We start from the raw sequence: 70,206 nt of genomic DNA on the forward strand, positions 1-70,206 counted from the left end.
AAGCTGAAGTTTGGATGGAGCTATAATTTATTGTTTTCTTTCTGTTTTAGTAGAAGTTTGACGAGTCTCTGTCTCTGAGTTCAGCTTTTTACAAAACTCGAAACATCAGGAACGTTTCATTTGTTTGAATGAGGATGAAGATAAGCGTAGAAGTAACGTGATCAGCTGTGAAAAGACTCTTTTTACTGATCGTCTTCACATCTACTGAGGTTTTGACAGCAGCTTTGTGACTTTAGTTCAGTGTTTTTTAAATACTTTGAGTACTTTCAGCAGCAGTCTGATTCTAAATGAGTATGTACCTGAGCTGCAGAGCAGCAGCAGCACCTTCAGCAGGTGATCCATGTCCAGGACAACGTCTGTCGTACCGCCGGCTGCTCCTCTGCTAATAAAATGTCGTCTCTCCTTTTCCTCTTTTATCTCTTCGTCGGCCAACTGATGAGCAGCTTCTCAGAACTGAAGGCGCTAATAAACCGCAGATAATAATAATAATAATAATAATACATTTTATTTATAGGCGCCTTTCAAGGCACTCAAGGACACCGTACAACACAGTTAAAAACAAACAGTGAAAAAGCAAGTTAAAAAGTCAAAAAATTTAAAAAACCAAGGGGTGGAAGATCTGCAGAGTGATGTTACAATGAGCAGGCTTGAAGGCTTGTGAAATGTGGTCATTTTAACCTTTTAAATCCTCCAAGATGCTTCTTTGACAATCTTTCTTCTTTCAGTGTAACTACATGCATGGTAAAAAACTATTTTAGCTCACAAATCACTAGAAATACCAACATTTATTCTGCACTTATTTCATCTGGGCAATACTGGCTTTCTAATGTCACAAAAATTCACGCAGCCTCAGCCGAACCGCGTGGCCACGTCCACGGCTGCGGACACGCTCCGACGCGCGCACATTTGCGAGGGCCCTTCAACGCTGCTTGCAGCTTTGTATTATTACTTTATTCTTATTCTTATTCTTTTGGAGCTGTGTGTAACAAAAAGCAATTTATTAAAGGAATTCTGATTCTGATTTAAAATGATATAAAACCAACATAAATACAAAATAGACACTTTAACAAACACGATGCATGCTTTTAAAACAAGTTTTTAAGACATTTTTTAATTGCTAATTTTTCGTCACTGACCCAAAAACCTCTTTGGCTGTTTCCCCTCATTGAATCGTGTGTATTCCACCGTTAGATCCTGCTGTACGGACATTATTGTTATGTCAGTGATTTTTGTCTGACAGCTGGTGAAACTACCGGAAGTGACTCGGTGCTGCGGAGTACGTGTGAAAGTTGAGGTAAGAAAAACATCTTCCACCCTAACAGTCATATTTTTGTTTAGAAAACGTGCACTGACAGTGTTAGCAGTTAGTGTTAGTGTTAGCAGTCAGTGTTAGCAGTCAGTGTTAGTGTTAGCAGTCAGTGTTAGCAGTCAGTGTTAGCAGTTAGTGTTAGTGTTAGTGTTAGCAGTCAGTGTTAGCAGTTAGTGTTAGTGTTAGCAGTTAGTGTTAGCAGTTAGTGTTAGTGTTAGCAGTTAGTGTTAGCAGTTAGTGTTAGCAGTCAGTGTTAGTGTTAGCGGTCAGTGTTAGTGTTAGCAGTCAGTGTTAGCAGTCAGTGTTAGCAGTTAGTGTTAGTGTTAGCAGTCAGTGTTAGCAGTTAGTGTTAGTGTTAGCAGTCAGTGTTAGCAGTCAGTGTTAGTGTTAGCAGTCAGTGTTAGCAGTCAGTGTTAGTGTTAGCGGTCAGTGTTAGTGTTAGCGGTCAGTGTTAGCAGTCAGTGTTAGTGTTAGCAGTCAGTGTTAGCGGTCAGTAATTTCTCATTTTGTACCTGTTTTCTAACCATTGCTCGTCATTAAATTTGTAAGCTACACAGACTTGATGATATCAAAATGTCCGCCGACTGGTGAACACATTACAGATGTAAATGAGTAATACAGCTTCAATACGTAAGTTGTATGAATCAATTGTGTGAGCATTTTGATAATGATACACACACACAGCTACTAAGCTAGCTAGGTACATTTAGGTGAACATCTGTAAAGAGGTGTATTATTGCTGTATTTCCTGCGGTAATGTAATATTATTGTTATCTTTCAGGAATAATGGACTGTCGCACATTTTATGGGCGTAGATAAGTTATGAAAAATATTTGTTAAATACATGAAAGGTTCTTCAAACAAATCCTACTGTCTGTGATGTTTTTATATGAAAAAAACTTACAATTTTGTTGCAGAAATGAAAGAAATCCATTCATGCCCCCAAAAATCTGAACATATCTGCTTCCTGACACATTAATAATGTACATGTTGTTATATATTATTATTATAATTATTATTATGTACTTGATGTAGTATATTATCTGTTCACAATAACAAAGACTGTTCTTACATGTTAAATTGATAAAATACAATATGAGATTACCTCCGTGACTGAAAGCACATTTGTTCTGTTGGAGCTACAATAATCAAAATTCTACCAGAATCTTTGTTATTTTTGGTTCATTCTCGGCAGACAATTTGAATAAGAACAGTATTAGAAAAAAATAGTATAAGATTATATTACAAAATCAAAATAAGCCTGTTTCCCCATAGGTTCCAAACACAACATTAGGTTACTTATCTTAACTGCCTGAAAGGACTGAAGGAATCGGTGCTCCTGTTCTTTGGGTTTTAATGAAAGGAAATACTCAGAGTCCCATCTGAAACACCTGTCGTCTTCTTGGAAAGGTCCACATCCATGAATCACCAATAATGAATCAGTTAAAAGTCACTCAAAACGTCCCTCTTCTCTGGATGAAGTGATAATCTCTGTGAAACCATGTTCACTTTGTTTGAAATCTATTTTGTTTCCCTGTTTTGATTCAAACTCTCCTGAGGCCCCTTCAGTGGAGTTCTGTTGTTGTTATTTTTTAAATTCTTCGAAGATCCTTTAATGTGATGACATCATCAAAGGACAATGGAATGTTGATGATGTCATCGGGGGGGAAGGTTGTATATAGGACCCAAGTCCAACATACAGTTTCCTTCTAATCTTTGAGAGCCCGTTCACGTCGTTCCACAGAGATCAGCACAGCGAATACAGACAGCCGTCAGTTTCCTTCTAATCTTTGAGAGCCCATTCACGTCGTTCCACAGAGATCAGCACAGCGAATACAGACAGCCGTCAGTTTCCTTCTAATCTTTGAGAGCCCGTTCACGTCGTTCCACAGAGATCAGCACAGCGAATACAGACAGCCGTCAGTTTCCTTCTAATCTTTGAGAGCCCGTTCACGTCGTTCCACAGAGATCAGCACAGCGAATACAGACAGCCGGTTCAATGAAGAACAGAAGCAGAGAAGAGACCGTGGAAATCGCCCTTCCACAGGTCACAAAGGAAACCCTTCGCCCACTTATCGAAAATGCCTTTAAGAGGCTGACGGGGTTACAGTGGGCGATGCTAGAAAGAGGGTGGGCTGACCAGGCAACAAAAGACACCATCACTGACCTTTTTGTGGATATAATTAACATTATATCCACATCTATTTATAAGGCAGTCAAACTAAGCCTGTCAGAGGGGAAGGACTCATCACAAAGTCCTCCTAAATCACCCAAAACCTCTTCTGGATCCAGTGGATCACAGAAGAACTTGGCTATATCATCAGAGGAAGTCAACAAGAGTCTGGGTGATGTTATTCCATTGACTTTGGTGGAAGCGTCAGGTGTCCAAGTGAACATCCCTAGCAAAACCAAAAACAGAATGACATTACTCGTGGCTAAAGAAGTCTCTGAGAGGGTTAACAAGCTCTCCAGAAGCAGTGACGAGAGCAGCGATGGAGTAAAACCGCCGGCCTCCACCAAGAGACTGCAGCAAATAGTAAGATGTGTCGTCAAAATGCTGAAAAAATGTGCCTCATCAACGTGCTTCACCCCCAACTTCGGTGCTGACATGTCAGATCAACAAAGTCAGAAAAGTGAAGCTGATGAACACCAGGCATCAGTAGAGCTGAGTGAGGAGGACCATGAGTTGGTTGAAACTGAGAAGCCCCATCAGACCCCAGTAACCTCTCTAAAAGACGATGAGACAGAAACAGACAGCCCTCTCCGTGAAACCAGCATCAATCATCATTTTGACAGCATGTCAGAGGGGGAACGCGACCTGCTTCAGTCCAGGTGCACAAAGGATTCAAGCCAGACAGAGTCTTCGCTCAAAATCATTGTGGTGGAGAAGTCTGAGTCGGAGACAACTCAGCCTGACGTCAAATCCGAAAAAGCATCCTGCTGGGACAGGTTGGGAAGTCGAGTCAAGGCCTTTTTTACCACCAAGGTTGCCAAGAAGGACATCCACTGCAGTGTGGAAGATCTGAGGTGCAGACTCGACTGCTCCCCAGAAGAGGACAAGGCATCGTTGGACCAGGAGATTGAGCCCCATCAGACCCCAGTAACCTCTCTAAAAGACGATGAGACAGAAACAGACAGCCTTCTCCGTGAAACCAGCAAAGACATCAAAGAGATCTTGGAGAGAGAAACCGGCAGTTTGTCTTTGGTCAATCATTTTGACAACATGTCAGAGGGGGAACACGACCTGCTTCAGTCCAGGTGCACAAAGGATTCAAGCCAGGCAGAGTCTTCGCTCAAAATCATTGTGGTGGAGAAGTCTGAGTTGGAGACAACTCAGCCTGACGTCAAATCCGAAAAAGCATCCTGCTGGGACAGGTTGGGAAGTCGAGTCAAGGCCTTTTTTACCACCAAGGTTGCCAAGAAGGACATCCACTGCAGTGTGGAAGATCTGAGGTGCAGACTTGACTGCTCCCCAGAAGAGGACAAGGCATCGTTGGACCAGCAGATTGAGCCCCATCAGACCCCAGTAACCTCTCTAAAAGACGATGAGACAGAAACAGACAGCCTTCTCCGTGAAACCAGCAAAGACATCGAAGAGATCCTGGAGAGAGAAGCCGGCAGTTTGTCTTTGGCCAATCATTTTGACAACATGTCAGAGGGGGAACACGACCTGCTTCAGTCCAGGTGCACAAAGGATTCAAGCCAGACAGAGGCTTCGCTCAAAATCATTGTGGTGGAGAAGTCTGAGTCGGAGACAACTCAGCCTGACGTCAAATCCGAAAAAGCATCCTGCTGGGACAGGTTGGGAAGTCGAGTCAAGGCCTTTTTTACCACCAAGGTTGCCAAGAAGGACATCCACTGCAGTGTGGAAGATCTGAGGTGCAGACTTGACTGCTCCCCAGAAGAGGACAAGGCATCGTTGGACCAGCAGATTGAGCCCCATCAGACCCCAGTAACCTCTCTAAAAGACGATGAGACAGAAACAGACAGCCTTCTCTGTGAAACCAGCATCAATCATCATTTTGACAACATGTCAGAGGGGGAACGCGACCTGCTTCAGTCCAGTTGCTCAAAGGATTCAAGCCAGGCAGAGTCTTCGCTCAAAATCATTGTGGTGGAGAAGTCTGAGTCGGAGACAACTCAGCCTGATGTCAAATCCGAAAAAGCATCCTGCTGGGACAGGTTGGGAAGTCGAGTCAAGGCCTTTTTTACCACCAAGGTTGCCAAGAAGGACATCCACTGCAGTGTGGAAGATCTGAGGTGCAGACTTGACTGCTCCCCAGAAGAGGACAAGGCATCGTTGGACCAGCAGATTGAGCCCCATCAGACCCCAGTAACCTCTCTAAAAGACGATGAGACAGAAACAGACAGCCTTCTCTGTGAAACCAGCAAACACATCAAAGAGATCCTGGAGAGAGAAGCCGGCAGTTTGTCTTTGGTCAATCATTTTGACAACATGTCAGAGGAGGAACAGTCCAGTTATTCAAAGGATTCAAGCCAGGCAGCATCCGAGCTCAAAATCATTGTGGTGGAGAAGTCTGAGTCGCAGACAACTCAGCCTGACGTCAAATCCAAAAAAGCATCCTGCTGGGACAGGTTGGGAAGTCGAATCAAGGCCTTTTTTATCACCAACTTTGCCAAGAAGGACATCCTCCGCAGTGTGGAAGATCTGAGGTACAGACTTGACTGCTCCCCAGAAAAGGACAAGGCATCGTTGGACCTGCTGATTCAGGGGGTGGACTGTCTGGTGGAGGACATGATCCTTGCGACCGATAATCAGGACACAAGCGGCACCAACGACGAGAGCCTCTACACAAAACTTGCCACGGACATTTCCAGTGGCAAGCACGAGATCTTTGCCAAGCAGCTGAGTGACGTTGTGTTCCACCACCTGAAACTGAACAAGGAGCAAAAGGTGGAGTTCATGGTGGAGATTCGGGCCGAAGTGGACGCTTTCATGAACCTGATGACGAACTGGCTCTACCAGCAGGAACAAGCGCACCAGACGCAGAGGGACCACGCCAGTGTTGTTATCAAGCAGATTGAAGGACTCGCAGTAAATCTGCCATTAATGGCCGCGGAGCCCGAGGACATGGAAAGTGACACTCTGATGCCCACTGATGAGCCAGCGATCAGTGCTGATGAAGCTGCATGTGAGGCCACAACAGAACCAGTCTTTGACACACTGGTAGAGGCAGAGGCAGTTTCCAGTAGTGTCAAAGCTGCACCTGAGGCCAAAGGACAACCGGTCAGTGATCAGGATAGACAGTGCTGCAAGTTGATGGTCATCGCGTTGCTTATGGAGATTTTTCCAAACCAGCAGCTGCCCATTGGTACCATGAAAACCATCACCGTGACTCTGACAGAGATGCTTTGTGCAGAGATCTCATCCTCTGACATTACTCTCAAGCCAAGTCACTGCAACAGTAAAAGGACAGTCAAATCAGTGCACAACGACCTGTGCAAGAAGCTCATCAAGGCCTTCTATCTGAGGACTTGTCTGCTGATAGAGGACCAAAAGACATACGAACTCGTCATCGAGACCTTCAAAGAGCACCTGATGAAGCCACAGAAGACCAGCAAAAAGGGCTTCTTCAAAAGATGCTCCTGCAAAGACGAGTAATCTACGGCCTTCGGGCGGGTGGGTGGGTGGGACAGACCTTTTTCACAGCACACATTCAGTCGTGGCAGGAAGTGCACAAGTATGCTGAACAGCCCCAAAACCATCTGGGTCCAGGCTTTGTGCACGCTGGCTCCTGCTGTGACAGCTGTGGCTGTGAAAAAGGTCTGTTGGGATCTGAAGTCCCAGCTTATGTCCAGGTTATTCTCTATGCTCACGCCTCACTGGGGCTGGTAGCGCAGAGAGGCCTGGACTTGATGCAGGACTTCAGGTCCCTTAGCTGCTCGGTGTTCATCGTCGCGGCCTCGCAGCAACAAGGCCAGGGTTCAGTTCTGGACCGTGATCCCGTTGCCGTGGGGACCGCACAGGTGACCACTGAGTTGATTGGGTTTCCTCCGAGCTGCTTCGGTTTCTCCCAATCCTAAATTTGACTAAATTAGAAAAGAATAAAAATAAAAATAAAAATTAGAAATTCTATTTCTCTTTGCAATCGTTTCTTTCCTCAGTATTTGCTGCAGAGGTGTTCTGCTGTAGACGTGTCAAGGCTTTTAAACGCCCAACTTTTCCGCTTGTGTCTATTTGTGTCTTTGCACTGACTTCGTATTGAATTCACCCGCGGTAACGTTCTGCTGATAACGGGTTGTTATTAATAAACAGTAGATAGATTATTGTCAGTATCGGAAAGACGTAAAATCAGGTTTTAAAATGAAGCAATATTTAGATATTACAGGAAATCAGCATTAGCTGTGTTTCTTTGTGTATATAAGGTTTTTTTTCTATATATTTTATGGTTATTTAATTTTCTATTCCTTTAACTGTGTGCTTTGTCTTGAGCTGCAGTAACGGCAAACTTTCCCCACTGAGGGATCAATAAAGTTTTTATCTTTATCTTCAACTTATCATGTGTGTGATCCCAAAGCTGCTACAATGCATAGCAGCAGGTATACGAGACTCACCGTCCTACTTACCTGCCAAAACAGGTAAGTATATACAATTTTAGGGCACTTTTATAGAAAACAAATAGTAAAATCTACCAAAAAAAAGGGAAAAAAAGTATGTATGTGTTCAGTCCAGTTCAGTAAGTACATCTTGTTTTTGCACTGAAAGATCCCTAACTGAGTGTCATGGAGTGATGCCTTCTCCTTCTCCTTACCCTGGATACAGCACAAGCTGGACGTGGCGTCCTCCACACTGGTCCTCCTCCACGCTGGTCCTCCTCCACGCTGGTCCTCCTCCACACTGGTCCTCCTCCACGCTGGTCCTCCTCCACGCTGGTCCTCCTCCACAGTGGTCCTCCTCCACGGTGGTCCTCCTCCACGCTGGTCCTCCTCCACAGTGGTCCTGCTCTCTGCTCCTCTCCACAATTCTCCACCATTCATAATCCACACTAAAAAAACAGAATCCAAAAAAACCCCTGCATGCAGCAGTTGTTTTTCTAAATTAAAATCTGTGTCTCTTTACTGTACACTATAATAAGTTCTTTCTCTATTCACAAAATAATAAATCCAAATGGCAAATGAACTCTATGTATTTGGATGTGTAGCTAACTAGCTCTGCTAACCTTAGAAAGTATGAATAAAAAGAAAAAGAGAGATTAAAAATTATTATTACAAATTATTACACAGAGGTAAATTACTGCACCAGGTGAGTCCAGAGTCTAATAATAATAACAATAACAATAATACCACTATTATAATACTACTAATAAAAATATATAACCATATGCACAATCATAGTAAGACGCTGTACTATATAATACCAATAATACTACTACCACTACTACTACTACCAACAATAATATATAACAACATGTACACTCAGAGTGAGGAGCTGTACCATATTATAATAATAATAATAGTGATACAAATAATACCACTACTACTACTAATAATATATAACAACGTGTACCTTCAGAGTGAGGAGATGTGTTATATAATACTAATACTACTACCAACAATAATATACAACATGTACACTCAGAGTGAGGAGATGTATAGATTAATGACGCGCGCACATTTGCGAGGGTCCTTCAATGCTGCTTGCAGCTTTAATTAGGGCCCTAATGTTCTTCTACGTATTATTAACGATGAAAAGTTATAAAAAATCTGAGTAGATTCTTAAGGGCGTGGCGTTTCGTTTTCAGAGCAAAAAGTTGATGGAAAGTTGCTGTACAGTGTCAAAATGAGTCATTTCATCTGGTTTATAGGTCTGGATTTGCTAAAACGGCTCAACGGCGCCACCTACAACATTTTTTCAAATTCACTGTGTATATGACCAATGCCAAGACCTACAAAAAAGTCTCTTAGGTCCATGTCCTAAAACCAACAGAAGAATTATTATGATTTTTTTCATTATGTGTCTACAAAGAGGCTCCAAGCAGACAAACTACACCGACCTGAAATGTGGTCATTTTAACCTTTTAAATCCTCCAAGATGCTTCTTTGACAATCTTTCTTCTTTCAGTGTAACTACATGCATGGTAAAAAACTATTTTAGCTCACAAATCACTAGAAATACCAACATTTATTCTGCACTTATTTCATCTGGGCAATACTGGCTTTCTAATGGATGTAAACCTCTTTGGAAGGAGTTAAAAATGTGTTTTCAGTGTGTGTTAATCTACTGCAACACTAATAAGGGAACATCTTATCTCATCTCAGTCTCTCATGACAAAGATGGTCAGATTTATATGAAACTTTGGAGCGATAGATGTGACGTACGCCTGGCTTCTGTGAAGGCTTCCACGCAGATGTCACAAAAATTCACGCAGCCTCAGCCGAACCGCGTGGCCACGTCCACGGCTGCGGACACGCTCCAAAGCGCGCACGTTTGCGAGGGCCCTTCAATGCTGCTTACAGCTTTAATTATATTTAGTCTTCCTACTTTGATTTGTTCGCCCTGAAGTCAACTGTCAGCTCCATCGATGGGAAACAGAGACCATCAGGAGGCTCTGAGCTGTGTGGGTCACAGAACACAACAAGAACTGACTTTTAATAACAAGAATATTTATTTTTTTTACATACGAGAGAGAAAAAAAAACACAAATGAGATCAGGCTGATAAATGATGTTTAAAACTGTGTGTGTGTGTTAGAAGTAGCTCTGCAGTGGTTCTCCCAGGATGTTCTCCATCTCCTGAACCACCTTCTGGACCTGCTGCTCCACCTCCTCACAGTCATCTGAAACACACACACACACACACATGATGGAAAGGATCCCTACAGAGAGAGACCTGGAAGATCCTTTTGGTTTAACCACAAACAGCACACACACCAGACTACATTCACTAAAACAGGGATTTTAGAGAACAGGACACAGGAGCTGCTGCTCTGCTGCTGCCTCCATCAGGTAGTGTGTTTGTGTTGTTGTGTGACTTTGGTGTTTCAAAGGTGAGTCAAGATCAAACATAATATTTGTGTAACACACAATAACATAAACTAACTAACTAACTAATTAAGGCAGCAGCAGACCAGCAGCTCCTGTGATGTGTGAGGTAAAATTCCTGTTTTTATCAATGGAGTCTGGTGTGTGTGCAGAGAGAGATGACAGGAGACAGTGTGTGTGTGTGTCCTCACCCTCCATCAGTTCAGCCAGGAAGGGGATGGTCTCTGGCAGCAGCACCATGTAGTTCTCCTTCAGTTTGGATGCCAACTCCATGAGCATCAAGAGAGAGGAGAACCGCACCTGAGGAGGAGGAGGAAGAGGAAGAGGCAGATATAGAACTCAGCACCAGAGGTGGAGGAAGCACTCAGTAAAAGAACTAAAACAACTCTGAAAATACTACAACACAAGTAAAAGTACTGCATTTACAACCTCACTGCAGTAAAAGTACACAAGTATTAGCAGCGACGTGTGTGTGTGTGTGTGTGTGTGTGTGTGTGTGTTCTCACCTTGGCGTCGGTGTGTCGGGTCTTGAGGAGGATCTGGTAGTTGAGGGTTTTCCACTCAGTGTCGTCAGCCAGCGCCACAGAGAACTGACCCACACAGGGAACCAGGTGCTGGGTCACCCTCTGCTGGTACACCTGCTCTCCACCCTGGGTGTTCTCCAGCTGCACACACACACACAGGAAAGAACCACACAGGTACAAATGAGTACATCTATAAGAAAAAGTGTGTGACAGCATGATGGAAAGGATCCCTACAGAGAGAGACCTGGAAGATCCTTTTGGTTTAACCACAAACAGCACACACACCAGACTACATTCACTAAAACAGGGATTTTAGAGAACAGGACACAGGAGCTGCTGCTCTGCTGCTGCCTCCATCAGTCAGTGTGTCTGTGTTATTGAGTGTTACACAAATATTGTGTTGGACCCGAACTGCTCCTTTAAAACACCAAAGTCACACAATAACACAAACTAACTGACTGATGGAGGCAGCAGCAGACCAGCAGCTCCTGTGTCCTGCAAAGTAAAATGACTGTTCTTGTCAATGGAGTCTGGTGTGTTTGAAGACAGTGATAAAGTGATATAGTCTCTGTTTGGTGGCTGCTGGCTGAGCTGAGGTCATTTAGACACCAGGATTTTAACAGGTTTAAAAATACTAGAAGTCTCCTTTAATGAAACTGATGAAGGCTGAATTCCATTTAGCTGTTCCTGGTCCTGGTCCTGGTCCTGGTCCTGGTCCTGTACACCTGAGCTCTCACCTGGTCGAGCAGCGGGCCCATCAGGGTGTTGGCTCGCTCCTTGCTGAGGAACCTCTGCGTGTCGTACAGGAAGATCTTGTGGAGACAGTCGAGGACGTAGTGGAGCAGCAGGCCGGTCTTCTCTTCACCTCCACACGAGCCAAACAGGAAGTCACCTGACAGGAAGTGAGGCGGTCAGACAGGAAACATTAAAACTTCTCATCCAATCAACACGAAGCACAACGTTAAATAATATATATAATATAAAAATAAAATACAGGACATAATATATAAATTAAAGTAAAATGAAAATAAACTAAATAAAATGAAAAATAAAAAGAATTCAAATAATAAAAGTAAAAAAAGTTTAATAGAGCAAGACAAACTAAAATAAAGTTTGACAAAACAAATAATAAATTTAAATATTACGAATGAAAAAAAATGTAAATCTAATAAAAATAAAAAGTAAAATATAATAAATAAAAATAAAAAGTAAAATATAATAAATAAATAAAATATGATAAATCCACATTTTAAAAAAAGAGGTAAAATAGATAAATGAATAAAGTCTCACCCGTCTTGGAGCTGTTGGTCTGTCGCAGCAGGTCGGCCAGCGGCTTCACCAGGTTTCCTGCGAACAGGACAAAGAGTCCTTTGAGCCGGTCGGCGACGCGGTCGGTCAGCCGGTAGAAGGTCAGCAGACGCTCGGCGCTGCCTGATTTACTCCAGTCGAACAGCTGCAGGACGAAAACAGACACGTCTGCAACTGTCAGCTCCAAAACAACAAATAAAAACAGGGCGAGACAGCAGAGGGAGGCGTTGGTACCTTGAAGAACAGCGGTCTGAACGTGACCTCCGACAGCTTCATCACCATGGCGATCAGACAGTCGATCACGCCACCCTCGATCTCCGCCGTCCGCTCCAGGTCGCCCTGAACGCAAAGAGACAGAGCTTAGATAAATAAAATATAAAGTAAATCACCATAAAATAAAGTGAAATAAATGAAGAACATCATAAAAAGTAAAATAAGAATAAAACAAAAGTAAAGTACAATATAATAAAATTACATGGTTGTAATAACAAAATAAAGTAAAATATAAACTGAATTTTAAAAAAAAAGAACGTAAAAGATAAAATAAACTAAAAATGTAAAATGTTTAATAGAATGAAACAAAATAAAGAACAATAAAATACATTAAATATAGTAAAATAAAATATAATGTAATATATAATAAAATAAAAATATCATATGGGCAGGATCAAATATCTAAGTTAGTAAAATGTTTAGTAAAATAAAGTTTGATGAGGTAACGAAGATGGAACCTGTTTGCTCAGCCGCCGTCTTCACAGCCGTGTTTTTCATATTTACAGTTGAACTCACCTGACAGTGTTCGGCCCTGAAGTCCAGGGCGGCGAGGAAGAAGGACGTGAGCTCTGATTGGTGGACGCTGAGCTGGTCTTTCTCCATGTGGCTGATGTGCTCCCTCAGGATGCTCATGAGCGCCCCCAGCTGAGCCTGAAGGGAAACACACTCACACTCATCAGCTGATCATCATTTTCATGCTGGAGTCACCTGTCGTTGGTTCAGACCAGCAGAGGACGTCCCACCTTCCTGTCGGCCACCATGCTGCCGTAGCACTTGGTGATGGTGGGCAGTAGGACCCTGGGGGGCAGCTCGGTGGCCAGGGTGCTCCTGAGGGAGGCGAGGCGTGCGGACAGCTGGGTGGCGGCTGAGGAGGAGGAGGAGGAGGAAGAGGAGGACTCTACCAGACGAGTGAGCCGACACACCTGCAGGAACAGGAAGTGTTAGTATGATGCTGCTGAGCAGCTACAACATGTCAACACACACACCTGTGCCCCCGTTTCTACCCATGATCCTCTCTGTCCACATCCGGGTGTGTGAGTGACTGGTAGGTAGTAAAAGTGTTGGAACTGGTCCAGTAGATCACCTCAGTGTGTGACAGCATGATGGAAAGGATCCCTACAGAGAGAGACCTGGAAGATCCTTTTGGTTTAACCACAAACAGCACACACACCAGACTACATTCACTAAAACAGGGATTTTAGAGAACAGGACACAGGAGCTGCTGCTCTGCTGCTGCCTCCATCAGTCAGTGTGTTTGTGTTCAGTGGCAGTTTGGTGTTAATTTAGGTTATTTAAAAAAATTTAAATTTAGTTCATTTAGATCCAAGCTAACATGTTAAAATGCCCTCTCTAAAATCCCTGTTTTAGTGAATGTAGTCTGGTGTGTGTGCAGAGAGCGATAGAACGGCTGTTTGTGGTTAAACCAAAAGGATCTTCCAGGTCTCTCTCTGTACTCTGAACACTTTTAGTACCCATCAGTCATTTAGAAACCAGGATATGAACTGAGGACCCAGATTTATAAATTAACCCGCTGGTCTCTGGGGAGATCTTCTGTACTCTGAGCTAACTGCTAACATTAGCATGCTAAAAAAAACAAATCAGTTACTAACAAATAAAAGAGTCAAAAGTTTTTGTAGAAAGTCGTCTTCAAACTGCAGTTGTTCCACTTCAGCTTCCTCGTGGAGAACAGGAAGTGTCCTGCGTCCTCAGCTCACCTGTGACGTGGTGTCCTGCAGGTACGGGCTGATGAAGTGCGGCAGCGTCTCGGTGACCCGTTGGAGGGCCGTGACGGCGCTCAGCAGGTAGATCTCATTGGTCAGCAGCTCCTTCCTGTCGGAGAGCGTGTGCAGCACCGCCGGCATCAACCTGCAGGACACGGCAGAGCGTCAGGTACAGGTGTCTACCGACCAATCAGAGCGCTGGAAAAACACAGCGCCAAGAGCCAGCGGAGGAGCGTTTTTATTGATTCTAATGATCATTAATCAGATATAACTACATCTATAGCTGCATATTGATCATTTCTGTCCTGCAGCTTTAAGACGCTTCGAGGGTTAGTATCACTAGTACTAGTACTAGTATTAGTAACAGCAGTACTAGTAGTACTCACCTGGGCAGCTGAGGGATGGCGAGGGCTTTGAGCACGCTGACCATCTCGGCGATGCAGAGCAGAGCGCTGCCCATCACGTTCTTCTCCTCCTGCGGCGCCGTGACGACGTCGGCCGCCTGCAGCAGGACGGGGACGAACACTTCCTGGTGGGTGGAGCCAAAGCTGCGACACAGCAGCTTCAGGCTGTAGAGCGCCGTCTGCCGGTTGATGGCCTGCTCCGCCTCCTCCTCACCGTGACCTTTACCCACAATGCTCTGCAGGTCGCCGGTCAGCTGTAAGATCGCTGTGACCTGAGACAGAGAAGGAACCAACGAAGAAGAAACGTCTCAATGAGGAAACTCATTCATTAGATTTCGCCCCTCCACCCCCCAGGTGTGTGTGTGTGGTACCTGTCTGTGTGTGTGTGTGTGGTACCTGTGTGTGTGTGTGTGTGTGTGTCTGTGTGTGTGTGGTACCTGTCTGTGTGTGTGTGTGGTATCTGTCTGTGTGTGGTACCTGTCTGTGTGTGTGTGTGGTATCTGTCTGTGTGTGGTACCTGTGTGGTACCTGTCTGTGTGTGTGTGTGTGTGGTATCTGTCTGTGTGTGGTACCTGTGTGGTACCTGTCTGTGTGTGTGTGTGTGTGGTATCTGTCTGTGTGTGGTACCTGTGTGTGTCTGTGTGTGTGTTATCTGTCTGTGTGTGGTACCTGTGTGGTACCTGTCTGTGTGTGTGTGTGTGTGGTATCTGTCTGTGTGTGGTACCTGTGTGGTACCTGTGTGTGTGTGTGTGTGTGTGTGTGTGTTACCTGTTGCTCCTCCCACTGCGTCCTGTGCTGCAGCCTGTTGTTCAGCAGCTCCATGGCCTTCCTCCTGACCGACGGCAGCTGGTTTCCCATCAGCCCCCTCATCACGGTGATGAAGGTGTCGGTGGGCATCAGGGCGTTCACCTGGAGACGAGCGGAGGGGGAGGAGTTTAGTGACGGACTGACGGACGGCAGCGTGGAGACAAACGGAGAAAGACTCACGGACCTTATCCAGAACGTCGTAGGTTTTGTTTAGCAGAACTCTCCAGAACTTTGCCGTCGGTTTGTCAGCGTTCTCCTCCACACAGCGGGCGGAGCTGTGGACCAACCGCAGGACCTCCTCCAGCAGCCTGGAACACACACACACACACCTGTTCACCTGCTGCACACACACACACACACACCTGTTCACCTGCTGCACACACACACACACACACCTGTTCAACTGCTGCACACACACACACACACCTGTTCACCTGCTACACACACACACACACACACACACACACACACACACACACACACACACAGTTCACCTCTGCTGTAGATGCTGCAGTGGCTCCTCTGCGTCTCCAGCGTCTGCGACCTGAAACAGACGATCAAACGTTTAAACTGGATCAGTGTCACCTGATGAAGAAGACCATGTGACACGACCGAAAGCTGCTAAATGGACCATGTGGTGACTTTAACTCTGACTGTTTATGTGTTTAAATAGACTAAAATCAGACAGACAAAGTTCATCATTGCTTGTTAACTCATTATTTAGCCCGTGTCTGTTACGTCCTGTTAAACCATGTGACCCAGAGTCTGGAACGCGGCCGACCGCTGTGAACGCTCCCCCAGGCGTCGCCCACCTTCCTGATGAAGCTGGTGGAGCTGAGCAGCTGAGCCATGAAGGAGACGGACAGGAACTTGAAGTGTCGCAGCTCTTTGCTGCTTTGAGCCTCCAGACTGAAGATCAGCTCCTCCATCTTCTCCTCCTCCTCCTCCTCCTTCTTCTTTGCGGCTCCTCCCCTCCTGACGGGACGCTTCACTGCAGCGGAGGAGAAACGTCAGAACTAAATCTACTGAGCCTCACGGTCAGTTCTCCACCGATTCTGTGTTAGTCTAAACTCTGCATTAAGACACAAACACTGTTGTATCGCTCTCTGCACACACACCAGACTACATTCACAAAAACAGGGATTTTAGCTCTCAGAATACGGAACACATACTGGACTACTGCTGCCTCCAACCATTAGTTTGTTTGTGTTATTGTGTGATTTTGGTGTTTTCAACAGTTAATTTACATCCAAACTAACACATAAAAACACCAAAGTCAAAACAATTAGACTAAAAACTCCTGTGCTCTGCAAGGTAAAACTACTGTTTTTGTCAATAGAGTTTGGAGGCTTTGAGGAGAACGACAGCATTATGGAAATCGCTCTCTGCACACACACACCAAACTACATTCACTAAAACAGGGATTTTAGCTCACAGAACACAGACGTTGCTGTTCCACTGCGATATTTGTTTTACCCAATAATTGTGTTGAATCTGAACTAATCTACCAAAGTGACGCCTTCAAAGAGCTTATTTTGTCTCATCATGAGTCCAAAACACAAAGTTTACAACCACATGAAACAAGCAAGTGATGTTTCAGGTGGATTCTGATTATTTTTTCATCAAGTAACTATGAACTTATTGAGGACTTCCTTCTTCTTCTTCTCTTCCTCAGTCTGTAGTTCTGAACATCAAGCTAAACAAACCCAAAACTTTGAGTGGATCTGAGGTGAGAAACTGTTTTATCTCCACAAGGATTCATTTAAATAGCCGGTGAATGTTTTCCAGCTCAGATTCTGGATTTAAATATTTATGTTTCTGATGCAGTTTTTAATTAATTTAAAGGTTTAATTGGCGTCTCACCGTCGTCTTTGTCGTCAGGCAGCTGCAGGAGGAAGGTCAGGATGTTGATGAGGGAGGTGAGCTGGTCGGCCACCTCGAACTCACAACACACAGAGATCCAGAAGTCCATGTCTCTCTCCAGAGCTGCATCCTGCACACACACACACACACACACACACACACGCACACACGTTTTCCTTTAAATGTTCATTATTTAATGAATGTTTCTGTAAATGTGTCCGATTTAACCGAGAGGCTGTAGAGACACGACGGAGAGGAACTTTATATTATAGTCTTTGTTTACTGGGAAACACAGTCAGTATTTTTATTAAATTTATTGTTATTTTGAGATGATGATGTAATTATATCATTATTTTGAAAGAAATCTCATTAATTTGAGAAAAAGTCTGATTGTTTTGAGAAAGTTTCGAATTAACTTGAGACATTATGTCATTTTGAGAATTTCTTTCTTTAGTTTGAGATACTAAGTAATTATTTATATACGGTTTGTCATTATATTGAGAATAATAAGTTGTTATTTTAAGATACCAAGTCATTATTAAATCAGAATTTAGAGAATTTGACGACTAGGATCTATTTTTCCATCACAGTGGCAGAAATGGGCTTCCGTATGTCATGACTCCATAAATATCTCAGATTACAGTTTTAACAGTTTAACAGACGTCTCACCTTCTCGCTCACGGAGCTGGCGGTCTGTGTGGCGTGCAGTTTGAACAGGAGGAGCATTAGGACCCAGAGGAAGCGGGCGGGGCCCAGCGTGGTCACCAGCTGAGAGAGGATCGGCAGGCGCCGGTGGTCGGGCACGTGAGGCAGCGCGTCGGCAAACACGCGAATGATCTTTGTCACCACGGCGTCCACGTGGGATGAGGAGCGGCCGTCAGGGAGCTGGTGGGCCTGAAGAGGAGGCGGAGGTGAGGGGGGGTGATCAATAATAAGGCAGAATCCACAGCTGATGGTTTCAGCAGGTGGAAACTCACCTGGATCAGAGCAGGTACGACCATCTGAACCGTCTTGTCGATGACTCTGAAGCTGTAGGCGTCGTCCAGGCGAAGGATGTTGGCTCCCATGAAGGTGAAGATGGGCATGATGTTCAGCAGGACTTTCTCCTGCAGGAAGAGGAGGAGGAGGAAGAGGAGGAGGAGGAGCAGGAAGAGGAGGAGGAGGAGGAGGAGAAGGAGGAGACAGATCATCAGAATCCTCCTCACTGTTGTGTGTGTTTAGTAGGAGCTAAAAGTGTTGGAATTGGTCCAGGCAGCAGCACACCAGCAGCTACTGTGACCCACTAAGTAAAATTGCTGTTTTTGTCAATGGAGTCTGGTGTGTTTGAAGAGACAGGTGTGTGACATAATGAAAAGGATCCCTACAGAGAGACCTGGAGGATCCTTCTTGTTTAACTTATCACTCAAAGACACCACACTCCATTCACAAAGACACAAATTTTACCTCACAGATCACAGGAGGCTGCTGTGCAACTGCGGCCTCGATCAGTTAGTAAGTTTCTTATTGTGTCATTTTAGTGGTTTGTTCAGATTCAACACAATTACTGTGTAAAACAAATATAGTAACACATAAATACAGCAGCAGAGCAGCAGCTCCTGTGTCCTGTTCTCTAAAACCCCTGTTTTAGTGAATGTAGTCTGGTGTGTGTGCTGTTTGTGGTTAAACCCAAAGGATCTTGCAGGTCTCTCTCTGTAGGGATCCATGTGTGCACAGACAGGACCCAGGTTTATCTCCTTTAGGAGGAAACACTCACTGGGAAGATGGCGGCGGCGGTGCCCAGCAGCAGCAGAGCGTGGTGGTGAGTCTGCGGCATGTCTGACGCTCTGATGCACTGGACCACGAGCTCCACGCTGAACTTCTCCTCGTCCAGGACGTCTGGAGAGAAAAACACAGCACGGGGGAGAGTTAGTGGGGCTGAACGCTCCTCCAGCCGCCGTGTTGATGTCTCCTCTCTGCTGACCTACCCGGCCCCACGGCGCCCCCCTCAGGGGACAGTTTATGGCAGACGTTGAGCAGGCAGCTGAGCAGCAGCTGTTTGGTGTACTCCATGTTGGTGTCACCGCCTGAACACGGCTCCAGACTCCTGAGGGTCAGACCAGGATCTGTGTTAAATGTGACTCCAGCAGGAAAAACACACTGTAAACTTAACCTGCTTAGCAGGGAGATGATTGACTCATCTGAGGAAGCATTGTGTCCTTCTGATGTTACCTGGCGAGCAGAGAGAACAGAACCGGCACCAACATCTGGGGTCTCTTCAGCTTCTTCTTGTGCTGCAGCAGCTCCAGGATCAGAGTGACCCTCTGCCACGACACAGCGCCCCCCTCTGGACAGACAGCGCTGCTCTCCTGAGGCTTCCTGATCAGGGAAGACAAAACACACTCTCATGTCTTGTTGGAGAGGTTCTGGTCATTTCACAGACGCAGTAAATAGTCTGGACTTCACCTCTGGATCATTTTGCTGCGGCGGGTCTGCTGCACCGTCACGCTGACTTTGGGTTTTTCTGGAGGAGCGAGCTCATTGGCCACCAGCTGACTGTCCACGGCGATCTGTTAAGAAGAAGAAGAAATAAACAGGACTGAGGTCACGTGACTAGACTCTGTTTAATCCTGGATGTTGAGCCCAGTTTCAACACAGTTTTTCCTCTTGTCCAACCATAGTTTATAACTGCTCTTAAGCCTAGTTTAACGGGTTTTTATCCTAGAGTCCATCTCTGGGTTTAAGCTTGGTTTTAACACATTTCTCCCTTTGTTCAGTGTAGTTTATTCTTATTTCAAAACTGTTCTAACCAGAGTTTATACCTGGTTTCAAGCCTAACTAACCACCCCTCAGTGTTAACCTTAGTTTTTCACAGTTTTAGCACCAGTTTTCCTCTAGTTTTAATGATAGTTTGTTTTAATCCTGGTTTAATACAGATTTTTTAACCTTAAAACACTTAGAAGAACAATCTGAGCCCGACACCAAAACCTGCACACACAGGTCCGAGGTTTAAAAACACCGTAATGATCCTTTAAATGAGACTTGGCTCACCCCTTTGAAGACGCTGCTGATGGTGTTGGCCACCAGCGGACTCCTGCTCTCCACCAGCAGGTCGAACATCACCGACAGAAGCTTCTGCTGCACCTTCTCGTCTCCGAGCGCCGCGAAGAACGACTTCGTGATCTGAACGATGACGATGAGGAATAAAATAAAACATCCAGAAAAATACAAGCAGCAATTAAATCCACTTTCAAAGACTTTTCCAGGTCTGAAAAATAACATTTTGAAATTCCATGACTTGACCATAGGAACCCTGTCAGAGTTATTACGGTTCATCCTGAGGAGAGCATGAACGTCCAACAGTCCTGTTAAAGCAGCTAAAACCACAGAACGTCCCTTTAATCAGGGTCCTGTTTTACCAGGTGAGTCGGCACTCGCCAGCTGGTTTAACCCCGCTCTTAGCCCCGGTTTCACCCCGCTCTTAGCCCCGGTTTCACCCCGCTCTTAGCCCCGGTTTCACCCCGCTCTTAGCCCCGGTTTCACCCCGCTCTTAGCCCCGGTTTCACCCCGCTCTTAGCCCCGGTTTCACCCCGCTCTTAGCCCCGGTTTCACCCCGCTCTTAGCCCCGGTTTCACCCCGCTCTTAGCCCCGGTTTCACCCCGCTCTTAGCCCCGGTTTAACCCCGCTCTTAGCCCCGGTTTAACCCCGCTCTTAGCCCCGGTTTCACCCCGCTCTTAGCCCCGGTTTAACCCCGCTCTTAGCCCCGGTTTAACCCAGCTCTTAGCCCCGGTTTCACCCCGCTCTTAGCCCTGGAGGTTGTCCTGACCTGTTCCAGAGCGATGATCTGGCAGCTGGGGATGTCGGGGTGTTTCTGGGTCGAGGTCCACAGAGATCTGATGAACAGATCCAGACAGTTCTGGTCCTCGGCCAGCAGGGGGGCTGAGGCCTCGTTGTACTTCCCCAGGACGTGCTGCATCAGCTGGGCCTCGGCCCGCAGCATGGCGGGGGTGTCGGGGCCGCTGAGCTCCAGCAGCCGATCCAGAACGGGAAATAGTGCCGACAGGACGGACTGAGAGGTGGAGGGGACGGAGGAGGTCAGACACAGAACAGATACCATGCACATGCTTTTGTTCTGAAAGTGTTCCTGCTCTCACCCGTCCGTTGACGTCGGCGAGCGCCCGCAGGAGGGCGGCGGCGCTGTACGACGGGCAGCAGGAGGTCTGGACGCTCTGCAGCAGCTGCTCCATCGACGACTGCAGCTTCTTCTGCTGCGGCTTCGCTTTAACAGACCAACTCTCCTCATGAAGCACGCCGAGAGCCTGCGGGGGCGCACGGAGACAGGAAGTAAAGATACCGGCTTTAAGAATAAACCCTCTGATACTGTATGAAACCTGTCTGTGCGTCAGACTCACCTGGATCAGGTAAGAGGGGTCGGCGATAATCTCCTCCGACGTCTTCAGAAGCCTCTCCGTGATTGGCTGGAAGGGAGACATGCCGGCTCCCAACAGGATCTGCAGAGCGCCGATGGACGCCTTCCGAACCTCCCGAACCGGAGACGTGAGACAGCACAGCAATGACGGGACGACTGAGACACACACACACACACATTAAAATAAAATAAATGCTCATTCATCCTTCAGGTGTTTGGTCATAAACTAAAGAACTGTTCCAGGTTATTTTAGACCATAGAAACCCTGTCAGAGTTATTACGGTTCATCCTGAGGAGAGCATGAACGTCTAACAGTCCTGTTAAAGCAGCTAAAACCACAGAATGTCCCTTTAATCGGGGTCCTGTTTTACCAGGTGAGTCGGCGCTCGCCAGCTCCTCCAGGGCGGCGGCCGGCTGGGCGCTCAGCAGAGCTCTGCCCATGTACAGAGCCTGAGTCTGCAGGACGGCCCCGACCTTCACGTCCAGCTGGTCTCCATGGTTACTGCTGTAGCCCCACAGCACGCACAGGAACCGGAAGAGCATCAGCGGCTCCCGCAGGTGGACCTGGAGGAGACGGAGAGTCCAGGTTAGACCTCACCTGCTGCTAGTCTCTGACTCTGATCAACCCTCTGCTCTCTGAACGCTGCTGCTTCTTCTTCTGGTGCTGTCATTTCTTGGAGGATCTTCTTCTTCTTCATGTCCCTAAAATGTGTCCAACCTCAGCTAGAAGGTTCCAGAAGGATCTGGAGGTCAGAGGTCAACGGACCCCTTTGAAAATGGCTCTGTTAGTTTTTCCCTCCCCAACATGGAGCCTGACTCTGGACAGTTTACCAGCGGATCTTGACCTCCCAAACATGGCGGACAGGTAGACAGGTAAGTTCTGTATCTATGATCACAGGAGTCACCTCCAGGAGGTCAACAGGAGGTGATGTCATACCTGGATAAGCAGTTTCATCAGGTCTCTGAAGCCGCCGGCGGCCGGTCCCTCCCCAGCACCACTGATGATGACGCTGAAGAGGCGGCACATGAGCCCCAGGTAGCAGCATGTGTTTGTGTCCATCTTCTCCGGGTTCCACCACACCTCACCTGGCGGAGACAAAACACAGACCTGCTGAGAGTCTGGTCAGGTGACCTGGCCGCCAGCACACGTCCGGGAGGGTCCTTACCTTTGAAGGAGGCGTCGTGACACTTGAGGGAGGCGATGAAGTCTCTGAGCAGAGCCATCAGGACGAAGCCGTACTCTCTGTCCAGCTGCTCACCTGGTCGCTGCCCACACCTGCTCAGGTACACAGTCAGGGCTTCAGGGAAGGAGGAGGGGGCACCGACGCCACACTCCACTTCCTGTTAAAACACAGAAAAAATGAATGGAGTCTGGTTCAGACAAAAAATTCCCTGCTGAGCTATGAGACATTTTCTTCTTCTTTGCTCTCATATCAGTCACTCCCTTCAGTCTACTGCCAGTCCTCCACTGGTGGTGAGTTACAGTACTGCAGCTTTTAATAAATACACCAAAATAATGATGAGCGGCTTTTCTCCTCATGAAAGAAACACCAGCAGATCATTGAATATCGACCAGAAGACTAGAAGACGTAACAAAACGTGCTTTAAATGTAAAATAAATTATCTCAATGTTTTCGAACAAACTAACAGTATTTGTATATTTTTCTTCCTCTTCTCTGACCTGGGGGTCGTCCCGGGTGGCCTCCAGCAGGGGGGGCTCCAGCAGCATGTAGACCCTGTGAGCGGTGAGCAGGTGCTGGGTCTCGCTCAGCTCTCCCAGGCTGAGCAGCAGAGTCTGGGTCAGGACCAGGAAGGACGTCCTGGCTCTGAGGCCGGAGCCCCGCTGCTGCTCCACCGACAGAGCCAGCTTCTCCAGCTGAGGGCCGAACACAGGGAGCGTTACCTTCTGCTCAGATTATCAGAAATTAGACCGATTCATGGACTCTTCCTGAGCTGAAAGTGTTTAAAACTTGAAATAAAATCTCACAGCGTCCCGTTTGGCGAAGTGCTCCATGTTCGCCAGGTTCTTGGTCAACGTGGAGACGAGACGCTGGTTGGCCAAACCTACGAAGTCGGGTTCAGAGCTCCTCTTCATCACCTCATCCAGCTCTGTGGGGACAGATTATAATGCTGAACAGGTCCAGTTTGTTTTCAAGTGTCCACGCTTTGGTGTAGACTCAGTTCAAATGGTATGTTAAAGGAATATTTCGACATTTTTGGGGCTCAAAACATGGAGAGTCCTCAGTGACGACAAAGCAGGTAAAATTACTGTTTTTCTCAATGGAGTCTGGTGCCTTTGAACATCCCAGGCTCCACAAACAAAAACAGGATTTTTATTACCTTTGTCACCACTGTTTCCAGTCTCTAAACTAAGCTAAGCTAAGATAAGCTAAGATAAGCTAAGCAGCTGCTGCCTGCAGCTTCATATTTGTCGTTCAGTCATTTGAGTGTAATTAAGATGAACATCTAACATATATTGCCCCCAAAGTCAAAATATTCTTTTAAATGTCCTGCTGCATTGTGATGTTTCACTTACTGAGCTAAAAGACTAAATAACTTTTTAATAATTTTAATATGAACTTTTCTACAGCTGCCCTCCAGCGTCCATTTGTGTAATTAAAAAGTGCTGAACATGAATTCTCAGCAGTGAACCGGTTCGATCAGTCACCTTGAGCCCAGTTCAGGGTGAGCGGGTGTTGGGTGAGGACGGAGCTCCGGGCGACGCAGGAGGCGAGGCGGAGCTCAGGGGGGGTGATCACCAGGAAGGGCAGCAGCCTCCAGCACGCCCTCTGCATCACCTCGCCGTCCCTCTTTGCCAGCCGGGGGTCGGACAGTAAACGCACCGCCTCTATCAGCACTGGCAGCCTGGAGGAGACGAGGCAAGTTATTATCTATACCTGAGAACACACTGCACATGTGTGTGTGTGTGTGTGTGTGTGTGTAGTTCACTGACCAGTGATCAGCCACTGAGAGATCCACTCTGTGCAGCAGTGACAGTAAACACGACACGGTGTCTTCAGGGTCCAAAACATCCAACAACACCTGAAACAACAGCAGGACATGAGCAGCTCGCCTGTGAGGTCCAGTCGGGTCTTGACGGGCCTGTAGGGGGCGCTGCAGCCTTCACTCATGCAGGTTAGATTCAAACACACCACCATCCACACCTCCGTGTTCACTGACCTCCAGGACGCTGAGAGCGGCGGCCGCGACCTCTGGCACGTCGTCCTTCAGTCGATCCATGACGGCGTCTTTCAGGAAGGACTCGTCCAAACTCTGCTGCTGCCGAGGAGAAACCAGACCAGGAGATGTGGTTAAAAACCAAATAAGAATAAATATTCACGGTCCTTTTTAAGATTCCTATTATTCTTCTGAGGGATAATCATTCTTTGGATATAAACAGGAAGTTCACTGAGAATAATGTGACGACAAAACAACAAAATACAGAAAAGACTCGGGCCAAGGTTTGAGCCTTGAGGAACTCCATAAGTACATTGTGTGAATGAGGAAATTAAGCTAAGCCGATTTTCATGTGTGAATTATTACGATCCAAAAACATTAATATCGTGCCGTGATCTCAGGCTTCATATCATACCTGTCCGGAGGTGATGATGCCCATCAGGTGCTCCACCGCAGAGACTCTGACTGACGGCTGCGGGTGTTTCAGACTGAGGAGCAGCGACGTGTCCGAGTCGTCCACAATCTACAAACACAATTAATTTAGAATATTTACACTAACAGCAGATATAAATAAAGTTAGCAGTGTTTCTCTTCCATGAACACTTCATATAAATATACATCACGGTGTGGTTCACCTTGAACTTTCCGCTGCTCATGGACAGAGAGAGGAACTGGTGGAAGAGACGTTTCCGCTCGGTGCTGCTGATGTCAGTCACATGACCTGCGAGGACGGCGTCCAGAGCTCCACAGTGTCTGCCGGAGGACAAACAGCTAATGAGCTAATGCTAACACCGGCGGCTAATCTGGCACAATATAACGGTGAAATGTTTCCTCTGTGAGCACACAGCAGCGATCAGACCTACCTGGACTCAAACAGTCGGACCAGAGGCAGCAGGCGCCCGTCGAGGGCGGACATGTTTTCAGTGGAGAGTTCAGTCTGACTCAGATACTCTTCCAACAGAAGACTGGAACACAGGAACATGTGGTTGTTTACTTCTTTTGTTGTTTACTCGAACTATGAAGACATAAAACTTCTAACGGTGGTATTTAATAGTGTTTCTAATGTTGAGGGAGGACTCTTATTTCTCCCCCTGGTCCCTCTGTGTCCACATCCTGGTGTCTGAGTTACTGGTAGGTAGTAAAAGTGTTGGAACTGGTCCAGTAGATCACCTCAGCCAGCAGCAGACCAGCAGCTCCTGTGTCCTGTTCTCTAAAATCCCTGTTTTAGTGAATGTAGTCTGGTGTGTGTGCTGTTTGTGGTTAAACCAAAAGGATCTTCCAGGTCTCTCTCTGTAGGGATCCTTTCCATGATGCTGTCACACACTGAGGTGATCTACTGGAACAATCCCAACACTTTTTGTTCCTCCCAGTCATTAAGACACCAGCATGTGTACAGACAGGAGCCATGTTTAAAAATACTGGAGTTCTCCTTTAAGTGAAGTGAGGTGGTGCAGCTGTGTTTGTGGCCCAGAGGTAAAGGTTTGGCTCCTTGGGTCACTCAAAGGTTAAACGTGGTGTTACAGGTGAGTTTACCGAGCCACAGTTTGGTCGAGGCCTTTGCTCAGAGGAACCGACTGCAGGATGGACTCCAGCACCCTGAGCTCGTCCGTCTCCATCTCACCTGTGACAGGGAAGAACAGGTGAACCCAAACAGTCAGTTACAGAGAAAATGATTCCACTTCCCACTTTCTTTGAACATGTGGCTCCAGTTCTTACCTGTGCTGCAGGTGAAGACGCCGTGGATCAGGTGTGGCAGCAGGTAGCGCAGCAGAGGACTGACATCATGAACCGCCGCCATGACCTGCAGTGTCGAAACGAGCTCCGGCATCGAGTTCAGACGGCTGAAAGCTCTGAGGAAGAAGAGGAGCAGTCAGGTGAGAGGAGGGAAATGCTATCCAGGTGAGACGCGCTCAGACCGCCGTCCGGTCCTACCTGGGCCCGGCGGCGCCCTCCTTCTGGTTCTGCAGCAGCACGATGAGGCAGCCCACGCCCTCCTGGGCCAACACGGGCTCTTTGAGCAGAGACTTGCTGATGTGCACGGCGAGGGTGTCGACCAGACTCGCCTCCATCACCACCTTCACCGCCAGCTGGCACACGATCATGTAGGTGGCGGCTTTGTAGTCCGCCAGAGACGACTTCAGGCCCTGGAGGGGCGACATCATCGGAGGAGGGTCGTTTAAAATGTAACCCTTTAATCCAGTGTTGATCGGAGACATGACGAAGAGGAGGGGACTTTACCTTCTGGACGTAGGGCAGCAGTTTGGCGATGATGCTGTCGGACACGCTGTCCACGGCGTCCAGAGCCGGGACGATGGTGGAGGCGTAGAAGGAGAAGATCACACGGAGCTGAGAGCAACTTCCAGAGCGTCCGGAATACGCCTGGAGAAGAAGAGCGAGAGGAAGAGGACGGTGAAGAAAGGAGGTGATGATGATCATGAAGAAGTCTGAGAAAGTGTCTGAGTGTGTGAGGCGTGTTAGAGGCGTGTTAGAGGCGTGTGTGTGGCGTGTTAGAGGCGTGTTAGAGGCGTGTGTGTGGCGTGTTAGAGGCGTGTTAGAGGCGTGTGTGTGGCGTGTTGCTGACACTCAGCAGGTTCTGGTACCTGGATGGATTTGGTCACCAAGGTGCAGATGAAGTCCATGAAGCTCAGGTCCGTGTAGCAGTGAGTGATCAGGGTTCCTCTGGACAGCGGCACGCCTGGTTTCTGCAGGAACGACGACAAAATGTTCGAAAGCTGCACACGAACACTAGAACCTCCTTAAGAACCTTTGGAACCTTCTCAGTGAGCACTAGAACCCCCTAGAACCTCCTAAAGAACCAATTCAATCTGAGAACAACCTTCAAAATGACCACTAGAACCTAATCAATCACCATCAAAGTCATGAACATTCCCCTTAAACCTCCTTATTGACCAACAGAACCTCCTAAAGAACCTCTAGACCCCCCTCAGTGACTATTTAAACCTTCTAAACCACCTCCAGGGTATCTTAGACCCCTAGAACCTTCTTTAAACCCTGAGCCGGGTTATATTCTGTACGTATTCAGCAGTAACGTGCGTGGACTCTGACCTGCAGGCCGTGCAGCCAGTTCCAGCGGTTGGTGGCGTCTTTGATCTTGAGGAGCTGCAGGACTCTGACGAAGATGTTGGTGTCGTGATACGGCAGCGCGCAGGCGAGCAGGCTGTCAGGGTTATACAGCTGGACGTGGAACCTGCAACGCGACATGAGGCAGACGGAGGAAGATGAAGAGGAAGATTCAAACACAAGAACTGATCCGAAAGAGGTCATCTGATGTTTAAATGTTCAATCAAACTGCACACTGACACAGATCGACATCAAAACTACCAGACTCCACTGACAAAAACAGTCACTTTAGCTTTCAGAGCGCTGGAGCTGCTGGTCTACTGCTGCAATGATCAGTTGGTTTATTTGTGTTATTGTGAGTTAGACAAATGCTGTGCTGGATTTGAAGTAACCGTTTAAAGCATCGAAGTCACACAGTAACACAAAAAAAATATCCAACAGAAGCAGCAGTAGACCAACAAGTCCTGTGTTCTGGAAGGTAAAATTGCACTTTTTGTCAGTGGAGTCTGGTGGTGCAGTTGCCTATTCGGAGTTTCACTACTACTAGCTGAGGTGCTCTACTGGACCAATTCCAACACTTAGTACCTACCAGTCATTTAGACACCACCATAAGTTCAAATTTGAGCTTGTATTAAAAACACTGAAGTTACCCTTTAAATATCACCTGAAAACCGTTTAAAATATATAATGTATATATATAAAATATAATAAATGGGGAACTGTCCGAGCAGCGTACCGGTGAACCAGCCACTCGATGCACTTGTGGGCCGGTTTGAGGAGGAAGTACGGGCAGAGGCGGGTGAGGAAGAGCGAGATGCTGGCGTCCAGCTTGTCGTTGACCTCTTTGGACTGGACGCTTCGCTCCAGGGTCAGCGAGGCCCGGCTGAACAGGGTGTCCTGGAACTCCAGGAAGGCCGATTCGATTCCCAGCAGCTCCTCCAGCCCTGTGCAGCCTGGGGGGGGGGGCAGACAGAGAGGGAGTAAACAGGATGTAAAGGGAAAAGCTTCTGGTGGTCATTTGGGACGCTGCACGGGGCTCACCGAGGGCGTAGAAGGTGTTTCTGTCCATGCAAGCGGCATCTTTTGGGTTGAAGAGGAGCGAGGCGACCTCGGTTCGTGACAGGAGGTTGGGGTCGCTCTGAGGCAGCGCGAGCCTCTTCAGCTGGTGGGCCAAGGACGTCATGACGGCTGTTTCTTAATCTAATGGAGACACGAACAAGACACACTCACAGGTTTGTTTGCACACTGAAAGTCTGTTTTTTCCTTTACTTTAACCTGAACCTGAACACAACGTAACCCTAAAGGTGTCAGCGTGCTTTAACTTGTTCCTGTGAAGTTTTAAGGCTCAAGATGCTTTTATCAAATCTGTATTTGTCAACTATCCTGAAACAAAGAGCCGCCTAAACCACTTCAGAGTTTGGTACCTGAATTATATACAAAGTTATTTTTCATTTTAAAGCAGCATGTTGAATAAGACCCCAGGTATCTACTGCACACCAAACTCTGTTGGCTTATGGGAAGTTTCTTCTAAAATCTTGGTGCCATTAATGATCCAGGTTACCAACATAATGTCATGATGCCCACTTCACCTTGAGTCTGATGAATTTGGCATGTTAACTTTTGTTACTGGCTTTACTGTAATAACTAATAGAGAGGGACAACACTTTAAGAAGCAACACTTAAATTAAAGAGAAACAGTTAATGTTTTATTGACGAACTGAAAGGTTTATCTTTTAGATTAACAAAAACTATCAACTGTAAGTTGGTGTAGAGCGCAGTCTTTCTGATAAGAAAGTAAACACTAAAACTGCAGTTTTTTTCAGGGGAGTTTGGCATGTAAATAATTCCAGGTCAGAAAATGTTCCCTCGCTCTGCTGTGTTTAGTTTGTAACCCCGTGTATTAACTGCAGCCACAGAACTGTCTTCTTCTACAGACACAAATAGTTCGTTTTAGTTTATCTAGTGTAACTATATAAGCGCTGAGGTTTTGCTCCACCAATATAAATGTTAGCTACTAAAGCTAACATGCCGGCTTCGCAATTCTGACACGTTTGTTGTGCAACGAAACTAAACGGCTAATCCACGATTAACGAACTCACATCAGAACAAGACCGCAACATTCAGAGGGTTAATTTAGACAATTTAAAGAAGAAAAACTCAAACCTGTTTGCTGTAACTCTTGCGCACACATGGGCGCACGTTGTTGACTGCTGAAGTGACGCATTCTGGGTGATTCTACATCCGGGTCACGTCAGGTTGTAATCTTTGTATGAAGCAAGATGCTTCACCCCCCCATACCTCTAACTGCGTTAGCTGTCCCTTACTAATAGGTGATATAACATCTACCGTAGGGCACAACCTCTAAACACTGTTATTCTTAAAAATACAACAAATAAACAAAAGTGTCCCAAAAGCCGTAATTGAACCAGAATCATATTACATGAGGTGAACTATCTTAATGGAGTTCACGATCTTTGGCAGAGCACTGCTGATGTCATTGCAGCCTCCCGCCACACGGGGGCGATAATCACCGCCGCTTCTATAAAAACCTGCTCAGCTTTAATTAACTACGAAGCAACCGGCCGTTAAACCTCCCTGTTTAGCTTGTCGGTAGTTTGTCAGTCGACATTTAGAGGATGTTTCCCTCTGAAAAAGAGACTCAGGATTAACACACTCACACTTTTATCGATACGTCGCTCACCGACGTTTTTAAATCGAAAAACTGTTCTCCAGCATTAATACGTGGTTAGCTGACTCGAGCAGCTTCTAACCGGCTGTTTTTGCACCTTTAACCTCCGCCGTGAGATTCTCCATCTTGCTGAGAGCTCCGCTGAGGGTGAGTCGTGAGTTTTGTTCCATATTTTCTGTTTTGTGTCGACGGCTTCAGAGCTAAAGCTGAGCTAAAGCTAACCTTAGCTAACCGAGCGTTCGTTTTTCGCGGGGCTCCGCCCATCGCGGAACGTGATTGGTCCTCAGGGACGTCATCTCTCGGAGCTGCACGCTGATTGGCTGTAAGCGGACAGGCTCTTTAACAGCGTGGTTAAACGTCTGAAGGCACGTGGGTCACGTCCCCTTATTTACATATTTTTTATTTTAATGTTTTCATTTTGATTTATTTAAATCTTTATTTATTACTTATCTTTTATTTCTATATTTTGTGTTATTTGTTTTTATATTTCTATTTGACAGTGAACTGAATCTCTGTTGTTGGACTGTTTTAATCTCATCTCTCTATTTTGTTTTTAACAGTGCGTTTTATTGATTGCTTTTATTTTTCTTAAGAAGAAAATAATCAGAAGCGGACACTTTATTATTCTGTAAAAACTGCAGCAACCAAAGACGACCAGATAAACATGAAGAGAGAAATTAGAGTTTAACCAAAGCAGCAAACTCATAAAATCAGTTTACAGCCGACAGAGACAAGAAGTCACATGATGACAAAATGTCTCCCCCAGGTCCAATACCGAGTTATGAAGAGCTCCTCAAATGGGCTAAGAATCCATTTCAATAAGAAATTGTAAATATTGAGCTGTTCCCTCCCAGGAGTCACTGAATATGGGGATAATTTTCTATTGATGATGTCATTGATTAGTTATTTGGTCCATAAAATGATGAAGAATGTCCTTCTGTGTGTCCCAGAGCCCATGATAACGTCCTCTAGTGTCCCAAAGATCATCAGTTTAATGTCACAGATTCACATTTAAGAAGCTGCAATCAGACTTTTTTTTTAATCATGAAATTGTTTTTATTTTTCTTATCAAGAGTAAATTTAAAGGGTCGATCTAACTCATCCTAAATTACAGCGCGCTCTTATTTTGAAATGAAGACCTAGTGTGTGTGTGTGTGTGTGTGTGTGTGTGTGTGTGTGTGTGTGTGGGCGGGGCTAAGCAGCTCACTGACCTACAGCTCTAACAGGAAGTGCTAAGCAGGTTTAAGGTGCACTTGAACTGTGCTGTAGCTGCCACACTCCCCACCGTGTGTGTTTTCATACTGTGTGTGTGTGTGTGTTTTCATACTGTGTGTGTGTGTGTGTGTGTGTTCTCATACTGTGTGTGTAGTTGTGTGTGTGTGTGTGTGTGAGATGTGTGTCCGCTGTGCCTCTGCTCCCTGGGATGAGCGTCTGTGACGAGGACGTGGACCTGCAGAGTTGGGGCTGGACTGATCTGTGTGTATCAACACCTTCTTCTTCTGTGGTTTTAGTGCTGTGAATGTAGGTCGTGTTGGCTCTGTGTGTCAGATAAGGTTACAGGGATTACCTGTACCTGTAATCAGACGGCCTGCTGCTGCTGACTGATCAATATATCGGTAAATACTGAGTTATCGTTACTGTCAGCTGCAGGCAGCTTCACGTCCTTTAACACAGTTTTTTTTTTTTTTTCTTTATTGGTAAAGATTAAGATCCTTCTTGTTTAACCACAAACAGCCGTTATAGTGCTCATTTTAAAACCACCAGACTACATTCATAAAAACAGTAATTTTAGCTCACAGAACACAGGAGCTGCTGGTCTGCTGCTGCCTCCATCAGTTAGTTTGTTTGTGTTATTGTGTGACTGTGGTGTTTTTAAAGGTTTGTTCAGATCAACACAAACACACTGACTGATGGAGGCAGCAGCAGACCAGCAGCTCCGGTGTTCTGTGAGCTAAAATCACTGTTTTTGTGAATGTAGTCTGGTGTGTTTGTAGTCAGATAGAGTTGACGACAATGAGCTGAACCAACAGAAACAGCTCCTGTTGTCACTGAAGGAACCCTAAAAACAGCAAGATTCTCAGGCAGGTTCTGCACAAATAAGGAGCATCTTATTCACAGCATCCGGCTTCAGCGTCCACTGAAAATGACCCAGATGGATCTTAAAGTAACTCCTCTTCCTCCTCAGCTCCAGTTACTCCTCGGCGCCGTGGGACTCGGAGAAGGAGCAGCAGACGGCGGCCATGCCCAGACGCAGCTTGCGGCTCGATGACGGCCTGCTGGACCGCAACCTGCCGCGCAGCAGCGCCTCCTTCAGCGTGGGAGGAGCCGGCTGGAGGAGCACCAGGTGAGTGTTCAGGTACACGCCTGCTGCTGTCTGCTGTCGCACCAGGCACACTCCTAATGCACCTCCTCTTTCTCCTCCACCTCTCTGTTCTTCCTGTATCTTTGCTCCTTCCTCCTTTTTCTCCCGTTCCCCTCCATCCTTGTCCCTCTTCTTCCCCCTCCCTCCTCAGGTCGGTGATGTCTCGTCGCTCCCAGCAGCACTCTGTCTCCTGCTCGGAGTCTCACCTCCTCGTCGACACTCCTCGTAAAGCGGCCGGTCCGTCGCTCCTCAGCAGCAGCCTCCACAGCGTGGCCTCCGACGCCTCGCTGCTCTCCTCTCTGCTGGACGAGTCCTCCATACAGGAGAGCACGCTGGTCGACACCTTCTGGGGTACGACGACTCCTCCTCCTCCTCTGTAACTCCTCCTCTTCCTCCTCTTCAGCACAGTCATCGTCTCTCAGAGGGACTTTTGTAGTTTCAGTCCAAACTGACCATGAAAATACTTTTATTGTGGAGGGGCACATGTTGGGACGTAGAACGTTAAAACGTGCAAAACTTGAATGGAGTTTGGTGTGAGCGCTGACGGTGATCTTCCTCCTCTGGTGTTCCAGGTTTGGACCAGGACATCGATCCCAAAGGTCAGTTCACACAACACCTCGTTCAATAAATGAACACAGACAGTGGATAAATTATTAATTTATTCATTAAATAAAAAAATAAGTAGGAATAAAAGTCGCCCCACAGTGACCATCACTGCTCTAACTTGTAGATTCTCATGATCCCCCTCTTCCCTCCTTCGGCTTCTTTCTTCTACTTTTACTCGTACTATTATGGAAAGGATCCCTACAGAGATCCTGGAGGATCCTTTTGGTTTAACCACAAACAGCCGTTCTATCGCTTTCTGCACACACACCAGACTACATTCACTAAGAAAGGGATTTTAGCTCACAGAACACAGGAGCTGCTGGTCTGCTGCTGCCTCCATCAGTCAGTGTGTTTTGGTGTTTTTTGAAGGATTAGTTCAGATCAACACAAATTGTGTTTCTCACAAAGTGACACAATAACACAAAAAGAAAACTGATGGAGGCAGCTCCTGTTTTGGGCTCAATAAAATTGCAGTTTTTTTCAATGGAGTCTGGTGGCTGGTTAAACAAATATGGCCCAGGTTTAAAATGAGGTTAAACTTAAACTAGAGGTTTTTTGTTTTTTTTTTTCCTCTTGGTCGATTATTTGATGAATCAACAAGTTGATCGTCTTGAGTTTGTGTCTCTGGCGCAGAGAGCACCATCATAGCGGAGCAGAGCACCATGCTGGCAGACAGCACTCTCATTGGCTCTGACGGCCGCTGTGCCAAACACCCGGTCCGGACGCTCAGCAGGGTTTACTGTGAAGACTGTGAGCTGCCCTCAGACGGGAAGGAGTCCGTCCCCACGTACACCACCTCCTCCTCCACGGAGCCTGGAGCCCCGGAAACATCCACCATCTACTACAGAGACCGGAGCCGCAAGAGCCGCACAGCAGGTGATTTTACTTTTCATCTACATGTTGACTCGGCTCACTAGAAGGGAAGAAACATAAAAGCCGGTTTGACAGGTAGACTCACCTGGTGAGGAGGAGGAAGAGCGGGACCACGGCTCCGGTCCTCTGCTGTTGGCTGTGATGCAGTTTTGCTGAACACCAACAGAAAAGAGGACGAGGAGGAAGATGTAGAGGTTGTTCAGGTGTCTGACTGAGTGTAGTTATGGTGCATTCAGGTGCTCCTGGGATCGTCTGTCTTTTTCAATATTCAAAATATAACTTTACCTGACGTTGTCGGGTATTAATGCTGATAAATAACAGAGCTCTGAAAGAGCAGCATGACACAAATGTGTTTTTTGTACATTACAGCATGTAAACATATTCTAGTAGGACCCCCAAACACAAGAATATGTCTCTGTTAGGGAAACTCATTTTTCAGATTATTTCAGCGGCACTTGAATGCACCTTTCCCAGTCTACAGGTTTTAGGTGGTGCGTTTATGTGGATCTTTGGCGTCCAGTGATTTTAGTTCATTGACAGCACAAAGTAATACAAATGTCTTTACTTCAACCCTTTTAAACACTTTTTTTTAATGAAAATAAGCTTTTCTTTTGTACAGAGGAGTGTTTGTGTGGTGACGGAGGAGCTCCTCCCCCCGTGGTCCTTCCTTCACTGCAGGAAACCCAGACGTTATCTCTCTGTTACAGGATCAGCTGTCCGTCTCTAACGTAGCTCTCCTCCTCCTCCTCCTCCTCAGCAGGCGTGCTGGCGTCCGTGTGGCGCGGGGCGGCGGCCCGTGTGGTCGCCCTGCTCGCTCTGCTGCAGCATCACCTGATGCTGCACAAACACCAGGATGTGACAGGTAGCAGACCGAGGCCACCAGTCTGTGTGTCCGCCGGGCAGGAAACCACCTCACAGCTCAGTGAGCCGCAGCAGGAACCTGCAGGGAGCTTTGAGTCTCAACAAATTAGCTTAAGAACCAATCGGATCAATACAAACCCTGAAGACTTTTATTTTTCAGTATTTAAACAAACCAGATTATGAGCTAATATTGTGAAACATTATAAACTGATCAATTTAAATGTTTCATTAAAAGCTCAGAGTCTGAGAAACTTTTAGAAAATGATTCAAGCCGTCAGAATAATCATCGTCTTTCTTGTCCAAACCCTGCACCTATATTACCCACAATGCCGCTCTTCCTCTAACAATTTGAGAGTGATGTGTTTCGCAAGTAGCAGCTGATGTCGGCTTTTTAACTCCTCACCTGTTGAGTCTTTTACTTTGAAACTAATTTAGCACTAATTAGTCCGAACAAGGTCTTCTGAATAGTTTTGGCTGTAATTGAATTGACTTTTTGTTGAAATGTAGTCGACACATAAACTTTTACAGAGACTTTAGAAGCTTTGTGACAAAGTGAAAACAGACATTTAAATAGAGACGATGGAAAACAAACGAGTACACACGTACACACACACACACACACACACACACACTGCCTCTCATTAAATCAAATACTTTATTAATGAAGGTCGTCGGTCTGGATTTAAAGGAGCTTCAGTTGAAGTCACACTGAACGCTGCCTCTCAGGTGTAGTTGTGACTCTTTGGACAGAGAACAGCTGAGAGGTCTGGATGGTTCAGAGCAACAATAACTAACCTCAGGGACCCTGGAGGTGACTTCCTGCCCTGCTGCATCTCCTCACCGTCCCCTCACCTGCACGGTGTCGTCTCCTCCTCCTCTGTGGCTCTGCCTGCATGTTCTGTGTTTGTAAATCCCCTCTTCCTCTGAGTCTCCGTCAGACTCACCTGTCGTCACACCCTGAGGTGTCTGGGACTCTGTTCTGTGTGTGTGTGTGTGCTGACGTTTGGCTCTCGGCTCTTCCAGATGTGCTGCAGCTGTGGTTGGACTCCTGTGTGCTGTTTGTCAGGAGAGCCGCAGCCTGCTGCGCCTCAGTGCTGACACACACCTGGCAGGTGTGTCGGGGGCCGGCCTCAGAGCTCCCGCAGGCCGATAACACACACGGAGGTACTGACTGCAACAGTCTCTGTTTCTAGGAGGTGTGGGAGCGAACCTGTCCACTAACTAACACCTGAACATGACTTACCTGCACAGGCTGTTTTTCCTCTTCAGAACATCACAGTCACTTCCTGTTTCAGCTGAGTTCATGTTTTAAACAGTTCTTCTTCCACAGAGGGGAGGTCAGTCCCATTTCTTCCTCACTCATCAGCTCCTGGACGTCTTCTAGTGACTCCTAGAACCACCTTATAAGACCCCTTAAATCTCAATCACCTGTAGAACCCATAGAACAGCTAGAACCTCCTGGAGGAACACTACCTACTGAACCTGTTTACAAAAACTACCAAGAGGATCTCTGGAGCTACATACAGGATCTCTAGCCCCTTTTTCTGTGACCATTAAACAAAAAAAAGCAACACTACAAGGTTCCATGGATCCCTTTGGTAGTTTTAAAGGACTTTTAGAACAACATACATGATCCCTAAACCTTTTTCTGTGACCACTAAACCTCCTTAACAGCCCCCAGACCCCCCTCAGGGCCCCCTGACCCTCTGTGGACATGTACAACCTTTAATCCTTTAAGGTGAACTGGCTGTAATCTGATGGTGAACACGCTGTTTGAGTCCATGGGTGTTTATATTTATTTTCCCATGATGCTCTGAATCAGAAGAATGAATAGTTGTAATTGTTTTGACTCAGATTTGGATCTTGTTTTTGTTTCCTGACCTCTCGCTGCTCACCTGCCGGGCTTTTCCCCTCCCAAACAAATGGGCTGCACCTCTTCACTTTACCTGTTGCCTTGGCGACATGCAAATGTCCCCCGTGCTGCGGTCGGTGCCGCTCCTCGGCTCGGAGGACGCGGTCGGCGTGAACGTCTCTGACTGTGTTTCCTCTGTCTTGCAGCTCGATCTGGTCGCTGTGGAGCCATGAACCTGAGGGAGACCACGTCGAACCAGAAGGAGCTGCGTCCCAACAGATCTCTGTGTGAGTTATTGGACACTTATTGTCTTTGTCCATCACTGGGGGAGGACTCGCACTGATTTGATCTATTTGACATGTTAATTTAGAGGAAAACACCAGTTCAGCTGCAGCAAAGATGGTTAACGTAAAAGAAAAAGTGTTTCTTCAAACAACACCTGGGCCTGCTGCTAATTAATTAAGACTAAAGAGATAAAAACATAGAAAATATCAATTTACAACCACTTCATCAGATTATATAATAATAAGAAACATAATCTACACCGAAATAGGAAACAAACTAAGGACAGACTATAAAAACCCTCTGAGCCTCAAACTTCTCAGGATTTTAAAGCATCCTGGCAAACTGTTTTACTGTTTTACTGCCGTGTAAACTTCTCTGTCTGTGGAAAAAGGAAACTTCTGTTTTATTACAACCTGTTTGATCATTTTAAACGTAATGTGTGTTTGTTTATTTATCTTTTTGTTTCCCCATGTTGTCAGTCTGTGTGAACGCAGCATTAAATCAGGTTCTATATTCTGCATTTGTCAATAAATCTCCTGTTCAGACTCAAATCAACACTGAATGCATCAGCTGTTCCTCCTCTGAGCTTCTCTGTCGCCTCGCTGCTGCTCTGACGGCTTCCTTCATCACCACTACAGCCCCACACGAGGATTCATCCACGGCTGAAAATAGTCCTTGTTCCTCCTGTTTGATTGAAGCAGCTGTTCACTGGTTTAAACATGAATCTGTAGATGTGAGGAGTTCAGAAAGCTTTAGGTCTTCAGGAGGAATCGAAGGGCTCAGAGGTCACATGATGTCATCCACTTCATACGCTGATGTCGATTTGGCTCTGGTCAAACCTGAACATGAGATTTATTGACGATAAGAAAACACAGCAGACTTCTTCACGTGGAGCTTTGTGTCGCCTCCGTCTAAATGTTTCCTGCCTTGTGTCGTGTGTCCGTCAGCTAAACACACTCCTGCGCTGCTGACGCCAACAGGTGACGACTGTCAGGAGAAACAACGCTCGTCCTCGTCTTCATCCTCCTCATCCTCGTGGTCCTCAGTGGCTTCCTGTTTGTTGGGGCTGACGTGGAGCGCTGCTGTTTTTACAGGTTAACCCTTTCATGCATGAGTTATGATAACCTCAGTCAGGAAGTGTTTTTATTCATCTTTAGGCTGAAAAACAAGATTTTAACAAATTTTATAAAGATATTTTTACATGTCCAGTAGTTTAAATCTAGCTACTGATGCATGATGTACAATTCAGTGGACATGTGATTAGATTCCTCAGATGTTACTTGATGGCTCCATATGTTTCTTACCTGCAAAGGTTTCTTTTTCTAGAAGGTTTGAACAGAAGAAAATGAGCATCTTGGTGTTTCAGGCTGTCTGTCGGCCATCTTGGTTTCACTCTGAGTGGATGAGATGATGCAGCAGCTTCACTGTAGCGGCTGATGTGCAGCTGCACCATCAAAACTGATGCATATGCAAGAAAACAGCTTTTGAAGAGCTGCACACTGCAGTGACCCCTCTGCATGAAAGGGTTAAATTACTGAACCACTGAAGAATGTTTTCCAGATGTAGTTTGGCTGCGATGTGAACGTATAAAGAGTTAAAGGAGTCTTTCTAAAGTTATGAGGACGGTGACTTGGTGCCCCAAACCCTTCCCTCAAACTAAACCTTTACCTTAAGGTAAAGCCCTCTGAGCTCATGTCCTCACAAAGCTGGTGGAACACAGACGCCTATCCAAAGACACAACAAACCTCAGGACATAATCTACTCCGATTTCACTTCCTGTAGCAACAAGCCTCCAGTTCTCATTTAGTTTTCTGGTCTTTGTTTAGACTGCAGGTAAACCGGACGTGTTTCTCCAACCAGGTGGTTGCTGTGGTAACAACATCACAGCAGTCACCACTTTGACTTTGTAAAATCTGTCTGGATTTGTTAAAAGGGATTTTGGCCGTCGGTCTGAACAAAGCCGTCGTCTTTAGTGCTTCTGATCTCTCCTTTAATTATTGTTAATGATGGTAATATTGCCTCCTCAGCGTCCCGCCTCGTTCAGCTGACTCTCAGTGCCGCTGCAGCACTTTGGCCTCTGACCAGGAAAATGTTTTCCTCTTTATGGAGCACCGGACGCTCTGCAGGTCACCGCCGGATCTCTGCTTGTTTGTTCGAGTGAAGCTCTTCTGTCCGTCTGGCAGCATGTTTGTGTCGCAGCTCCGTGTTGGATTTCTCTCTTGTTCTTTCTTTCTTCTTCATCATGAGATGATTTGACCTCGGTGCTGCTCTTCTTCTTCTTCTTCTTCTTCTGTCTGTTTGACTCTCCAGTGAATTTGCATTTGATATTGACTCATGTAAATGATCACAGGATCCACGAGGGCAGTGGTTTATATCTCTGCATTTCATATACGGATGTTTGTGGTCTGATTTATCCACGCTGACGGGCAGGAAAGTTTAATTTGGGATGTTTTCTGTCGAATCCTCACTCAGATTTTAAAAACTTTTCATCATTCAAAAGCAGAATATTCTCCTTAAGATCCCAAATGTCAGTTTTTAATGCAAACTCAAGATAAAAATATGTTTTAAAAGGTGAGAGGAAACATTATTTTCTTTAAAAATAAACTCGAAAGAATTCCTATTGAGGCGAGACCAAGATGGCGGCTTTAGTCAAGAGTTGACGAGCTGTAACGCACATAAATTATTTTAAAGATATAGTTCTCAGGTTTGTGCTCAAAAAGCTGTGAAGCTTGTTAAGAGTTTACTCCTCTAATCAGGGCAGCGTGTCTGTTATTAATCTATTTTAACACCAAATTAACCACTGACTTTTCTGATAACTGAATAATTTTTGGTCATTTTGGAAGCAAACTCTGATGGTTGGAGCCTCTCAGGTGTCTGGATTCAGTGGTTTTCTTTGTCATGTATTGATTTTGACTGTTGGTCGATTAAAACGAGACGTGTGAGTGTATTTTAGAGCCCAGCGTGACGTCCTGCATGTGTGTGTGAAACCCAAACGCTTCATTACACACAATAAAACTCTTCTTTTTCCTTCTTGCTGACCTGCAGCCTCCTCAGCTGGTGATCGGCTTCAACTAATCATGTGATCATTTAACTGAATATTTAAGTGTGTGTGTTTAGGTAAAACAGCAGGTGATGTGTACATGTGGCTCAGTCGATGGAGGCGTCACATGACCAGCAGTTTCCTCCTGATTCGGCAAGTTTAAATTCTTCTGTTTTTCCTCTTTAGTTGGGTTTTTATCAGGGTGGTGATCTGAATCTGAATCTGAAGGCTGCAGGTGTATTTGACATTTTAACTTTGAGATGCTAAAGGTGTGAAAAAGACTAAAAAAAGAACATTTAAAACGTTAAAGTTTGAGAAGCCATGTTGTTTTCAGCAGCGTTTGACTCTGAGGTGATGAAAGGAGCTCAGTTTTGTTTCCTTTATTGTTGTTTTTAACCCGACGTGTTTTGTCTCCTGCAGGTCTCCTCTCCGCCTCGTCCTCGCTCTCCTTCCTCTCCTGCTCCTCTTCTTCAGTAGGTTTCATGTCGTCTCTGTGTGTCCTTCTAACATCGTCTTGTTCAGTGTTTGGTTGTTCGGTGGTACCAGCTGGTCTTTACTAATCCTGGTCCTAACTGCGAAGTCGGTCTTTGGACTTAAGGTCTTAAGTGTGTGTTTGTGTGAATCTGATACATCAGTGAATAACTTCTCTTTTTGCGACATCGATACAGACGATCAGAGGAAAAGAGAAGTTAATTTCATGGACGGTGAAAAATGACCAGAGTTTGTAAGACTGTCAGCAGCCCGACCAATAAGAGAAACATGAACGTGAGGCGCTGACTGAAGTCGTTAACGGGCTCCTATCGCTCTGCTGTCATCTGAATATCACTGTGATTCACTTTTTAGATAAATAAGCCATCGTGATGTGACTGTGGAAATGAACCTTGAATCTGACTTTGAGTCTGACACGGACCTTTTTCACTCCACTTTTCCTCTCAGGCCTCTGCTGGTTCGGCCCGACTGGTCTGCGGTCTGCTCTTCCGGCCATCACGGAGTGGAGGCCGGCGCTCTGTGGCGTCCCCGGTCTGTCCTTCCTCTACAGCCACACGTCCTCCCACAGCCGATCGGCAGAGAGCGCTGCGGAGGAGCCGTCGAGGGAACTGCAGCCCTACGAGGAGCCCATCTACAGTCGACCTGCCCCAGCTGAACCCCCGGCAGGAGAGGAGGTACTGAGCCCGCCCTGGTCCGGACGGATTTTAAAGGGACAGTCCGTATTATCTGAAGTGTTGTCTGAGATCCTTCTCTGCAGTAGATCTAAGACACCAGACTCCACTGACAAAAACAGTAATTTTCCCACGCAGAACACGGGAGTTCACTGTGCTGCTGCTGCTGCCTTGACCAGTTAGTTTGGATCCAAACTCATCATTTAAAACCCCAAAGTCACACAATCACCACAAACTAACATGTTAGTTCACTGATGGAGGCGGCAGTATCACAGAAAACTCCCATCTTCTGGGGGGTTAAGTTACTGTTTTTGTCAGTGGAGTCTGGTGGCTTTGATCTGCTGTAGGTAACACTGACTGGAGAAATACCTCCATACAACACCACTTAAATATCTGAACTAACCCTTTTAAAACAACAAAATAACACAATCAAATGGACTGAGGAGGTAAAGTCACGCTGCCAGATCAGTCTGAAAGGGTTCAGTCCGCCTCCTAAAGCTGCAGGTGGATTATTGAAGCCCAAACTGTAATTGAATTGATTTGTTTTGAATCCGTCTCCTTATTGATCGAAGTGTATAAAAGCTGTCTGACCTCTTTATAAATAAAAGGTTTATGATGCTCCACAGGACGGGTCTGATGAGTCTGCGAGGCTCGTTCGTCTGGAGCAGAGTCTGACGGCGCTGTGGGAGCACGTGGAGGCCGGAGGGCGGCGGGCGGAGCAGAGACACGGGGAGGTGCTCCGGCTGTACGCCGACCTCCAGCAGCAGCTGGTCTCCGCTCAGAGCGGCGACGGCGAAGAGCCCTGGCTGAGCGGCGTGCTGGACCAGAGGCTGGAGCAGCTCAGGACACGACTGGAGGAGGAGCGACAGGTGAGACGTCTGACTGAGACGGGGACCCCCCCTCTGGGGAGAACAATCAGTCCAAGATTAGAGAATCAGGGGCCACAGGAGAGGGAGGTGTCATCAACAAGTCGTAATATCACAAAAGGTTAAAGGTGTAGTTTTATGAGAATAAAGGTGGAATATTTAAAGTCATAACTTTATTCTTGTAATGTTACGACTTTGTTTTAAAGTCACTTTATGAGAAAGCTGTGATATTACTGAGAATCGTTTCAAGTAAAAATTCATATTACTAGATTTATTTATGTAAATTAAGTCGTTTTATAACGTGAAAATTTTAATATTTCAGGAAAAAGTCGTAACTTTACAAGAATTATTTTTTTATTTCTCAGATTTCAAGGACAATATTAGTTGTTATAAAGTTGTATTACAGGAAAAAAGTCATAGTATTAAATAAAATCGTAATTTTATGAGAATAAATTCGTCATGTTTCTAGTTGTTTTATCAGAATCGACATAATTTTATGTGAATAAAGTCGTAATATTTTGAATCATATTTCAAGAAAATGAATAATATAAGAATAATCATAATTTTATCAAAGTAAATTTGAAAAAGTGATTTACAGGAAAGTAAAAAGAATAAAGTTGTAATTCTGAGAAGAAAGTCAGAATATTTCGTAGTTGTAATCAGCTGAGGTGATCTACTGGACACTTTTACTAACAAACATGACTCAGGGTTGTTTAAAACACCAGAATTCTCCTTTAAACTATTTATCCTTCATTTATTAGCAGAAACATTATTCCTCATAACTAACTGGTATTGAACGTCGTCTGGACTTCACTTGTTAGTGTGTGTTTCCTCTGTGTGTGTGTGTGTCTGTAGACTCGGCAGCAGGACGTGTGGCGGCGGCAGCAGCGGAGCCGAGCGTCCCGTCTGGAGCGGCTGGAGCGGCGGCTGCAGACGCTGGCTGCCAGAACGGAGGTACGAGATCAGAGAAACACTTCTGACGTCGTTTCTGCTGCGTCTTCGTCTGATTTTTACTGTCGCTGCTGTTTTAACTGCTGTACAGGAGGTGCAGCAGAGACAAGAAGCCGCTGCAACAGTCTCACCTTCACCTGCGACGCTTCCAGTTGCTGTCAGGTAACCTTCATCCTCCTCATCCTCTGGTCCTTCTCCATTGTCAGATCAAAGCCACCAGACTCCATTGACAAAAATGGTAATTTTGCCCCTCAGAACACAAAGCGTTTGCAGGGCTGCCACTGTGTTGATCGATTAGGTTTTTATGTTGTTGTGTGACTTTGGGGTTTTTAATGGTTAGTTCAGATCCAACTTAACGTGTTAGTGCGTTGATGGAGGCAGCAGTAGCACAGCAAACTGCCATGTTCTGCATGGTTAAATGACTGTTTTTCTTAATGGAGTCTGGTGGCTTTGACCTCCTTTAGGTATATGAACAGCATAACTGTTGAACTCTCTTCCCTGTCTTCAGTCCTCACTGTGTGAACTGAGTATAGTTGTCTTGTAACTTCCTCCAGTGTTGGCGCGGACCGTCAGTCCCATGATGCCTTGCTGGAAGAGGTTGCGCGGTTGGAGGCGTCTCTGGAGGACGTCAGGCGGGACGTTGAGGGTCTGTCTGCGCATCGGGACGGCTGCCGACGACTCGACACAATCCAGCAGGCGGTGAGAGAGAAGACGCCCTCGTTAGCCACAAAGTAGAAAGAATAGAATATAATAGTCATTATTTAATGAGAATAAAGTTGTAATATTATGAAAAAAAGGGCTTTATTCTAAAAATTACAACTTTATTCCTGTAATATTGCAAATGATTCACATAAAATTCAGTCTGTTGTAGAAATATGACTTTACTTGAAATATGAATTAAGTCGAACCTTTATGAAAATAAAGACGTAATATTTAAAGTCATAATATTGTACGAAAATTTTAATATTTTAAGAAAACAGTTGTGATTTTATACCTATTTGTGGTCAGTAATATTTAAAGAGTCATTTCTAGACTCTAAACCTCTCCCTGTGTCCTCGGTCAGATTTCAGAGCAGGTTTCCGCTCAGGTCCGTGAGGAGGTTCGGACCCTGGTCTTCGGTAACCAGCTGGCGGTGGGCGGCGGGGCCCCCGGAGACGCCGCCGGCCTCCCGGAGTCGCTCCTCCAGTGGCTGTCGCAGCGCTACGTCAGCGGGGCCGACCTGCAGGCGTCGCTGGCCTCCCTGGAGCTCAGCATCCTGCAGAACGTCAGCCGGCAGCTGGAGCAGCGCCGCAGCGAGGAGGCGGTCAGAGAGGCCGTGCTGCACGCCGCCGGGGCTGCCGGGGCCGCCGTGACCCAGGAGGTGAGGGGAGGGGAGGCGGGGGACAGGAGGTCAGTTAGTGAGACTCCCAACTGTCTGTCATACTAGTGGAGAAGATTGGGGGACTGAGGACATGTTCGACCCTTCATACTTTGCTAAGAAGACGTTTCTAATACGGCTTTGAATTCACAGCCGAGTTATGAGGCCGTCTGGTTCATATCGTGTTCGGTTTTATCAGCGTCTCCCCGCTCGTCTCTTCCAGGACGTCCAGGAGATCGTGAAGAACGCTCTGCGCCTGTTCTCTCAGGACCGAACCGGCCTGGCCGACTACGCTCTGGAGTCTGGAGGTCAGAGATGAACCGCCCCGCTACGTTCACGCTAATGTGACTCTTGGTTCTTATTCTATATCTTTATTATAGTCGAACCGACAGCTGTTTGTCCTTCCTGCCTGTGGCTCTCAGCTGTGAGCTCATTGGTTCAGACTTTAAAAAACACTCAGTAATTAGTAACGGTAGTGAAATGTGTTCATTGGGGACTATTGTCAGCGGCGGATGAATCCACACGTGGTGCTCAAGTGGTGACCACCTACTGCACTAACGGGACCCTTTATTTCCCCCGTGTAAGAGGGCAGGCCTTATTGTCGAACCGTGTTTAGTGAATCACCAGCTTGAAGCAGGTCAGTGGTACCTGACAGGTGTGTGTCTGTGGGCGTCCTGCAGGGGGCAGCATCCTGAGCACTCGCTGCTCAGAGACGTACGAGACGAAGGCGGCTCTGCTCAGTCTGTTCGGAGTTCCTCTCTGGTACTTCTCTCAGTCCCCTCGAGCTGTGATCCAGGTAACACACACACACACCTGTGATCCAGGTAACACACACACACACACACACACACACCCCTGTGATCCAGGTAACACACACACACCTTCACACGTGCTGCACTACAGAGAAAAGTAAATATATTGAATTGATTGATTGACCTCCTGCAGCCGGACGTCCATCCTGGAAACTGTTGGGCCTTCAGAGGCTCCACAGGCTTCCTGGTGATCCGCCTCTCCATGAGGATCCTGCCCACCTCCTTCTCCCTGGAGCACATCCCCAGAGCTCTGGCACCCAGCGGGACGCTGCGCAGCGCCCCCCGGGACTTCAGCGTCTACGTAAGACGGAGACCTGCCAGAAACTAAACGTCCAAACAGCGTCTTTCTGTTGGATACTGAACAGTGTTTGTTTCAGGGTCTGGATGACGACGGTCTGGAGAGACAGAAGCTGCTGGGCAGCTTCACCTACGACGAGTATGGAGAAGCTCTGCAGACCTTCTCCGTCACTGTGAGTGGATAACACCTGCGCACAGGACACCTGTCCTCAGACCAGGGTTAGGGTTAACCCGTGATGATGTTTTCACCGCTGTTTGTTTCAGCAAATGGTGGAAAGAAAATGGACCACAGTGTTTAAATGACATGCTTTGACTCCTGGAGCCACACTAACAGTCTCCTCTTTAAGAAAAGGCAGTGAGGACTTAGAGTCTTAAATCTAATATTTTAAAAACATCTGCCAATACGCTGACGACACTCTACTTTCACGTCCCGTCTTCTCTTTGTCACGGACAGGTGGAGAACGACGGAGCCTTCCAGGTCATCGAGGTACAGGTGTTGTCCAACTGGGGCCACGAGGAGTACACCTGCATGTACCGCTTCAGAGTGCACGGGACGCCTGCAGAGGACTGAGGGCGCCGCAGAGACGACACCAGATCGTTTTAATACACAAACGGCATTGAGGCGCACATCAGCGAGTCTGTCCAATGAGGCTGCTAGCTGTTAGCTGCTGCTAGCTGTTAGCTGCTGCTAGCTGTGCTCTACAGAGACTATAAACTCACATTAACTTCCTTCCTTTTGGACCAAATGTGAGTGTCGTCTTTTTCCTGTGGAAAAAGGACACACCGACAGCTTCGATGTGATTTATAATTTTTTCTGTCAATTGTTAATATTTTTATATCAGTGTTGTTTTGTATATACTGCGTTAAAGGTCCTTTATGTTTTAGCCCATTTTTCTATTTATGGGGTTCATTACTGCAGTGATGCAGCTGTGAGTTTAATAATAAAGTTCTTATTTTTATCTCCGTGTGCTGAAACTGTTCTTGGTCGCTGCAGTCGACTGCTGGCGGTGATTTTAATGTAAATGAAGGGAAACAAAATTCAGTCTGGTCTCAATAGAATCACATTTTAAACCCCTCTCGCTGCCATTGTATTGTTTTTTGTTTTTAAACCTACAACGGCCCTAATTCACCGTCATGGAAGATAATGTGAAGCTTCAGTCGACAAATTTAACTAAATCTTTTCAGAATAAACTGTCCTCTGTGTTCCCTCATTGATCCGTGATGGAGGCACGGTAACAAAAAGACTTTGACACTAAAACTGATTAACTCTGTAGTCATCTTTGCAAAGAGCACCTCTACACCTCCATTAAAACGGCCCGAGGAGAAGATCTCTTCACAGCACGGCGAACAACTACAAGCAAAAACAAGAAGGCAAATGTAAATGGGAACTCAACTCTCAAATACATCTGTTCAAACAGAAGTCAGTGTTGATCACCAGAGTTCAGAAGGTCCCTGAACGCACCAGCTGGTTTCCAAAGTGTCTGCTGATGTAACTTTAAATAATAACTCAGAGGAAACTTTATTTCTGTCTTCAGGTTAATGGAAGACTTTTTGTTTCTGTTTTTTACATAAAATATTTTTGTGATTTCAGTCTGGACATAAAGAGTGAATGTTTTTTTCTGAAGAGGATATTTACTGACAGATTGTCTAGAAAACTTTACTTTGAGAAGAGTTTACAGTTCTGTCTGTTTGGATTGTTTTGAGATGTCTTTCATAATTCTCTCATTACTTTGAGATATAAATCTGTCAGATAATAATAATAATATCCTGTGTTCACCAGCAGGGGGCAGCAGCGGCTTCCTGGTTGTTGGCCTCCATCATGAAGAGGAGCAGCAGTAGATGAAGCCACCCTCTCTGTTGGTCTCCCCCCCCGTATCGTTACCTCTGGTCCGTGCAGCGTCCCTCCGTCCTCCGGACTCACCTGCTGCCTCCTCCCCGGTGCCCTGCTGCTGGAGGCTGATGGAGGTGGGTGGAGGTGTTGGTTGTGGCCAAACCATGTCTAGCACAGAAGTCCAATAGCAAAGCACCACTCTGGATCAGATCAAGCAGGCCGTTCCTCCCTCCAGGTTTCTCCATCATTGCCCATGTGAGTGTTGAAGTCTCTTAGTAGAACTATGGAGTCCCCAGATGGAAGGATCCCATCCAGAGCCTCCAAGAAGTCAGAGCCTCCCCCCCAGCAACCTGTAGTCACATAGAGGCGACCCTCTTGTTCACCGGGAAGAACTCCAACGTAGCGGTGCTCAGCCGGGGACACGTGAGTATCCACACACCTACCTGGCACCTCTCACCCTGGGCTCCCCTCCCAGGTCTGGCTCCAGAAGGAGGCCCCGGAATCCCTAACCCGGGCGGGGGAACGTTGTTCTGTGGGTTCCGCTTCATACATGGTTTTTTTGAACCACTTTTAGTCTGGCCCTGTTTTGTACATGAGTTTAAATGAACACAGCTCTTTCAGGGTGTTTGTGGTTGTTGTGGTTCCTGTTCTGTTACCAGGAGTCAGTCTACGCTCTCTCTCCGGATGCTTCAGGCCAGCTGGATGTCTTTGGACATGATGGTGACCCATCACAGGTCGGTGTCCTCGAACAGACCTTCTTTATGTTGGTATCTTTTTCAGTTCCAGTAAAACTCATTCAGACTTATTTCAATGACTTTTCTATGTCTGGAGAGTCTATATTTAATCAGTCTGCTAAAATTACACATGACCACCAGTTACACTTTGAAAAATAACTTAACTAATGCTGGAAATGACTAAATCTTTCTTTCACTTCCAGAAATCAGCTACCTGGATATTCTTAATGATGCTGAAAGGCCTCTGTTTAGTTTGCTGCTCTGACTCCTCGGCTCCTCGTCCTCTCCGCCATCATGCAGCCGGCTACAGTGAGAGCAGCTGTTTGTACATGAACCACTATTGTTAGGTTCTTATATTGGCAGCTCAAGAACTCAACAGAGGTTTTCAGTCTGGTCTCACAAGCAGTTTATTCTGGTCACAGGTCACAGGTAAAGTACTCGCAGCGTTTGGCTCATGACGGACCCCGAGGGGCCGGTCAGAGGAGCCCCCTCTGGTGTGTCCTGTCCTGTCTCTGTTCTGTTTCCAGACATCTCATGTTTAAATGCTTGTTGGATATCATAAAGTACGTAACCATTTCTGATTAACTGTTTAGGTTGGTGCGTCACAGACAGCAGGTTCCTGTAGTGATGTTATGGTAATCTAACAGTTGGATGTTGGTTGCAAGGCGTGTATCTATAATCTAACTTCAGAATATGTTTTGCACAACAAAAGCACTACAATCAAGGTCTGTCTGGTACATTCTGGAGGTCAGATTGACATATTCTGTTCACTCTCATGAGGAGAGAGTAACTTTATTAGGCCTGAAACCTTCTATGGTCATATTAGATTCTAACTCAACACTATGCTGTAACAGGAGTTAAGTTACAGTTTAATTTCCATATTCACTACTTTACTATCAGTCTCATCATCTGTTCCTCACCTGCTGATTGGCTCCTCTCTCTCTCCTCCCTCCATTGACCTCTCTTTGTCTACTCAGCCTGCCCAACTTCTATATAATCTGTCCGGATCACTGGGATAAAGTAGTGTTTTGGCTGGAGGGATCCACTGCTGATTGGGTCCTCTCTCTCTATCTACTCAGCCAACTCACTGCAGCTCATCCTTCATAGACAGGAAGAACCTTTGAACGACATTTTCACTGTTTTATCTCCCTGTTTTCGGACTTCTGGAAGTCATCTCTGTTGATCGAAGTGTAAGTCAAAGTTCTTCTGTTCCTGTTACAGCTTCTGATGTAGTTTCCACAGATGTAAAGAGAGATTAGAGTTGTAGCCAACTTCCTGGAAAAGAAACACAGTCTACCTGTTCAGACCTGTACACTATGTGTGATCAGAATATCTTCACAGTTTTTACAACCAGCATGTCTTGTTAAAAATTGTATAACCTGTTGGTTCCTATGGAACCTGGTCCTGGTCCTGCTGATGTTGTTGAATTAGAATCTAATATGACCATAGAATGTTTCAGGCCTTCTCAAATAAAGTTACTCTCTCCTCATGAGAGTGAACAGAATATGTCAGTCTGACCTCCAGAATGGACCAGACAGACCTTGATTGTAGTGCTTTTGTTGTGCAAAACATATTCTGAAGTTTGATTATAGATACACGCCTTGTAACCAACATCCAACTGTTAGATTACCATAACATCACTACAGGAACGTGCTATCTGTGACGCACGAACCTAAACAGTTAATCAGAAATGGTTACGTACTTTATGATATCCAACAAGCATTTAAACATGAGATGTTTGGGAACAGAACAGGACAGGACACACCAGAGGGACACACACACCAGAGGGGGCTCCTCTGACCGGCCCCTCAGGGTCCGATCATGAGTCCAGCGCTGCGAGTACTTTACCTGTGACCAGAATAAACTGCTTGTGAGACCAGACTGAAAACCTCCGTTGAGTTCTTGAGCTGCCAATATAAGAACCGGACGAAAAAGTTTCTAACAATGTGGTTCTCTGGTTCCTGTGGATCCTGGTCCCGGTTCTGCTGATGTGGTTCTCTGGTTCCTGTGGATCCTGGTCCTGGTCTGATGTGGTTCTCCATCAGCCAATGGATGTGCGTCTGTCCAGGCTACAGCCTGTCCGTCCTTGGGAGCTGGATCTCTCCTTCACTGTGGTGCTCCCGGAGGTTTCTCTTTTCCCACTGGGTGTTTTGAGTTTTTCCTTCCCAAAGAAGGAGGGTCATAAAGGGCAGGTGATGCCTCGGACTGATCCACCGGACTGATCCATTGGCCTCATCGACTGCTGGACTCTTTATTAGATTGTTTGTTCGCTTACACTTGTTTATTCAGTGAACTCTGTAGAGCACTATGAGACACTCTGCTGTGATATTGGGCTATACAAATACATTGAATGAATGAATGAATAATTTATCGGAAATTATGTCTCAACGTTGTTTTCTCATCCCGTCAGTTTGAGCAGGACTTTGTTTGATTCATATTTATGTGGTCCATAAGAGGTTAACACCAGTGGTGCAGTAGTAGATAGTAGATTGTGTTCACTGTATTTTCTGGAGTCTTGTAGATGATGTTGCTGCTCTGATAGTTTGGTGTCACATTTTTCCTTCTGATTTCAGCAGGGAGCCACGATGGGGTCAGTGGAGCTTTACAGAGTTCTGCAAGATTTAAGAGACGATGAATTCAAGGTATTCCTGTGGTTTCTGACGAGGTCTGATGTCCTGGATGAGTACGAGCCCATCAACGAGCGCCAACTGTTGAGGGAAAATGTATGGGACACGGTGGATCTGATGGTGAAGGCCTACACACTTGATGGAGCTCTGAAGGTGACCAAGAATATTTTAGAGAAGATGAACAGGAAGGATCTGGTGCAGAAGCTGCCAGGCACCAGTTCAGAACCAGCAGGTCAGTCACACATCTGATTTTACACTACTCACAAAAAGTTAGGGATATTCGGCTTTCAGGATGAACCACCACCAATACATTTCCTGCTTCAGTTAGAATTGGTATTTAAACAGTCCTCCTCATCCTGCTGTTCACATTCTGACATCATGAGACCAAGACGACACCTAACAGTTGATCAGCAGCACCTCAACACTGGAGGCTTCAAACAGGAAGTCCTCAGACGGAGGTGTTCACTGAGCTTAGAGGGTCACAGAGTGTCATCAGGAGGTTGGAACAGTGATACAGAGACTGGAAGAGTCACAGAAAGGAGAGGAGTGGACGTCCTTTGGCCACGTCCCAATTTTACGTTTACCCTCGTTTACCCTCCACTGTTGTTAGATTTTCTTTCAATAAATTGTTTAAGATGAAGAAACTACCAGTGCATGCTTCTACTTAAATGTCCTACTTTCATGATATAATATCACTGTAGCATTCACTTTTTACATTTTCCATAAATTTCACCTGAAAGTCGAATATCCCTAACTTTTAGTGAACCCTGTATTTGTATTTTCAGTCAGAATTGAAAATATAACAAATGTAATATGCAATCCGCATTAAGGTGGAGATGAGAGACGAAGCTCCAGCAGCCACAACGTCCAGCAACCTTTGGGCTCCACATCCCAGACAGGAAGCTCCCACCCTCCAGGAGCGGCATTGTGAGGGATAGAAGGGAGGCGCTACGGAAGCCCAGGAGGTAAGGAAAGGCAAAGTGCGGTGGGGGCACCAAGATGGCGAGAGCTGGCTCTGAGCGTGTCCACCGCTGATTTGCTCCTCTCTCTGTCGCGTTATCTCATCTGACCAATCAGGGCTCATCTCATTCATCAGATCATACCCTACGTAGAACATAGGGAAGTGCGGCATCAGCAACACGTTTTATCTCCCTGTTTTCGGACTTCTGGAAATCGTCTCTGTTGATCGAAGTGTAAAGTTCTTCTGTTCCTGTTACAGCTTCCGATTTAGTTTCCACAGATGTAAAGAGAGATTAGAGTTGTAGCAAACTTCCTGGAAAAGAAACACGGTCTACCTGTTCAGATCGGTAAACTATCTGTGATCAGATTATCTGTCACACACAGTTAAGCAAATCAGCGACAGTTGTTTCAACCAGCATGTCTTGTTGACACGTGTATGATTCATGGGGAAATTATGAAATGAGTCTCACCGTTGATTTCTCATCCCGTCGGGAGCAGGACTTTGTTTACGGTCCATAAGAGGTTAACACCAGTGGTGCAGTAGTAGATAGTACATTGTGTTCACTGTATTTTCTGGAGTCTTGTAGATGATGTTATTTGTAATTAGTAGGAGACTTTAATGTGTAATGATGGTTTGAACTGAGCAACTAGCTTGTGTCGGCCGATCAGAGCTTCTGTTGCTGCTCTGATAGTTTTGTGTCACATTTTTCCTTCTGATTTCAGCAGGGAGCCACGATGGGGTCAGTGGTGCTTTACAGAGTTCTGCAGGATTTAAGAGACGATGAATTCAAGGATTTCCAGTGGTATCTGACGAAGCCTGAGGTCATGGGCGGCTACAAGCCCATCAAAGAGTGCCAGTTGGAGAAAGCAGAGAGGCGGGACACAGTGGATCTGATGGTGCAGACATTCACACCTGAAGGAGCTCTGAAGGTGACCAAGAAGGTTTTAGAGGAGATGAACAGGAACGATCTGGTGCAGAAGCTGCCAGGCACCAGTTCAGAACCAGCAGGTCAGTCACACATCTGATTAGGGCCCGAGCACCAAGCGGTGTATTTTAAAGGTCTCTCAAATGGGTGTGGCAAAATGACTCCTTAGCGCCCCCTAATTTCAAGCCCCGGAACTGCGTTTTGTGCATGTGTACATTGATCTGATCCACTTCAAACTTGGTCAGCTGGTAGAAAAGACATGAGTGCAATTTCTGGAAAAATTGTGATGTGAATGCTGTCTGCTGACGTAACACTGGTCCACATGACATAACATGTAACATGCCAATACCGGTCGTGATCTTTTCACCCAATCTTTATTTCACACACACACAAACCCCAAACCACCAAAAAGGTAAACAAAAAGGGACTGGAGACCCCGGCCAAAAGGAACAAAAGAAGGGAAAGGCCAGGCCAACCCTGCAGCGGATCGTCGCTCCTGACGCCTCCCCCTAACCTAATAAAGACATAAAAAACTAGAGTAAACAAAAGACGAATAACGTAACTACCGGCGATCTCCAACCCAAACTAACAAAACAAACTAAAACAAAATCCCAGCCTCCAAACGGGCCTGGAACTAAAAGGGTGTGGAGAAAGGAGAACTCAAAATGGAGGAGGAAAAAGACCCTTCTCTCTACCTGTATCAGGTAACGTCACAGGCATGTCACTATGCGTCTGTGTGTCTCTGTGTGTCCTCTCCCTCTTACCCCCCCCTCCTCCTCTCTACCTGAGTGGTGATACACCTCAGGTGCGCACTCAGGCAGAGGAAGGCAGGAGACAGAGCTGACACAGAGAGAGAGAGAGAGAGAGAGAGAGAGGCACCCTGCGGCACGTAACAATTACCATTTCACAATTAAACAAACAAACTTGACACCACGCCACGGTCTAAAACGATTTGCCTCTTCAGCCACACCTGTTTGCCTCTTCAGCCTCTCCTTGTTCGGCCTGTGAGTTTAGGTGGACGGCCGTGTCTGGCTAGGTTTGCAGTTGTGTGTCGTATCTTCTCTGATGATGATGATGTGCAGTTGATGAAAGGAAACTTCCGCTGACAATGACTTAGTGAATAAAATAGGTTTATTGCAAAAAGGTCAGTTGTCTAACAGGCACCATGGAGGCCTGGGAAGACGTTCAGCCAATTCTAGGAACAGACAGTGTAACCCTCAGCCGAATCTGCTGTCTCTCTGTCCTCGTCTTCCTCGAGCCACCTCTCTGGTCACTTCTTTATACCCCCTTTGACCATACATCCCAACATCTGGTTTTCATCCATATAACAGATCTATTCTTTGTTTTAGGGGTACAAGGATATATTAGAAGGACACCATCCCCCAGTATCTAGTAAGGGGGAGCAAAGGTCAGATCTGCACTGCCCAGGTCAGGCAATTCCCAGTCTCTCTGTCTCCAGATAATCGATCACAGATCCAAAACAGAGAAACACTGACCACTACCAACATCATATGCCCTAAAGGCACATACCAAACACTACATTCATATTTATACTCACTAAAGGCACATATCAGACACTACATGTGCCATACAATTTCCATTTCCGGATGATGGATTGAACAGTGCTCCGTGAGATGTTCAAAGCTTGGGAAATCTTTTTATAGCCTAACCCTGCTTTAAACTTCTCCACAACTTTATCCCTGACCTGTCTGGTCAGGTTCCTGTAGATCCTGTGGATCCTGGTCCTGGTCCGACCTTTTTCTGTCGTTGAGGATGAAGGGTTCAAAAATGTCATTAAAATCCTGGACCCATCATACTCCATTCCAAGCCGCAAAACTGTAAAGGCAATGGTGGAAGCAAGGTACACTGTAACCAAAGAGAAGGCCTTGGCAGAAATGAAACAGACTTCAGCTGTTAGTTTGACTGCTGACATGTGGACATCAGTCAACATGGATGCATACCTTGGTGTCACTTGCCATTATGTGTCAGACAGCCTAGATGTGGCTACTGTGCTTTTAGGGGTGCAGTATTTTCCATTGACCCACACAGCAGCTAATATTTCAGATGCAATTGCAAATTTGATGACAGAGTGGGGAATCAGTGAAAAGGTCTGTGGGATGGTTACTGATGGAGCTCACAATATTGTGGCAAGTGTTACGCAGTTAAATGTTAGACATGTTTATTGCTTTGCCCACATGCTGAATCTCATTGTCAAAAAATCACTCTGTCAGACTTCTGAGCTGGAAAACATGCGCAGCAGGGCCCGCACAATAGTGGCACACTTCAAGTCCAGTTCAAAAGCAAAGGAAAAGTTGTGCTCTATTCAAGCTAATATGGGCATGCCCCAAAAAAAGCTTGTTCAAGAGGTGGAAACCAGATGGAACAGCACTTATGCCATGCTCCATAGGCTTTATGAGCAGAGAGAACCTTTAGGGGCAGCCCTGGCATCACTTAGCACTGACATAGTGCCTTTCACTGCTGATGACTATGCAGCAATCAACCAGTGCCTGACAGTTTTAAGGCCATTCTATCAGGCAACTGTTGAGCTTTCTGAGGAAAGGAGAGTGTCGGGGTCAAAGGCAATTCCTATAGCCAAAATGCTGAGACATGTAATTTCTGCCGAATGTGCCCAAATGGCTCCTTGTATTGGTGCCATGCTTGCCAACCATTTGAAAACAAATTTGAATGAAAAATTCAGTGGCTTGGAAAAGGTGAACTCCCTGTCTGTGGCCACCATCTTGGATCCACGGTTTAAACAGGCTGGCTTTACTAATCAAAGCAATGCTCAGGCTGCTGTAGAAAGGCTGACACGAGAGTGTGCCAGTCGTATTGATGGGTCGGCAGAAGATGTTTCACTGGAGACTGCAACAACATCTGCCAGTGCTGGTGAAGAAAATTACAACTTGTGGGCTTTACTGGACAACTATGTAGAGTGTCAGCACCACACCAGCAGTGTATCTGCCAGCGCTGCAGTGGAGATCCAGAGGTATGCATGTTGATTACTGTTGACACATCAGTTGTTTTATTCAGTCATTCATTGTCTTACTGTCTGTGTCATAGATATTTGAAAGAACAAATTCTGACAAGAGCAGAGGATCCCCTGAAGTACTGGGTGGCACGAAAGACTTTATATCCTACGCTGTGGAAACTTGCATGCAAGTATCTGTGCATCCCAGCATCATCTGTTCCCTGTGAAAGGATATTTTCCAAAGCTGGGGAGCTGGTCAGCCAGAAGAGGAGCCGACTGAAGCCTGCGACAGTAGAAAAAATTATATTTCTCAATAAAAACCTGTGAAGACAAATAACTTGTGTGCTTCTGTGAATAATCATTCCAAATGAACCATACAAGTCCCCAAATGACAAACCATTATCTTTAAAGGTTTTCCTTAAAAACACTTCACACACAAAAAATTCTGAATTCAAACACCATGATCATTAGGAAGGATCTCTAATCCTGTTAGGGACTTTTAGTACAGTTACTAAATAAAGCTCAACGTTTTAATAAACCCTTAACCAACATTTAACCCTTAATATAATTTGCATTTATTCTTTGGGTTCATCTGAAATGTGTTTTAGAGTATGAGGGAGAGCATCTGCATATGTTATTGTAATGATGATATAATCATTATTTGGTTTGAATGAACAAAACACTTGAATGACCACACAGACTTTTCTGAACTTTTATTGCCGTCATGGGATTGAAACAGTGCTTCAGTCGTGCTCTTCAGAGGTTGCTATGACTACAGTTGTCCTCCAGATGTCACCGTCACTGAAGTCTTGAAGCTTTGAAGCTTTTTCGGCACAATTGTCAGGAAGCCTCAGCGCTTCATGAGGCTTCACTTGCCCACCACTAGTAATTAGGTACTTTAATTACTTTACTTAGTTACTTTTCAAAAACATGATGCACAACCTGAATACACTATAAAACAACAGACCTTTCAGCCTAATTCTATTCTTTCTGCATATTCTGTTATAGAAAACTGAATCAAATGAAACTGTCTTTTTTACAACTTGTTTTATCAGTTTCACTCTTTTAACTTTATGCACATTACATCTGTTAACCTTTCCTGCTTTAGTCTCCCGACCGTGGTTGGGGGACACAGGGGAGATCAGTCATCTCCAGGGCCGAAGGCAGCTTTTCCTCCGGGGTTAACTCCCGTGGACTTCACGCTTGTTAACGGTAGTAGTGACACAGAAAGAACAGGCCGTTTTGCTGCTGAAGAGTTGGGGCTTTATTGGCTATCTGCACTGTAACATAAACGTTAAACTCGCTACCTGCCCCGGTCGCCATACCTGTCTCTCTCTTGCGTTTCAGGTACACCCTCTCTGTCTGCTCCGCGGACTCATTCACACAGGCACGCGCCTCCGCTGCGCGCACGCACTCACTCACATTCACGCACTGAGCTGCCTGGTCTACACACACTGGAGCTAGACACATCCCACATTACATCACTACGTCATCACTGTCACACACAGTTAAGCAAATCAGCGACAGTTGTTTCAACCAGCATGTCTTGTTGACATGTGTATGATTCATGGGGTAATTATAAAATGAGTCTCACCGTTGATTTCTCATCCAGTCAGGAGCAGGACTTTGTTTGCGGTCCATAAGAGGATAACACCAGTGGTGCAGTAGTAGATAGTACATTGTGTTCACTGTATTTTCTGGAGTCTTGTAGATGATGTTATTTGTAATTAGTAGGAGACTTTAATGTGTAATGATGGTTTGAACTGAGCAACTAGCTTGTGTTGGCCGATCAGAGCTTCTGTTGCTGCTCTGATAGTTTGGTGTCACATTTTTCCTTCTGATTTCAGCAGGGAGCCACGATGTGGTCAGTGGTGCTTTACAGAGTTCTGCAGGATTTAAGAGACGATGAATTCAAGGATTTCCAGTGGTATCTGACGAAGCCTGAGGTCATGGGCGGCTACAAGCCCATCAAAAAGTGCCAGTTGGAGAAAGCAGAGAGGCGGGACACAGTGGATCTGATGGTGCAGACATTCACACCTGAAGGAGCTCTGAAGGTGACCAAGAAGATTTTAGAGGAGATGAACAGGAACGATCTGGTGCAGAAGCTGCCAGGCACAAGTTCACAACCAGCAGGTCAGTCACACATCTGATTAGGGCCCGAGCACCAAGCGGTGTATTTTAAAGGTCTCTCAAATAGGTGTGGCAAAATGACTCCTTAGCGCCCCCTAATTTCAAGCCCCGGAACTGCGTTTTGTGCATGTGTACATTGATCTGATCCACTTCAAACTTGGTCAGCTGGTAGAAAAGACATGAGTGCAATTTCTGGAAAAATTGTGATGTGAATGCTGACGTAACACTGGTCCACATGACATAACATGTAACATGCCAATACCGGTCGTGATCTTTTCACCCAATCTTTATTTCACACACACACAAACCCCAAACCACCAAAAAGGTAAACAAAAAGGGACTGGAGACCCCGGCCAAAAGGAACAAAAGAAGGGAAAGGCCAGGCCAACCCTGCAGCGGATCGTCGCTCCTGACGCCTCCCCCTAACCTAATAAAGACATAAAAAACTAGAGTAAACAAAAGACGAATAACGTAACTACCGGCGATCTCCAACCCAAACTAACAAAACAAACTAAAACAAAATCCCAGCCTCCAAACGGGCCTGGAACTAAAAGGGTGTGGAGAAAGGAGAACTCAAAATGGAGGAGGAAAAAGACCCTTCTCTCTACCTGTATCAGGTAACGTCACAGGCATGTCACTATGCGTCTGTGTGTCTCTGTGTGTCCTCTCCCTCTTACCCCCCCCTCCCCCTCTCTACCTGAGTGGTGATACACCTCAGGTGCGCACTCAGGCAGAGGAGAGAGAGAGAGTGAGAGAGAGAGAGAAGCACCCTGCGGCATGTAACAATTACCATTTCACAATTAAACAAACAAACTTGACACCACGCCACGGTCTAAAATGATTTGCCACTTCAGCCACACCTGGCTGATTATATGCCCTCTCACAAGCAGGGATGCCCTCAGCGTTGGGAAGCTCACAGCAAAACAAACAAAGGAATCCAATGTAATACAAATTAAACACATGAACACACACCAGAGCACCTTCTTCCACATGACTTCTGGCAAACTGCAAACGGGACTTCTTATGGTTTTCTTTTAACAATGGCTTTCTTCTTGCCACTCTTCCATAAAGGCCAGAATTGTGCAGTGCAGACTAATAGTTGTCCTGTGGACAGATTCCCCCACCTGAGCTGTGGATCTCTGCAGTTGGTCCAGAGTCACCACGGGCCTCTTGGCTGCATCTCTGATCGGTGCTCTCCTTGTTCGGCCTGTAAGTTTAGGTGGACGGCCGTGTCTGGCTAGGTTTGCAGTTGTGCCATACAATTTCCATTTCTGGATGATGGATTGAACAGTGCTCCGTGAGATGTTCAGAGCTTGGGAAATCTTTTTATAGCCTAACCCTGCTTTAAACTTCTCCACAACTTTATCCCTGACCTGTCTGGTCAGGTACCTGTAGATCCTGTGGATCCTGGTCCTGGCCCCGCTGATGTGGTTCTCCACCAGCCAATGGATGTGCGTCTGTCCAAGGCTACAGCCTGTCCGTCCTTGGGAGCTGGATCTCTCCTTCACTGTGGTGCTCCCGGAGGTTTCTCTTTTCCCACTGGGTTTTTTGAGTTTTTCCTTCCCGAAGAAGGAGGGTCATAAAGGGCAGGTGATGCCTCGGACTGATCCATCGGACTGATCCATTGGCCTCATCGACTGCTGGACTCTTTATTAGATTGTTTGTTCGCTTACACTTGTTTATTTCAGTGAACTTTGTAAAGCACTGTGAGACACTCTGTTGTCATATTGGGCTATACAAATACATTGAATTGAATTGAATTGAATTGAATTGGTGTGTTCCTTGGACATTATGATGCTGTTTGCTCCCCAATATTCTCTTAACAAACCTCTGAGGCCGTCACAGAACAGCTGTATTTGTACTGAGATTAGATTACACACAGGTGGACTCTCTTTAGTCATTAGGTCTACATTCGATCATTCAGCAATCATCAGGCAACTTCTGAAGGCAATTGGCTGCACTCAGAGAAACGGGGGCTGAATACTTTTGCAAGCCACTGTGGCCTGTTGGTAGAGACTGATGTGTCAGATCCAGTAAGGACGTGTTAATTAGGGGCAGGACCTCCTTAAGGAGTCCAGTAGGAACGGGGTCTAGGAGACATGTTGACGATCTAGATGAGGAGATTATTGAGGCCAATTCAGCAAGATCAATTGCAGAAAAACAGTCCGAGTACATTGTGCATTTGATGTATACATTGTGACTGTGGGTGAAACGCTGTGGCCGTGAGAGCGAGTTAAAGGCAAAAGTTTCCAATCACTCCTATCACCCACTCTAGCCCTGAATATTCCACCACATACACACATGTGAAATGTGAAAAAGGAGGATAAAACTTTTTATTTTCAAAAGGTTGAATGATGGACTGATGGAAGACAAGATGGTGAACGTTTTAAAGCTTCAATGGGGTTTCTAGCTAAAAGTATGAAGGAGCTATAAGGGCTTAAAGTTGGTTGAAGAAATGGAAATTTGTGCTGTGACAGTCTGAACTACACTCACTGCGCCACCTGGTGGAAACAGGAAGTAACACCAATAATCATTTGATTTGCATGAAATTTTCAGTGTAGTCAACACGTCATATACTGCAGTGCTTCTCAATTATTCCCCCCCCCCCCCCCCCCCCCCGCGACTATAAATAGTATAATTTGCCTATAAGATTGTTCTAAGTACACCTCTGCATAACACTGTGTCCTTGTTAACATTAAAGAAAACAGTGTCTGTGTGAAAACACAGTGTGTCTGTCTGTCTTTCAGGAGCAGCAGGAGGAGAAGTGAAGGATGAGGAGACTTGTACAAGAGGAGAGGAGGAGCAGGAGAACACAGCTGGTCCATTCAGAGAACCAGCTGTGTTCAAACCCCCGGTTCCCCCCACCAACATGCCCGCTGCGGCTACCACATCCAGTTCCACCGGGCGAAACTTGGAGGGCCCCTCTCCTGCTAAACAGGTGAAAATAGACTTGAGAGCGACAGGACTTAGTGATGTAATGTGCATAAAGTTAAAAGAGTGAAACTGATAAAACAAGTTTTAAAAAAGACAGTTTCATTTGATTCAGTTTTCTATAACAGAATATGCAGAAAGAATAGAATTAGGCTGAAAGGTCTGTTGTTTTATAGTGTATTCAGGTTGTGCATCATGTTTTTGAAAAGTAACTAAGTAAAGTAATTAAAGTACCTAATTACTTTTAAAAGTAAGTAATCAGTAAAGTAACTGGATTACTTTCTTGGAGAAGTAATCAGTAACTTATTACTATTTCCAAGTAACTTGACCAACACTGGTGCTAACACAGAGAGCCTGCCGAGGTGCCACTCAAAGAGACGTCACTGTTGTTAAACAGACGTCACTTTGAGCGCCACAACAGATCACTGAAGACGTAGATGTGTAATATGTGTGGGTAAAGTTCAAAGTGACGGCTATATGACAGTTTTAAAAGAAGTGAAGAGAGAAAAGTCCGACTGATTCCAAGAACTGGCTCTCTTAAAAAAAAAGCCCATCATCCCACACTAAGAACCTGTGTCTTGTACATGAGTTTGAATGAACGCAGCTCTTTCAGGGTGTTTGTGGCTCTTAAAAGAGTCTTTGTGGTTCCTGTTGTGTTACCAGGAGTCAGTCTACGCTCTCTCTCCGGATGTTCTCCGAGGTAAAATCCCTGTTTTAGTGAATGGAGTCTGGTGTGTGTGCAGAGAGCGATAGAACGGCTACTCACCAAATATTACAAGACCATCAGTAACACAGACGGCCAAACTGCTCTGGATCTGGCAGAGCCGTCCACCAAAGCAGTGCTGACAGGTGAGCAGCACCATGTGACCTCCGCCTGGTGAACACAGAAAAGAGGAACTTCTTAAAAGTGCAACTTTTTGGGGTTCAAAAATGACTGGTAGGTAGTAAAAGTGTTGGAACTGGTCCAGGATCCTTTTGGTTTAACCACAAACAGCCGTTCTATCGCTCTCTGCACACACACCAGACTACATTCACTAAAACAGGGATTTTAGAGAACAGGACACAGGAGCTGCTCCATTATTACAATTTTCAAATTAAATATTTTGAAACCAAAGAGACAGAAATCAAAAATCTTATCTGTGAGCAGTGTTGGTCAAGTTACTTGGAAATAGTAATAAGTTACTGATTACTGATTACTTCTCCAAGAAAGTAATCCAGTTACTTTACTGATTACTTACTTTTAAAAGTAATTAGTAGTGATGGGCAAATGATACCGAGGCTTTGGAGCTTGTGTCACTCTTCCTGAAGCGGAGTGATTCGAAGCGCTGTGTAGGAGCTTGTATCAAAACACCAGTGTCACTGTTTCGCTTCGCGCTTCATTGCTTCAGAATGTTTCGAAGCTTTTCATTGGCTCATGGTCTTTCAGTGTGTGTCATTGGCTCATGGTTTCAATGCATTCTGAGCCAATGACAGCTTGACAGGTTTGACAGATTTGAGTGGTTTGGTGCCGTACCAGCTATATAAGATGCATCATTATGCTTCAAAATGGGGTTCTAAAGTTTGGGATCATTTTGATCTCATACCACCAAATAAGGTATAATGCAGTTTATGGCATACATTTTATGTTTCCATAATTGAATTGTATTTTTAATTTTTAAATGGGTCTAAAAATTACAATTGCTTGTAGGTGCGGTGTTTGCTGTGCACACAAGAGTTGTCTTACAGCAACAACACATCATCTATGCTGAGACACTTGCGTGACAATCATACCCAGCAAACCAGTGACCCTGTCAACACTGGAAATCCTGACAGTAAGCTAAATATATATGTATTTATTCTGTATATATGTATGTGTGTGTGTCTATTTATTGTAGATGTTGTGTATCATATTCATACAGCAACCTTTCTCCCACACAGTGTCCAGAAAACAGAAGCTGGATGAGGCCTTGGTGGACATGATAGTTAAAGATGGTCAGCCTTTTTCTGTCGTTAAGGATGAAGGGTTCAAAAATTTCCTTAAAATCCTGGACCCATCATACTCCATTCCAAGCCGCAAAACTGTAAAGGCAATGGTGGAAGCAAGGTACACTGTAACCAAAGAGAAGGCCTTGGCAGAAATGAAACAGACTTCAGCTGTTAGTTTGACTGCTGACATGTGGACATCAGTCAACATGGATGCATACCTTGGTGTCACTTGCCATTATGTGTCAGACAGCCTAGATGTGGCTACTGTGCTTTTAGGGGTGCAGTATTTTCCTTTGACCCACACAGCAGCTAATATTTCAGATGCAATTGCAAATTTGATGACAGAGTGGGGAATCAGTGAAAAGGTCTGTGGGATGGTTACTGATGGAGCTCACAATATTGTGGCAAGTGTTACGCAGTTAAATGTTAGACATGTTTATTGCTTTGCCCACATGCTGAATCTCATTGTCAAAAAATCACTCTGTCAGACTTCTGAGCTGGAAAACATGCGCAGCAGGGCCCGCACAATAGTGGCACACTTCAAGTCCAGTTCAAAAGCAAAGGAAAAGTTGAGCTCTATTCAAGCTAATATGGGCATGCCCCAAAAAAAGCTTGTTCAAGAGGCCGAAACCAGATGGAACAGCACTTGTGCCATGCTCCATAGGCTTTATGAGCAGAGAAAACCTTTAGGGGCAGCCCTGGCATCACTTAGCACTGACATAGTGCCTTTCACTGCTGATGACTATGCAGCAATCAACCAGTGCCTGACAGTTTTAAGGCCATTCTATCAGGCAACTGTTGAGCTTTCTGAGGAAAGGAGAGTGTCGGGGTCAAAGGCAATTCCTATAGCCAAAATGCTGAGACATGTAATTTCTGCCGAATGTGCCCAAATGGCTCCTTGTATTGGTGCCATGCTTGCCAACCATTTGAAAACAAATTTGAATGAAAAATTCAGTGGCTTGGAAAAGGTGAACTCCCTGTCTGTGGCCACCATCTTGGATCCACGGTTTAAACAGGCTGGCTTTACTAATCAAAGCAATGCTCAGGCTGCTGTAGAAAGGCTGACACGAGAGTGTGCCAGTCGTATTGATGGGTCGGCAGAAGATGTTTCCCTGGAGACTGCAACAACATCTGCCAGTGCTGGTGAAGAAAATTACAACTTGTGGGCTTTACTGGACAACTATGTAGAGTGTCAGCACCACACCAGCAGTGTATCTGCCAGCGCTGCAGTGGAGATCCAGAGGTATGCATGTTGATTACTGTTGACACATCAGTTGTTTTATTCAGTCATTCATTGTCTTACTGTCTGTGTCATAGATATTTGAAAGAACAAATTCTGACAAGAGCAGAGGATCCCCTGAAGTACTGGGTGGCACGAAAGACTTTATATCCTACGCTGTGGAAACTTGCATGCAAGTATCTGTGCATCCCAGCATCATCTGTTCCCTGTGAAAGGATATTTTCCAAAGCTGGGGAGCTGGTCAGCCAGAAGAGGAGCCGACTGAAGCCTGCGACAGTAGAAAAAATTATATTTCTCAATAAAAACCTGTGAAGACAAATAACTTGTCTGCTTCTGTGAATAATCATTCCAAATGAACCATACAAGTCCCCAAATGACAAACCATTATCTTTAAAGGTTTTCCTTAAAAACACTTCACACACAAAAAATTCTGAATTCAAACACCATGATCAGTAGGAAGGATCTCTAATCCTGTTAGGGACTTTTAGTACAGTTACTAAATAAAGCTCAACGTTTTAATAAACCCTTAACCAACATTTAACCCTTAATATAATTTGCATTTATTCTTTGGGTTCATCTGAAATGTGTTTTAGAGTATGAGGGAGAGCATCTGCATATGTTATTGTAATGATGATATAATCATTATTTGGTTTGAATGAACAAAACACTTGAATGACCACACAGACTTTTCTGAACTTTTACTGCTGTCATGGGATTGAAACAGTGCTTCAGTTGTGCTCTTCAGAGGTTGCTATGACTACAGTTGTCCTCCAGATGTCACCGTCACTGAAGTCTTGAAGCTTTGAAGCTTTTTCGGCACAATTGTCAGGAAGCCTCAGTGCTTCATGAGGCTTCACTTGCCCACCACTAGTAATTAGGTACTTTAATTACTTTACTTAGTTACTTTTCAAAAACATGACGCACAACCTGAATACACTATAAAACAATAGACCTTTCAGCCTAATTCTATTCTTTCTGCATATTCTGTTATAGAAAACTGAATCAAATGAAACTGTCTTTTTTAAAACTTGTTTTATCAGTTTCAGTCTTTTAACTTTATGCACATTGCATCACTAAGTCCTGTCGCTCTCAAGTCTATTTTCACCTGTTTAGCAGGAGAGGGGCCCTCCAAGTTTGGCCCGGTGGAACTGGATGTGGTAGCCGCAGCGGGCATGTCGGTGGGGGGAACCGGGGGTTTGACATTCCTGTGCCACAAAACAAAATCACGATTTAGTAACGCAGCCTGAAAGTAACAGTAATCTAATTACTGTTTTACAGTAACGCGTTACTTCTAACGCGTTACTGCCCATCAGTGTCTGTGAGTAATGTATATAACTGTGTGTGTGTGTGTGTGTGGACTGATTCCCCTGCACAACGCTGCCTCGTACGGGGTGAGGACACACACACACACACACACACAGAGTCTGGTGTCTGGCTGATGAGCTGCTGATTGAAGAGACAGAAAGTGGACAAAAACACACTAGTGATGAAGAGTGTGTGTGTGGTTCCAGGAGCTGAGCTCGGTATCTGTGGGTTCTTGAAGAACCTCGGACTGGAGCATCTTCTGGAGATCTTTGACAGAGAGCAGGTGAGGTCACCTGTTTCTTTCTCAGGCTGGTTTGTCTCTTCGCAGTTTATTTGTGTCTCTTTTTCTGTAGGATGTGAGAACAAATGTCCTTTGTTTCACTAAAGTGACACGTTTCACGCATCACTTTAGTGAAAATACATTTATAGAAAACAAACCATGTGTGTGAAATAAATGCAACACTGCTGCATTTATTGCAGAACAAGCTGACTTATCTAATATTGTGTGTGGTGTGTGTGTGTGTGTGTGTGTGTGTGTGTGTGTGTGTGTGTGTGTGTGTGTGTGTGTGTGTGTGTGTCACTCTGGATGTGCTGGTGGAGATGGGCCACCGTGAGCTGAAGGAGATCGGCATCAACGCCTACGGACACAAGATCATCAAAGGTGTGGAGAGGCTGATCAGCAGGCTGCAGAGTGAGGACACACACACACACACACACACACACACACACACACACACACACGTTTAAACACACTACATGTTAATCACGCCTGTCTGTTTCACATCAACAACTGAGAAAGATCTGTGAAGCAGCATGTTGTCTGATCCTGATTCTGTGTCTCTGTGGTCGTCCTGTGTCTTTCTTTAGATCCACTGTTGTTCTGGATCAACATGTTCTCTGTCTTTCTTTAGTCTCCTCTGATGAACAACATGTCTGATTCCTGGATTTCCTCCATGTTTCTCCAGTCTGAAGTCTTTTCTCACTCATTCTGCTTCACTGACTTCTGGAACCTTCTAGCTGAGGTTGGACACATTTTAGGGACATGAAGAAGAAGAAGGTCCTCCAAGAGACGACGTCACCAGAAGAAGTTGAATGTGTTGATGATGTTTAACGAGCTGTATTTCACTTCTGACTGATGAAAGAATGATAAAAATATATAATATATATATTTGGTCATATGAACTACTCACATTCCCCACACAAGGAGCACTGTGGTATAATTTCTGTGAGTAGATCTGCGGCTCTCTGGCAGGTTAGCTCTGGTTTTCTGTTGAAGGGCAGACTCGTCTCTCTCATAAAAGAGCAGGACGGCAGATAGATGCTGCATAAGTCGAGAGCTCAGACAATTGGACGTGTCATTGTTGAGAAACCAATAGCTGTTCAGAAGTGGCTCTTCACAATCCGGTGCGGACACACGTCCACTCAAGCAATCAGCGGTGCTATTATAGTGTGAAATTACATGCGGAGCAGCAGGACTGAAAACAATGAAGATGAACTGGGAGCATTATAGCAGAATCTTCTCTGAACCATTTTATTATCACGTTTTCTCTCCCTGCTGGAGAAAAAACAGCCAAGATGATTCGATCTGACACAAAACAAACGGCACACCGTGATGCTATAAGTGGACGAGGCCTGTTTCCCCTCACGGCGAGGGAACAGCTGAATTATCTGGGTCTTTCTGAGAGAAGCTTGTTTTTCAATGCATTAAGATACTAGTTAATATGAACTGCCTCCGCTATAGGGAACTAGAGAGTGTCTGTGTCATACTGTAGGGAACTAGAGAGTGTCTGTGTCATACTGTAGGGAACTAGAGAGTGTCTGTGTCATACTGTAGGGAACTAGAGAGTGTCTGTGTCATACTGTAGGGAACTAGAGAGTGTCCGTGTCATATTGTAGGGAACTAGAGAGTGTCTGTGTCATACTGTAGGGAACTACAGAGTGTCTGTATCACACTGTGGGAACTACAGAGTGTCTGTGTCATATTGTAGGGAACTACAGAGTGTCTGTATCACACTGTGGGAACTACAGAGTGTCTGTGTCATACTGTAGGGAACTAGAGAGTGTCTGTGTCATACTGTAGGGAACTAGAGAGTGTCTGTGTCATACCGTAGGGAACTAGAGAGTGTCTGTGTCATACTGTAGGGAACTAGAGAGTGTCTGTGTCACATTGTAGGGAACTAGAGAGTGTCTATGCTACACTATAGGGAACTAGAGAGTGTCTGTGTCACACTGTAGGGAACTAGAGAGTGTCTGTGTCATACTGTAGGGAACTAGAGAGTGTCTGTGTCACACTGTAGGGAACTAGAGAGTGTCTGTGTCATACTGTAGGGAACTAGAGAGTGTCTATGCTACACTATAGGGAACTAGAGGGTGTCTGTGTCATACTGTAGGGAACTACAGAGTGTCTGTATCACACTGTAGGGAACTACAGAGTGTCTGTGTATGAACGGTGAATGAACTGTGAAAATGAATAAAAAGGAACAGAAGTCAAGGGCAAGACGTGGGAACATGTTTGTTAGATCAGAAGGACACGTTAGCATGAAGCTAACGTGGTTTGCTGTGGCTCACATGTGACGACCTTTTCTCGTGGCGTCTTGTGGTTGGAGTATTTGTTGCTGCTGAGTGTCAGTGAACGCCTCTCTGCTGCCCACGGGCCTATCCAGAGTACCTGATCACTTACCAGATCATGAAGCCTGACGAGTCTGTGGATGGAGGAGGAGGAGGAGGAACGAGGATGAAGAACGAGTAGGAGGAGATGCCGAAGAGGAGAGCTCATCATTACTATCTGCATGCACAAAGAAAACTTTATTTATAAAATGTATAAAACACATCTGTTTTTATGAGATGCCTGTTTGATCCTGCTGTGTTTTTTCTATTGGTAGAAAGAAGTGTGTTTACTGACGTGTTGTAGGAGCATGTTGGTTTGTTAACATTTATCATGTGGGAAGTTATTGAAGCTGAGCTGTGTATGATCATAGATGATAGTATGAACCCACAGTGGTAATCTGGTTCTAAATACAGAGGCACAGGAGAGGCTGATCTGGTTTAGTTTCGAGTCCAAACTAACCTGTCAAAACACCAAAGTCACACAATAACACGGACAAAATGATGGTTGCAGCAGCTCCTCTGTTCTGTGAGGTTAAATTCCAGTTTTTTTAAATGGAGTCTGGTGTGAGAGCAATTTAATGGCTGTTTGTGGTTAAACCAAAAGGATCTTACAGGTGGTTAGTTCAGGTGTCTGTAATAAGAGCAGGACATTCCAGTGTCAGTGGTTAGTTCAGGTGTCTGTAATAAGAGCAGGACATTCCAGTGTCAGTGGTTAGTTCAGGTGTCTGTAATAAGAGCAGGAAAATCTTCGTAATCACAGCACACATTTTTTATTTCCCCCATAATGAGTTTTCTACCACAGCAGCAGATTGTATAATTTCAAAAGCAGCCATTTGTTCAAAGTTAGATTACCAGGAAACGTCCACAAGGTCAGTCGAGTACCATGAAAGTCAGGTTTTTAAGCAGCCAGCATGATTAAAGTTTCTAGTGATCTTTGTCTTAATTCATCACAAAGACGTGAATAAATAAGGACGCCCTTTGTTTCATCGGGATTGTTTGTATCAGACAGCAGAGTTAATTCAGGCCTCCTGTCTGATCTGCATTTTAATGGGAGTCAGAGTTTTCTTCCTCTGGGACGTCTTAGCACTTGTTTTAAAGCCTCAGCTTTCAGGACAAAGGAAAAACAATTCATGCCAAGAAAATCATTAATTCAAAAGAGATGTGATTATATGTCAGCCTGGTCATTAGCTGAATCGTACTTCATGTTTAAAAGCAGAAACTCCTTTGAACCAGTGTGTAGCTTGATGTTGAAGCCCAGTATTTCTCTCCCATGATCCTCTGTCCTCATCCTGGTGTCCGAGTGACTGGTAGGTAGTAAAAGCGTTGGAACCGATCCAGTAGATCACCTCAGCCAGAAGCCACCAAACAGGCTGCAACAGGATCCTTAGACACCAGACTCCATTGACAAAAGCAGTAATTTTACCCCACAGAACACTGGTTGCTAGTTGTTGCTGTGACTTTGGTGTTTTAACATGTTAGTCAGGATCCAAGTTGAGTCCAAAACACCAAACAAACTGAATAGTTTGAATTAATCTGATTGTGTCAAGAAAGGATCCCTACAGAGAGAGACCTGGAAAATCCCTTTGGTTTAACCACAAACAGCTGTTCTATCGCTCTCTGCACACACCAGACTACATTCACTAAAACAGGGATTTTAGAGAACAGGACACAGGAGCTGCTGTACAAACAGTTCTGCATCTTAAACTCTAAAAAAGACCCAAGACTCAGTTTGAAAAAGTACTGGTTGTAGCTTCACATTGCTGGTTTCCATTGAAAGTGACTTTGTTCAGTGATCAAATAAATAGTCCCATTTAAAATCTGTCCAAGTTGAGTCCTTGAGGATCATTTTACCATGAAAGCTGAGCAGGGCGAGTCTGAAGCAGAGTGACCAGCCCTCAGCTGAGGGTTTTACCTTCAGAAAAAGTTGCAGGACGACTGAATTACAGATCATGTTTTAATGTCAGATGGAAACAAGATGACAAAATCCACAAAGTCCTCGTGGTCAGATTTAAGACGCCAGCATGGAAACGTTCCAGGAGGCCGGAGCTCCGTCACCAAGTTCATCCTGCAACACAAGAGGACCGAGGTTATTCATGA

At 45.5% G+C, this 70,206-nt stretch overlaps 3 protein-coding genes across 3 annotated transcripts; 2 read left to right on the forward strand and 1 right to left on the reverse strand.

The window, feature by feature from the left end:
• Positions 1–9,917: 9,917 nt before the first annotated feature.
• heatr1 (HEAT repeat containing 1) lies at positions 9,918–30,096 on the reverse strand. The gene is made up of 45 exons (XM_070851327.1): positions 30,038–30,096; positions 28,916–29,074; positions 28,611–28,827; positions 27,860–28,001; positions 27,394–27,495; positions 27,032–27,172; positions 26,726–26,937; positions 26,510–26,643; positions 26,327–26,414; positions 25,657–25,758; positions 25,429–25,546; positions 25,209–25,316; positions 24,797–24,895; positions 24,570–24,658; positions 24,285–24,481; positions 23,604–23,725; positions 23,298–23,492; positions 22,783–22,957; positions 22,554–22,702; positions 21,988–22,180; positions 21,600–21,772; positions 21,342–21,506; positions 21,014–21,256; positions 20,239–20,370; positions 19,654–19,757; positions 19,420–19,566; positions 19,176–19,294; positions 18,965–19,086; positions 18,189–18,317; positions 17,881–18,105; positions 17,212–17,341; positions 16,161–16,339; positions 15,843–15,892; positions 15,533–15,656; positions 15,310–15,450; positions 14,524–14,813; positions 14,132–14,282; positions 13,160–13,339; positions 12,933–13,067; positions 12,378–12,482; positions 12,126–12,288; positions 11,573–11,727; positions 10,818–10,976; positions 10,503–10,611; positions 9,918–10,106 (listed from the first exon to the last, which is right to left on the reverse strand). Exons 2-45 carry the CDS (start codon positions 29,055–29,057, stop codon positions 10,018–10,020), a joined length of 6,444 nt encoding a protein of 2,147 aa, XP_070707428.1. The 5' UTR covers positions 29,058–29,074; positions 30,038–30,096; the 3' UTR covers positions 9,918–10,017.
• Positions 30,097–31,945: 1,849 nt separating this feature from the next.
• On the forward strand, positions 31,946–46,516 carry LOC139220099 (SUN domain-containing protein 1-like). Its single transcript, XM_070852169.1, has 19 exons — positions 31,946–32,039; positions 32,749–32,907; positions 33,077–33,276; positions 33,498–33,524; positions 34,165–34,407; positions 36,289–36,429; positions 37,324–37,404; positions 38,350–38,457; positions 41,379–41,605; positions 42,244–42,471; positions 43,324–43,422; positions 43,511–43,581; positions 43,974–44,118; positions 44,483–44,779; positions 45,000–45,084; positions 45,457–45,572; positions 45,722–45,889; positions 45,966–46,058; positions 46,340–46,516. Exons 1-19 carry the CDS (start codon positions 31,987–31,989, stop codon positions 46,454–46,456), a joined length of 2,658 nt encoding a protein of 885 aa, XP_070708270.1. The 5' UTR covers positions 31,946–31,986; the 3' UTR covers positions 46,457–46,516.
• Positions 46,517–52,772: 6,256 nt separating this feature from the next.
• LOC139219366 (NACHT, LRR and PYD domains-containing protein 4E-like) lies at positions 52,773–56,190 on the forward strand. The gene is made up of 2 exons (XM_070851184.1): positions 52,773–53,046; positions 56,024–56,190. The coding sequence occupies exons 1-2, from the start codon at positions 52,773–52,775 to the stop codon at positions 56,029–56,031; spliced, it is 282 nt and encodes a 93-aa protein (XP_070707285.1). The 3' UTR covers positions 56,032–56,190.
• The last annotated feature ends 14,016 nt before the right edge of the window (positions 56,191–70,206 follow it).

This window comes from Pempheris klunzingeri, chromosome 20 (assembly GCF_042242105.1).
Source record: "Pempheris klunzingeri isolate RE-2024b chromosome 20, fPemKlu1.hap1, whole genome shotgun sequence".
NCBI lineage: Eukaryota > Metazoa > Chordata > Actinopteri > Acropomatiformes > Pempheridae > Pempheris > Pempheris klunzingeri.

Coding starts and splice junctions, on each gene's coding strand:
- LOC139220099 (XM_070852169.1), top strand. CDS start 31,987: ATGAGCGTCTGTGACGAGGACGTGGACCTGCAGAGTTGGGGCTGGACT. Junction 32,040..32,748: donor AGTTGGGGCTGGACTGATCT/GTGTGTATCAAC, acceptor CTTCCTCCTCAG/CTCCAGTTACTCCTCGGCGC. Junction 45,573..45,721: donor CCCCTCGAGCTGTGATCCAG/GTAACACACACA, acceptor GACCTCCTGCAG/CCGGACGTCCATCCTGGAAA.
- LOC139219366 (XM_070851184.1), top strand. CDS start 52,773: ATGGGGTCAGTGGTGCTTTACAGAGTTCTGCAGGATTTAAGAGACGAT.
- heatr1 (XM_070851327.1), bottom strand. CDS start 29,057: ATGACGTCCTTGGCCCACCAGCTGAAGAGGCTCGCGCTGCCTCAGAGC. Junction 26,938..27,031: donor TGCTGCCCTACGTCCAGAAG/GTAAAGTCCCCT, acceptor TCGCCCCTCCAG/GGCCTGAAGTCGTCTCTGGC. Junction 13,340..14,131: donor TGCAGGACACCACGTCACAG/GTGAGCTGAGGA, acceptor CTGTTCCTGCAG/GTGTGTCGGCTCACTCGTCT.